Here is a 72089-nt window from a genome sequence, read left to right on the forward strand (position 1 = left end):
CCACACCAAAAGTGCCAGCCAGTCAAGCTCTTGCTGCTCCTCACCGGCCATTGGCAGTGCATCTACAGCACCACAGACATCGGGGCTCCGGGCTTTCCCTGACCAACAGGGCTTCGACGTTTACCACTCGCTGAACCTGGGCTCCCACTGAAAATAACCCCGAAAAATCACGAACGTCGGACGATTGCTCCCACACCAAAAGTGCCAGCCAGTCAAGCTCATGCTGCTTCTAACCAGCCATTCCCAGCGCATCTACAGCGCCACAGACATCGGGGCTCCGGGCTTTCCCTGACCAACAGGGCTTCGACGTTTACCACCAGCTGCAGCTGGGCGCCCACTGAAATAAAAGCCCGAAAAATCACGAACGTCGGACGATTGCTCCCACAACGAAAGTGCCAGCCAGTCAAGCTCTTGCTGCTCCTCACCGGCCATTCCCAGCGCATCTACAGCACCACAGACATCGGGGCTCCGGGCGTTCCCTGACCAACAGTGCTTAGAAGTTTATTACCAGCTGAACCTAGGCGCCCACTGGAAAAAAAATCCCCAAATATCACGAACGTCGGACGATTGCTCTCACACCAAAAGTGCCAGCCACTCAAGCTCTTGCTACCCCTCACCGGCCATTCCCAGCGCATCTACAGCACCACAGACATCGGGGCTCCGGGCTTTCCCTGACGAACAGGGCTTCGACGTTTACCACCAGCTGCACCTGGGCTCCCACTGAAATAAAACCCCGAAAAATCACGAACGTCGGACGATTGCTCCCACACCAAAAGTGCCAGCAACTCAAGCTCTTGCTACCCCTCACCGGCCATTCCCAGCGCATCTACAGCACCACAGACATCGGGGATCCGGGCTTTCCCTGACCAACAGGGCTTCGACGTTTACCACCAGTTGCACCTGGGCACCCACTGAAAAAAAAAACCCCCAAAATCACAAACATCAGACGATTGCTCCCACACCGAAAGTGCCAGCCAGTCAAGCTCTTTGTGCTCCTCACCGGCCATTGGCAGCGCATCTACAGCACCACAGACATCGGGGCTCCGGGCTTTCCCTGACCAACAGGGCTTTGACGTTATACCACCCGCTGCACCTCGGCACCCACTGAAAAAAATAAACGAAAAATCATGAACATCGGACGATTGCTCCCACACCGAAAGTGCCAGCAACACAAGCTCTTCCTGCTCCTGACCGCCCATTCCCAGCGCATCTAGAGCACCACAGACATCGCGGCTCCGGGCTTTCCCTGACCAACAGGCCTTTGACATTTACCACCAGCTGCACCTGGTTGCCCACTGAAAAAAAACCCTGAAAAATCAAAAACGTCGGACGATTGCTCCCACACCAAAAGTGCCAGACAGTCAAGCTCTTGCTGCTCCTCACCTCCCATTGGCAGCACATGTACAGCACCACAGACATCACGGCTCCGGGCTTTCCCTGACCAACAGGGCTTCGACGTTTACCACCAGCTGAACCTGGGCGCCCACTGAAAGTAAAACCCCGAAAAATCACGAACGTCGGACGATTGCTCCCACACCGAAAGTGCCAGCCAGTCAAGCTCTTGCTGCTCCTCACCGGCCATTGGCAGTGCATCTACAGCACCACAGACATCGGGGCTCCGGGCTTTCCCTGACCAACAGGGCTTCGACGTTTACCACCAGCTGCACCTGGGCGCCCACTGAAAAAAATAAACGAAAAATCATGAACATCGGACGATTGCTCCCACACCGAAAGTGCCAGCCAGTCAACCTCTTGCTGTTCCTCACCGGCCATTGGCAGCGCATCTACAGCACCACAGACATCGGGGCTCCGGGCTTTCCCTGACCAACAGGGCTTCGACGTTTACCACCAGCTGAACCTGGGAGCCCAGTGAAATAAAACCCCGAAAAATCACGAACGTCGGACGATTCCTCCCACACCGAAAGTGCCAGCAACTCAAGCTCTTGCTGCTCCTCACCGGCCATTCCCAGCGCATCTACAGCACCACAGACATCGGGGCTCTGGGCTTTCCCTGACCAACAGGCCTTCGACGTTTACCACCAGCTGCACCTGGGCTCCCACTGAAAAGAACCCCGAAAAATCACGAACGTCGGACGATTGCTCCCACACCAAAAGTGCCAGACAGTCAAGCTCTAGCTGCTGAACACCGGCCATTCCCAGCGCATCTACAGCACCACAGACATCGGGGCTCCGGGCTTTCCCTGACCAACTGGGCTTCGACGTTTACCACCAGCTGAACCTGGGCGCCCACTGAAATAAAACCCCGAAAAATCACGAACGTCCGACGATTGCTCCCACACCCAAAGTGCCAGCCAGTCAAGCTCTTGCTGCTCCTCAGCGGCGATTGGCAGCACATCTACAGCACCACAGACATCGGGGCTCCGGGCTTTCCCTGACCATCAGGGCTTCGACATTTACCACCAGCTGAACCTGGGCGCCCACTGAAATAAAACCCCGAAAAATCACGAACGTCGGACGATTGCTCCCACAACGAAAGTGCCAGCAACTCAAGCTCTTGCTGCTACTCACCGGACCTTGGCAGCTCATCTACAGCACCACAGACATCGGGGCTCCGGGCTTTCCCTGACCAACAGGCCTTCGACGTTTACCACCAGCTGAACCTGGGCGCCCACTGAAAGTAAAACCCCGAAAAATCACGAACGTCGGACGATTGCTCCCACACCGAAAGTGCCAGCCAGTCAAGCTCTTGCTGCTCCTCACCGGCCATTGGCAGCGCATCTACAGCACCACAGACATCGGGGCTCCGGGCTTTCCCTGACCAACAGGGCTTCGACGTTTACCACCAGCTGCACCTGGGCGCCCACTGAAAAAAATAAACGAAAAATCATGAACATCGGACGATTGCTCCCACACCGAAAGTGCCAGCCAGTCAACCTCTTGCTGCTCCTCACCGGCCATTGGCAGCACATCTACAGCACCACAGACATCGGGGCTCCGGGCTTTCCCTGACCATCAGGGCTTCGACATTTACCACCAGCTGCACCTGGGCTCCCACTGAAATAAAACCCCGAAAAATCACGAACGTCGGACGATTGCTCCCACAACGAAACTGCCAGCAACTCAAGCTCTTGCTGGTACTCACCGGACTTTGGCAGTGCATCTACAGCACCACAGACATCGGGGCTCCAGGCTTTCCCTGACGAACAGCGTTCGACGTTTACCACCAGCTGCACCTGGGCGCCCACTGAAAAAAATAAACGAAAAATCATGAATATCGGACGATTGCTCCCACACCGAAACTGCCAGCAACTCAAGCTCTTGCTGCTACTCACTGCCCATTGGCAGGGCATCTACAGCACCACAGACATCGGGGCTCCGAGGTTTCCCTGACCAACTGGGCTTCAACGTTTACCACCAGCTGCACCTGGGCGCACACTGAAATAAAACTCCGAAAAATCACGAACGTCAGACGATTGCTCCCACAACGAAAGTGCCAGCAACTCAAGCTCTTGCTGCTACTCACCAGACTTTGGCAGTGCATCTACAGCACCACAGACATCGGGGCTCCGGGCTTTCCCTGACCAACAGGGCTTCGACGTTTACCACCAGCTGAACCTGGGCGCCCACTGAAAAAAATAAACTAAAAATCACGAACATCGGACGATTGCTCCCACACCGAAATGCCAGACAGTCAAGCTCTTGCTGCTCCTCACCGGCCATTGGCAGCTCATCTACAGCATCACAGATATCGGGGCTCCGGGCTTTCCGTGACCAACAGGGCTTCGACGTTTACCACCAGCTGAACCTGGGCGCCCACTGAAAGTAAAACCCCGAAAAATCACGAACATCGGACGATTGCTCCCACACCGAAAGTGCCAGCAACACAAGCTCTTGCTGCTCCTCACCGCCCATTCCCAGCGCATCTACAGCACCACAGACATCGTGGCTCCGGGCTTTCCCTCACCAACATGGCTTCGACATTTACCACCAGCTGCACCTGGTTACCCACTGAAAAAAAACCTGAAAAATCAAAAACGTCAGACGATTGCTCCCACACTGAAAGTGCCAGCAACTCAAGCTCTTGCTGCTCCTCACCGGCCATTGGCAGCGCATCTACAGCACCACAGACATCGCGGCTCTGGGCTTTCCCTGACCAACAGGCCTTCGACATTAACCACCAGCTGCACCTAGTTGGCCACTGAAAAAAAACCCTGAAAAATCAAAAACGTCGGACAATTGATCCCACACCGAAAGTGCCAGCCAGTCAAGCTCTTGCAGTTCCTCACCGGCCACTGGCAGCTCATCTACAGCACCACAGACATCGGAGCTCCGGGCTTTCCCTGACCAACAGGCCTTCGACGTTTACCACCAGCTGAACCTGGGCGCCCACTGAAAAGAACCCCGAAAAATCACGAACGTCGGACGATTGCTCCCACAACGAAAGTGCCAGCAACTCAAGCTCTTGCTGCTACTCACCGGACTTTGGCAGTGCATCTACAGCACCACAGACATCGCGGCTCCGGGCTTTCCCTGACGAACAGGGCTTCGACGTTTACCACCAGCTGCACCTGGGCGCCCACTGAAAAAAATAAACGAAAAATCATGAATATCGGACGATTGCTCCCACACCGAAACTGCCAGCAACTCAAGCTCTTGCTGCTACTCACCGCCCATTGGCAGGGCATCTACAGCACCACAGACATCGGGGCTCCGAGCTTTCCCTGACCAACAGGGCTTCGACGTTTACCACCAGCTGCACCTGGGCGCCCACTGAAATAAATCTCCGAAAAATCACGAACGTCAGACGATTGCTCCCACAACGAAAGTGCCAGCAACTCAAGCTCTTGCTGCTACTCACCAGACTTTGGCAGTGCATCTACAGCGCCACAGACATTGGGTTTCTGCGCTTTCCCTGAACAACAGGGCTTCGACGTTTACCACCAGCTGAACCTGGGCGCCCACTGAAAGTAAAACCCCGAAAAATCACGAACATCGGACGATTGCTCCCACACCGAAAGTGCCAGCAACACAAGCTCTTGCTGCTCCTCACCGCCCATTCCCAGCGCATCTACAGCACCACAGACATCGGGGCTCTGGGCTTTCCCTGACCAACAGGGCTTCCACGTTTACCACCAGCTGAACCTGGGCGCCCACTGAAAAAAAACCCCGAAAAATCACAAACGTCGGACGATTGCTCCCACACCGAAAGCGCCAGCCAGTCAAGCTCTTGCTGCTCCTCACCGGCCATTCCCAGCGCATCTACAGCACCACAGACATCGGGGTCCGGGCTTTCCCTCACCAACAGGGCTTCGACATTTACCACCAGCTGCACCTGGTTACCCACTGAAAAAAAACCCTGAAAAATCAAAAACGTCAGACGATTGCTCCCACACTGAAAGTGCCAGCAACTCAAGCTCTTGCTGCTCCTCACCGGCCATTGGCAGCGCATCTACAGCACCACAGACATCGCGGCTCTGGGCTTTCCCTGACCAACAGGCCTTCGACATTTACCACCAGCTGCACCTAGTTGGCCACTGAAAAAAAACCCTGAAAAATCAAAAACGTCGGACAATTGATCCCACAGCGAAAGTGCCAGCCAGTCAAGCTCTTGCAGTTCCTCACCGGCCACTGGCAGCGCATCTACAGCACCACAGACATCGGAGCTCCGGGCTTTCCCTGACCAACAGGGCTTCGACGTTTACCACTCGCTGCACCTGGGCTCCCACTGAAAAGAACCCCGAAAAATCACGAACGTCGGACGATTGCTCCCACACCGAAAGTGCCAGCAACACAATCTCTTGCTGCTCCTCACCGGCCATTCCCAGCGCATCTACAGCACCACAGACATCGGGGCTCCGGGCATTCCCTGACGAACAGGGCTTCGACGTTTACCACCAGCTGAACTTGGGCGCCCACTGGAAAAAAAACCCGAAAAATCACGAACGTCGGACGATTATTCCCACATTGAAAGTGCCAGCCAGTCAAGCTCTTGCTGCTCCTCACCGGCCATTGGCAGCGCATCTACAGCACCACAGACATCGGGACTCCGGGCTTTCCCTGACCATCAGGGCTTCGACATTTACCACCAGCTGCACCTGGGCGCCCACTGAAATAAAACCCCGAAAAATCACGAACGTCGGACGATTGCTCCCACAACGAAAGTGCCAGCAACTCAAGCTCTTGCTGCTACTCACCGGACTTTGGCAGTGCATCTACAGCACCACAGACATCGGGGCTCCGGGCTTTCCCTGACGAACAGGGCTTCGACGTTTACCACCAGCTGCACCTGGGCGCCCACTGAAATAAAACCCCGAAAAATCACGAACGTCGGACGATTGCTCCCACAACGAAAGTGCCAGCAACTCAAGCTCTTGCTGCTACTCACCGGACTTTGGCAGTGCATCTACAGCACCACAGACATCAGGGCTCCGAGCTTTCCCTGACCAACAGGGCTTCGACATTTACCACCAGCTGCACCTGGGCGCCCACTGAAAAAAATAAATGAAAAATCACAAACGTCGGACGATTGCTCCCACACCGAAAGTGCCAGCCAGTCAAGCTCTTGCTGCTCCTCACCAGACTTTGGCAGTGCATCTACAGCACCACAGACATTGGGGTTCTGCGCTTTCCCTGAACAACAGGGCTTCGACGTTTACCACCAGCTGAACCTGGGCGCCCACTGAAATAAAACCCCGAAAAATCACGAACGTCGGACGATTGCTCCCACACCGAAAGTGCCAGACAGTCAAGCTCTTGCTGCTCCTCACCAGACTTTGGCAGTGCATCTACAGCACCACAGACATTGGGGTTCTGCGCTTTCCCTGAACAACAGGGCTTCGACGTTTACCACCAGCTGAACCTGGGCGCCCACTGAAAAAAAACCCCGAAAAATCACGAACGTCGGACGATTGCTCCCACACCGAAAGTGCCAGACAGTCAAGCTCTTGCTGCTCCTCACCGGCCATTGGCAGCTCATCTACAGCATCACAGATATCGGGGCTGCGGGCTTTCCGTGACCAACAGGGCTTCGACGTTTACCACCAGCTGAACCTGGGCGCCCACTGAAAGTAAGACCCTAAAAAATCACGAACGTCGGACGATTGCTCCCACACCGAAAGTGCCAGCCAGTCAAGCTCTTGCTGCTCCTCACCGGCCATTCCCAGCGCATCTACAGCACCACAGACATCAGGGCTCTGGACTTTCCCTGACGAACACGGCTTTGACGTTTACCACCGGCTGCTCCTGGGCGCCCACTGAAAAGAACCCCCAAAAAATCACGAACATCGGACGATTGCTCCCACACCGAAAGTGCCAGCAACTCAAGCTCTTGCTGCTCCTCAACTCCCATTCCAAGCGCATCTACAGCACCACAGACATCGGGGCTCTGGGCTTTCCCAGACAAACAGGGCTTCGACATTTACCACCAGCTGAACCTGGGCGCCCACTGAAAAAAAACCCCGAAAAATCACGAACGTCGGACGATTGCTCCCACACCGAAAGTCCCAGCCAGTCAAGCTCTTGCTGCTCCTCACCGGCCATTCCCAGCGCATCTACAGCACCACAGACATCGGGGCTCTGAGCTTTCCCTGACGAACAGGGCTTCGACGTTTACCACCAGCTGAACCTGGGCGCACACTGAAAAAAATAAACGAAAAATCACGAACATCGGACGATTGCTCCCACACCGAAAGTGCCAGCCTGTCAAGCTCTTGCTGCTCCTCACCGGCCATTCCCAGTGCATCTACAGCACCACAGACATCGGGGCTCCGGGCTTTCCCTGACCAACAGGGCTTCGACGTTTACCACTCGCTGCAGCTGGGCTCCCACTGAAAAGAACCCCGAAAAATCACGAACGTCGGACGATTGCTCCCACACCGAAAGTGCCAGCCTGTCAAGCTATGCTGCTCCTCACCAGCCATTCCCAGCGCATCTACAGCACCACAGACATCGGGGCTCCGGGCTTTCCCTGACCAACATGGCTTCGACATTTACCACCAGCTGCACCTGTGCGCCCACTGAAAGTAAAACCCCGAAAAATCACGAACGTTGGACGATTGCTCCCACAACGAAAGTGCCAGCCAGCCAAGCTCTTGCTGCTCCTCACCGGCCATTGGCAGCGCATCTACAGCACCACAGACATCGTGGCTCCGGGCTTTCCCTGACCAACAGGCCTTCGACATTTACCACCAGCTGCACCTGGGCTCCCACTGAAAAGAACCCCGAAAAATCACGAACGTTGGACGATTGCTCCCACAACGAAAGTGCCAGCCAGCCAAGCTCTTGCTGCTCCTCACCAGCCATTCCCAGCGCATCTACATCACCACAGACATCGGGGCTCCGGGCTTTCCCTGACCAACAGGTCTTAGAAGTTTACCACCAGCTGAACCTGGGCGCCCACTGAAATAAAACCCCGAAAAATCACGAACGTCGGACGATTGCTCCCACAACGAAAGTGCCAGCAACTCAAGCTCTTGCTGCTACTCACCGGACTTCGGCAGTGCATCTACAGCACCACAGACATCGGGGTTCTGCGCTTTTCCTGACCAACAGGGCTTCGACATTTACCATCAGCTGAACCTGGGCGCCCACTGAAAAAAATAAACGAAAAATCATGAACATCGGACGATTGCTCCCACACCGAAAGTGCCAGCCAGTCAAGCTCTTGCTGCTCCTCACCGGACATTCCCAGCGAATCCACAGCACCACAGACATCGGGGCTCCGGGCGTTCCCTGACCAACAGGGCTTCGACGTTTACCACCAGCTGCACCTGGGTGCCCACTGAAAAAAAGCCCGAAAAATCACAAACGTCGGACTATTGCTCCCACACTGAAAGTGCCAGCAACTCAAGCTCTTGCTGCTACTCACCGGACTTTGGCAGTGCATCTACAGCACCACAGACATCGGGGTTCTCCGCTTTCCCTGACCAACAGGGCTTCGACGTTTACCACCAGCTGAACCTGGGCGCCCACTGAAAAAAATAAACGAAAAATCACGAACATCGGACGATTGCTCCCACACCGAAAGTGCCAGACAGTCAAGCTCTTGCTGCTTCTCACCGGCCATTGGCAGTGCATCTACAGCACCACAGACATCGCGGCTCTGGGCTTTCCCTGACCAACAGGCCTTCGACATTTACCACCAGCTGCACCTAGTTGGCCACTGAAAAAAAACCCTGAAAAATCAAAAACGTCAGACAATTGATCCCACACCGAAAGTGCCAGCCAGTCAAGCTCTTGCTGCTCCTCACCGGCCACTGGCAGCTCATCTACAGCACTACAGACATCGGGGCTCCGGGCTTTCCCTGACCAACAGGGCTTCGACATTTACCACCAGCTGCACCTGGGCTCCCACTGAAATAAAACCCCGAAAAATCACGAACGTCGGACGATTGCTCCCACAACGAAAGTGCCAGCAACTCAAGTTCTTGCTGCTACTCACCGGACTTTGGCAGTGCATCTACAGCACCACAGACATCGGGGTTCTCCGCTTTCCCTGACCAACAGGGCTTCGACGTTTACCACCAGCTGAACCTGGGCGCCCACTGAAAAAAATAAACGAAAAATCACGAACATCGGACGATTGCTCCCACACCGAAAGTGCCAGACAGTCAAGCTCTTGCTGCTTCTCACCGGCCATTGGCAGCTCATCTACAGCACCACAGACATCGGGGCTCCGGGCTTTCCGTGACCAACAGGGCTTCGACGTTTACCACCAGCTGAACCTGGGCGCCCACTGAAAGTAAAACCCCGAAAAATCACGAACGTCGGACGATTGCTCCCACACCGAAAGTGCCAGCAACTCAAGCTCTTGCTGCTACTCACCGCCCATTCCCAGCGCATCTACAGCACCACAGACATCGGGGCTCTGGGCTTTCCCTGACCAACAGGGCTTCGACGTTTACCAGCAGCTGCACCTGGGTGCCCACTGAAAAAAACCCCTAAAAATCAGGAACATCGGACGATTGCTCACACATTGAAAGTGCCAGCAACACAAGCTCTTGCTGCTGCTCACTGCCCATACCCAGCGCATCTACAGCACCACAGACATCACGGCTCCGGGCTTTCCCTGACCAACAGGGCTTAGACGTTTACCAGCAGCTGCACCTGGGCACCCACTGAAAAAAAACCTTGAAAAATCACGAAGATCGGACGATTTCTCCCACACCGAAAGTGCCAGCCAGTCAGGCTCTTGCTGCTAATCACCGCCCATTCCCAGCGCATCTACAGCACCACAGACATTTGGGCTCCGGGCTTTCACTGACTAACAGCACTTCGACGTTTACCACCAGCTGAACATGGGTGCCCACTGAAAAAAAAACCCGAAAAAAACACAAACGTCGGCCGATTGCTCCCACACCGAAAGTGCCAGCCAGTCAAGCTCTTGCTGCTCCTCACCGGCCATTGGAAGCGCATCTACAGCACCACAGACATCGGGGCTCTGGGCTTTCCCTGACAAACAGGGCTTCGACATTTACCACCAGCTGCACCTGGGCGCCCACTGAAATAAAACCCCGAAAAATCACGAACATCGGACGATTGCTCCCACACCAAAAGTGCCAGCAACTTAAACTCTTGCTGCTACTCACCGGACTTTGGCAGTGCATCTACAGCACCACAGACATCGGGGTTCTGCGCTTTCCCTGACCAACAGGGCTTCGACGTTTACCACCAGCTGAACCTGGGCGCCCGCTGAAAAAAATAAATGAAAAATCACGAACGTCGGACGATTGCTCCCACACCGAAAGTGCCAGCCAGTCAAGCTCTTGCTGCTCCTCACCAGCCATTCCCAGCGCATCTACAGTGCCACAGACATCGCGGCTCCGGGCTTTCCCTGACCAACAGGGATTCGACGTTTACCACCAGCTGCACCTGGTTGCCCACTGAAAAAAAAACCCTGAAAAATCAAAAACGTCGGACGATTGATCCCACACCGAAAGTGCCAGCCAGTCAAGCTCATGCTGCTCCTCACCGGACAGTGGCAGTGCATCTACAACACCACAGACATCGGGGCTCCGGGCATTCCCTGACGAACAGGGCTTCGACGTTTACCACTCGCTGCACCTGGGCTCCCACTGAAAAGAACACCGAAAAATCACGAACGTCGGACGATTGCTCTCACACCAAAAGTGCCAGCCAGTCAAGCTCATGCTGCTCCTCACCAGACAGTGGCAGTGCATCTACAGCACCACAGACATCGGGGCTCCGGGTTTTCCCTGACCAACAGGGCTTCGACGTTTACCACCCGCTGCAGCTGGGCGCCCACTGAAATAAAACCCCGAAAAATCACGAACGTCGGACGATTGCTCCCACAACAAAAGTGCCAGCCAGTCAAGCTCTTGCTGCTCCTCACCGGCCATTGGCAGTGCATCTACAGCACCACAGACATCGGGGCTCCGGGCATTCCCTGACCAACAGGGCTTCGACATTTACCACCAGCTGCACCTGGGCGCCCACTGAAATAAAACCCCGAAAAATCACGAACGTCGGACGATTCCTCCCACACCGAAAGTCCCAGCCAGTCAAGCTCTTGCTGCGACTCACCTCCCATTCCCAGCGCATCTACAGCACCACAGACATCGGGGCTCCGGGCTTTCCCTGACCAACAGGGCTTCAACGTTTACCACCAGCTGCACCTGGGCGCCCACTGAAATAAAACCCCGAAAAATCACGAACGTCGGACGATTCCTCCCACACCGAAAGTGCCAGCAACTCAAGCTCTTGCTGCTCCTCACCGCCCATTCCCAGCGCATCTACAGCACCACAGACATCGGGGCTCCGGGCTTTCCCTGACCAACAGGGCTTCGACGTTTACCACTCGCTGCACCTGGGCTCCCACTGAAAAGAACCCCGAAAAATCACAAACGTCGGATGATTGCTCCCACACCCAAAGTGCCAGCAACACAAGCTCTTGCTGCTCCTCACCGGCCATTGGCAGCGCATCTACAGCACCACAGACATCGGGGCTCCGGGCTTTCCCTGACGAACAGGGCTTCGACGTTTACCACCAGCTGAGCCTGGGCGCCCACTGAAAGTAAAACCCCGAAGAATCACGAACGTCGGACGATTGCTCCCACACCGAAAGTGCCAGCCTGTCAAGCTCTTGCTGCTTGTCCCCGGCCATTGGCAGCGCATCTACAGCACCACAGACATCAGGGCGCCGGGCTTTCCCTGACCAACAGGGCTTCGACATTTACCACCAGCTGCAGCTGGGCACCCACTGAAAAAAAACCCGAAAAATCATGAACATCGGACGATTGCTCCCACACCGAAAGTGCCAGCAACTCAAGCTCTTGCTGCTCCTCACCAGCCATTGGCAGCGCATCTACAGCACCACAGACATTGGGGTTCTGCGCCTTCCCTGACCAACAGGGCTTCGACGTTTACCACCAGCTGCACCTGGGTGCCCCCTGAAAAAAAAATCCCAAAAATCACAAACGTCCGACGATTCCTCCCACACCGAAAGTGCCAGCCTGTCAAGCTCTTGCTGCTTGTCCCCGGCCATTGGCAGCGCATCTACAGCACCAGAGACATCGGGGCTCTGGGCTTTCCCTGACCAAGAGGGCTTCGATGTTTACCACCAGCTGCAAATGGGCGCGCACTGGAAGTAAAACCCGGAAAAATCACGAATGTCGGACGATTGCTCCCACACCGAAAGTGCCACCCAGTCAAGCTCTTGCTGCTCCTAAGCGGCCATTGGCACCGCATCTACAGCACCACAGACATCGGGGCTCCGGGCTTTCCCTGACCAACAGGGCTTCGACGTTTACCACCAGCTGAACCTGGGCGACCTCTTAAAAAAAAATCCACGAAAAATCACGAACATCGGACGATTGCTCCCATACCGAAAGTGCCAGCCTGTCAAGCTCTTGCTGCTCCTCACCAGCCATTCCCAGCGCATCTACAGCACGACAGACATCGGGGCTACGGGCTTTCCCTGACAAACAGGGCTTCGACGATTACCACCCGCTGCACCTGGGCGCCCACTGAAATAAAACCCCGAAAAATCACGAACGTCGGACGATTGCTCCCACAGCGAAAGTGCCAGCAACTCAAGCTCTTGCTGCTCCTCACCGGACTTTGGCAGTGCATCTACAGCACCACAGACATCGGGGTTCTGTGCTATCCCTGACCAACAGGGCTTCGACGTTTACCACCAGCTGCACCTGGGCGCCCACTGAAAAAAATAAAAGAAAAATCACGAACATCGGACGATTGCTCCCACACCGAAAGTGCCAGCCAGTCAAGCTCTTGCTGCTCCTCACCGGCCATTGGCAGCGCATCTACAGCACCACAGACATCGGGGCTCCGAGCTTTCCCTGAACAACAGGGCTTCGACATTTACCACCAGCTGCACCTGGTTACCCACTGAAATAAAACCCTGAAAAATCAAAAACGTCAAACGATTGCTCCCACACTGCAAGTGCCAGCAACTCAAGCTCTTTGTGCTCCTCACCGGCCATTGGCGGCGCATCTACAGCAGCACAGACATCGGGGCTCCGGGCTTTCCCTGACCAACAGGGCTTCGACGTTTACCACCAGCTGCACCTGGGCGCCCACTGAAATAAAACCCCGAAAAATAAAAAACGTCGGACGATTCCTCCCACACCGAAAGTGCCAGCAACTCAAGCTCTTGCTGCTACTCACCGGCCATTGGCAGCGCATCTACAGCACCACAGACATCGGGGCTCCGGGCTTTCCCTAACGAACCGGGCATCGACATTTACCACCAGCTGCACGTGGGTTCCCCCTGAAAAAAAAACCCCAAAAATCACGAATGTCAGACGATTCCTGCCACACCTTAAATGACAGCCTGTCAAGCTCTTGCTGCTCATCACCGCCCATTTCCAGCGCATCTACAGCACCACAGACATCGGGGCTCCGGGATTTCCCTGACCAACAGGGCTTCGACGTTTACCACCAGCTGAACCTGGGCGCCCACTGAAATAAAACCCCGAAAAATCACGAACGTCGGACGATTCCTCCCACATCAAAAGTGCCAGCAACTCAAGCTCTTGCTGCTCCTAACCGGCCATTCCCAGCGCATCTACAGCACCACAGACATCGGGGTTCTGCGCTTTCCCTGACCAACAGGGCTTCGACGTTTACCACCAGTTGCACCTGGGCGCCCACTGATAAAAATAAACGAAAAATCACAAACATCGGACGATTGCTCCCACACCGAAAGTGCCAGCCAGTCAAGCTCTTGCTGCTCCTCACCGGAATTTGGCAGCCCATCTACAGCACCACAGACATCGGGGCTCCGGGCTTTCCCTGACCAACAGGGCTTCGACGTTTACCACCAGCTGCACCTGGGCGCCCACTGAAAAAAAACCCCGAAAAATCACGAACGTCGGACGATTGTTCCCACACCGAAAGTGCCAGCAACACAAGCTCTTGCTGCTCCTCACCGGCCACTGGCAGGGCATCTACAGCACCACAGACATCGGGGCTCCGGGCTTTCCCTGACCAACAGGCCTTCGACATTTACCACCAGCTGCACCTGGGCGCCCACTGAAATAAAACCCCGAAAAATCACGAACGTCGGACGATTGCTCCCACACTGAAAGTGCCAGCAACTCAAGCTCTTGCTGCTACTCACCGGCCATTCCCAGCGCATCTACAGCACCACAGACATCGGGGCTCTGGGCTTTCCCTGACCAACTGGGCTTCGACGTTTACAACCAGCTGAACCTGGGCGCCCACTGAAATAAAACCCCCAAAAATCACGAACGTCGGACGATTGCTCCCACACCGAAAGTGCCAGCCAGTCAAGCTCTTGCTGCTCCTCACCGGACTTTGGCAGCGCATCTACAGCACCACAGACATCGGGGCTCCGGGCTTTCCCTGACCAACAGGCCTTCGACGTTTACCACCAGCTGCACCTGGGCTCCCACTGAAAAAACACCCCGAATAATCACAAACATCGGACTATTGCTCCCACACCAAAAGTGCCAGACAGTCAACCTCTTGCTGCTCCTCACCGGCCATTGGCAGCGCATCTACAGCACCACAGACATCGGGGCTCCGGGCTTTCCCTGACCAACAGGGCTTCGACGTTTACCACCAGCTGAACCTGGGCGCCCACTGAAAAAAATAAACTAAAAATCACGAACATCGGACGATTGCTCCCACACCGAAAGTGCCAGCCAGTCAAGCTCTTGCTGCTCCTCACCGGCCATTGGCAGCGCATCTACAGCACCACAGACATCGGGGCTCCGGGATTTCCCTGACCAACAGGGCTTCGACATTTACCACCAGCTGCACCTGGGCGCCCACTGAAATAAAACCCCGAAAAATCACGAACGTCGGACGATTGCTCCCACACCGAAAGTGCCAGCAACTCAAGCTCTTGCTGTTCCTCACCGGCCATTCCCAGCGCATCTACAGCACCACAGACATCGGGGCTCCGGGCTTTCCCTGACCAACAGGGCTTCGACATTTACCACCAGCTGCACCTGGTTACCCACTGAAAAAAAACCCTGAAAAATCACAAATGTCGGACGATTCCTGCCACACCTTAAATGCCAGCAACTCAAGCTCCTGCTGCTCCTCACCGGCCATTCCCAGCGCATCTACAGCACCACAGACATCGGGTCTCTGGGCTTTCCCTGACCAACAGGGCTTCGACATTTACCACCAGCTGCACCTGGTTACCCACTGAAAAAAAACCCTGAAAAATCACAAATGTCGGACGATTCCTGCCACACCTTAAATGCCAGCAACTCAAGCTCCTGCTGCTCCTCACCGGCCATTCCCAGCGCATCTACAGCACCACAGACATCGGGGCTCCGGGCTTTCCCTGACCAACAGGGCTTCGACATTTACCACCAGCTGCACCTGGTTACCCACTGAAAAAAAACCCTGAAAAATCACAAATGTCGGACGATTCCTGCCACACCTTAAATGCCAGCAACTCAAGCTCCTGCTGCTCCTCACCGGCCATTCCCAGCGCATCTACAGCACCACAGACATCGCGGCTCCGGGCTTTCCCTGACCAACTGGGCTTCGACGTTTACCACCCGCTGCACCTGGGCGCCCACTGAAAAAAATAAACGAAAAATCACAAACGTCGGACGATTGCTCCCACACCGAAAGTGCCAGCCAGTCAAGCTCTTGCTGCTACTCACCGGCCATTGGCAGCGCATCTACAGCACCACAGACATCGCGGCTCCGGGCTTTCCCTGACCAACAGGGCTTCGACATTTACCACCAGCTGCACCTGGGAGCCCACTGAAATAAAACCCCGAAAAATCACGAACGTCGGACGATTGCTCCCACAACGAAAGTGCCAGCCTGTCAAGGTCTTGCTGCTCCTCACCGGCCATTGGCAGCGCATCTACAGCACCACAGACATCGGAGCTCCGGGCTTTCCCTGACCAACAGGGCTTCGACGTTTACCACTCGCTGCACCTGGGCTCCCACTGAAAAGAACCCCGAAAAATCACGAACGTCGGACGATTGCTCCCACACCGAAAGTGCCAGCAACACAAGCTCTTGCTGCTCCTCACCGGCCATTCCCAGCGCATCTACAGCACCACAGGCATCGGGGCTCCGGGCTTTCCCTGACGAACAGGGCTTCGACGTTTACCACCAGCTGAACCTGGGCGCCCACTGGAAAAAAAACCCGAAAAATCACGAACGTCGGACGAATGTTCCCACATTGAAAGTGCCAGCCAGTCAAGCTCTTGCTGCTCCTCACCGGCCATTGGCAGCGCATCTACAGCACCACAGACATCGCGGCTCCGGGCTTTCCCTGACCATCAGGGCTTCGACATTTACCACCAGCTGAACCTGGGCCCCCACTGAAATAAAACCCCGAAAAATCACGAACGTCGGACGATTGCTCCCACAACGAAAGTGCCAGCAACTCAAGCTCTTGCTGCTACTCACCGGACCTTGGCAGCTCATCTACAGCACCACAGACATCGGGGCTCCGGGCTTTCCCTGACCAACAGGGCTTCGACGTTTACCACCAGCTGAACCTGGGCGCCCACTGAAAGTAAAACCCCGAAAAATCACGAACGTCGGACGATTGCTCCCACACCGAAAGTGCCAGCCAGTCAAGCTCTTGCTGCTCCTCACCGCCCATTCCCAGCGCATCTACAGCACCACAGACATCGGGGCTCCGGGCTTTCCCTGACCAACAGGGCTTCGACGTTTACTACCAGCTGAACCTGGGCGCCCACTGAAAGTAAAACCCCGAAAAATCACGAACATCGGACGATTGCTCCCACACCGAAAGTGCCAGCAACACAAGCTCTTGCTGCTCCTCACCGCCCATTCCCAGCGCATCTACAGCACCACAGACATCGGGGCTCCGGGCTTTCCCTGACGAACAGGGCTTCGACGTTTACCACCAGCTGCACCTGGGCGCCCACTGAAAAAAATAAACGAAAAATCATGAACATCGGACGATTGCTCCCACACCGAAAGTGCCAGCAACACAAGCTCTTGCTGCTCCTCACCGGCCATTGGCAGCGCATCTACAGCACCACAGACATCGGGGCTCCGGGCTTTCCCTGACCAACAGGGCTTCGACGTTTACCACCAGCTGAACCTGGGCGCCCACTGGAAAAAAAACCCGAAAAATCACGAACGTCGGACGATTGTTCCCACATTGAAAGTGCCAGCCAGTCAAGCTCTTGCTGCTCCTCACCGGCCATTCCCAGCGCATCTACAGCACCACAGATATCGGGGTTCTGCGCTTTCCCTGACCAACAGGGCTTCGACGTTTACCACCAGCTGAACCTGGGCGCCCGCTGAAAAAAATAAAAGAAAAATCACGAACATCGGACGATTGCTCCCACACCGAAAGTGCCAGACAGTCAAGCTCTTGCTGCTCCTCACCGGCCATTGGCAGCTCATCTACAGCACCACAGACATCGGGGCTCCGGGCTTTCCCTGACCAACAGGGCTTCGACGTTTACCACCAGCTGAACCTGGGCGCCCACTGAAAGTAAAACCCCGAAAAATCACGAACGTCGGACGATTGCTCCCACACCGAAAGTGCCAGCAACTCAAGCTCTTGCTGCTCCTCACCGCCCATTCCCAGCGCATCTACAGCACCACAGACATCGGGGCTCTGGGCTTTCCCTGACCAACAGGGCTTCGACGTTTACCACCAGCTGCACCTGGTTACCCACTGAAAAAAAACCCTGAAAAATCACGAACGTCGGACGATTGCTCCCACACCGAAAGTGCCAGCCAGTCAAGCTCTTGCTGCTCCTCACCGGCCATTCCCAGCGCATCTACAGCACCACAGATATCGGGGTTCTGCGCTTTCCCTGACCAACAGGGCTTCGACGTTTACCACCAGCTGAACCTGGGCGCCCGCTGAAAAAAATAAAAGAAAAATCACGAACATCGGACGATTGCTCCCACACCGAAAGTGCCAGCCAGTCAAGCTCTTGCTGCTCCTCACCGGCCATTCCCAGCGCATCTACAGCACCACAGATATCGGGGTTCTGCGCTTTCCCTGACCAACAGGGCTTCGACGTTTACCACCAGCTGCACCTGGGCGCCCACTGAAAAAAATAAAAGAAAAATCACGAACATCGGACGATTGCTCCCACACCAAAAGTGCCAGCAACTCAAGCTCTTGCTGCTCCTCACCGGCCATTGGCAGCACATCTACAGCACCACAGACATCGGGGCTCCGGGCTTTCCCTGACCAACAGGGCTTCGACGTTTACCACCAGCTGCACCTGGGCGCCCACTGAAATAAAACCCCGAAAAATCACGAACGTCGGACGATTGCTCCCACACTGAAAGTGCCAGCCAGTCAAGCTCTTGCTGCTCCTCACCGGCCATTCCCAGCGCATCTACAGCACCACAGACATCGGCGCTCCGGGCTTTCCCTGACCAACAGGGCTTCGACATTTACCACCAGCTGAACCTGGGCTCCCACTGAAATAAAACCCCCAAAAATCACGAACGTCGGACGATTGCTCCCACACCGAAAGTGCCAGCCAGTCAAGCTCTTGCTGCTCCTCACCGGACTTTGGCAGAGCATCTACAGCACCACAGACATCGGGGCTCCGGGCTTTCCCTGACCAACAGGGCTTCGACATTTACCACCAGCTGCACCTGGGCGCCCACTGAAATAAAACCCCGAAAAATCACGAACGTCGGACGATTGCTCCCACAACGAAAGTGCCAGCAACTCAAGCTCTTGCTGCTACTCACCGGACTTTGGCAGCGCATCTACAGCACCACAGACATCGGGGCTCTGGGCTTTCCCTGACCAACAGGGCTTCGATGTTTACCACCAGCTGCACCTGGGCGCCCACTGAAAAAAAACCCCGAAAAATCACGAACGTCGGACGATTGTTCCCACACCGAAAGTGCCAGCAACACAAGCTCTTGCTGCTCCTCACCGGCCATTCCCTGCGCATCTACAGCACCACAGACATCGGGGCTCCGGGCTTTCCCTGACCAACAGGCCTTCGACATTTACCACCAGCTGCACCTGGTTACCCACTGAAAAAAAACCCTGAAAAATCAAAAACGTCGGACGATTGCTCCCACACCGAAAGTGCCAGCAACTCAAGCTCTTGCTGCTCCTCACCGGCCACTGGCAGCGCATCTACAGCACCACAGACATCGGGGCTCCGGGCTTTCCCTGACCAACAGGGCTTCGAAGTTTACCACCAGCTGAACCTGGGCGCCCAGTGAATAAAAACCCCCAAAAATCACAAACGTCCGACGATTGCTCCCACACCCAAAGTGCCAGACAGTCAAGCTCTTGCTGCTCCTCACCGGCCATTGGCAGCGCATCTACAGCACCACAGACATCGGGGCTCCGGGCTTTCCCTGACCAACAGGGCTTCGACGTTTACCACCAGCTCAACCTGGGCGCTCATTGAAAGTAAAACCCCGAAAAATCACGACAGTCGGACGATTGCTCCCACACCGAAAGTGCCAGCAACTCAAGCTCCTGCTGCTACTCACCGGACTTTGGTAGTGCATCTACAGCACCACAGACATCGGGGTTCTGCGCTTTCCCTGACCAACAGGGCTTCGACATTTACCATCAGCTGCACCTGGGCGCCCACTGAAAAAAATAAACGAAAAATCACGAACATCGGACGATTGCTCCCACAGTGAAAGTGCCAGCAACTCAAGCTCTTGCTGCTCCTCACCGGCCATTGGCAGCGCATTAACAGCACCACAGACATCGGGGCTCCGGGCTTTCCCTGACCAACAGGGCTTCGACGTTTACCACTCGCTGCACCTGGGCTCCCACTGAAAAGAACCCCGAAAAATCACAAACGTCGGATGATTGCTCCCACACCCAAAGTGCCAGCAACACAAGCTCTTGCTGCTCCTCACCGGCCATTGGCAGCGCATCTACAGCACCACAGACATCGGGGCTCCGGGCTTTCCCTGACGAACAGGGCTTCGACGTTTACCACCAGCTGAGCCTGGGCGCCCACTGAAAGTAAAACCCCGAAGAATCACGAACGTCGGACGATTGCTCCCACACCAAAAGTGCCAGCCAGTCAAGCTCTTGCTGCTCCTCACCGGCCATTGGCAGCGCATCTACAGCACCACAGACATCGGGGCTCCGAGCTTTCCCTGAACAACAGGGCTTCGACATTTACCACCAGCTGCACCTGGTTACCCACTGAAATAAAACCCTGAAAAATCAAAAACGTCAAACGATTGCTCCCACACTGCAAGTGCCAGCAACTCAAGCTCTTCCTGCTACTCACCTCCCATTCCCAGCGCATCTACAACACCACAGACATCGGGGCTCCGGGCTTTCCCTGACCAACAGGGCTTCGACGTTTACCACTAGCTGCACCTGGGCGCCCACTGAAATAAAACCCCGAAAAATAAAAAACGTCGGACGATTCCTCCCACACCGAAAGTGCCAGCAACTCAAGCTCTTGCTGCTACTCACCGGCCATTGGCAGCGCATCTACAGCACCACAGACATCGGGGCTCCGGGCTTTCCCTAACGAACCGGGCATCGACATTTACCACCAGCTGCACGTGGGTTCCCCCTGAAAAAAAAACCCCAAAAATCACGAATGTCAGACGATTCCTGCCACACCTTAAATGCCAGCCTGTCAAGCTCTTGCTGCTCATCACCGCCCATTTCCAGCGCATCTACAGCACCACAGACATCGGGGCTCCGGGCTTTCCCTGACCAACAGGGCTTCGACGTTTACCACCAGCTGAACCTGGGCGCCCACTGAAATAAAACCCCGAAAAATCACGAACGTCGGACGATTCCTCCCACATCAAAAGTGCCAGCAACTCAAGCTCTTGCTGCTCCTAACCGGCCATTCCCAGCGCATCTACAGCACCACAGACATCGGGGTTCTGCGCTTTCCCTGACCAACAGGGCTTTGACGTTTACCACCAGTTGCACCTGGGCGCCCACTGATAAAAATAAACGAAAAATCACAAACATCGGACGATTGCTCCCACACCGAAAGTGCCAGCCAGTCAAGCTCTTCCTGCTCCTCACCGGGCATTGGCAGTGCATCTACAGCACCACAGACATCGGGGCTCCGGGCTTTCCCTGACCAACAGGGCTTCGACATTTACCACCAGCTGCACCTGGGCGCCCACTGAAATAAAACCCCGAAAAATCACAAACATCGGACGATTGCTCCCACACCGAAAGTGCCAGCCAGTCAAGCTCTTGCTGCTCCTCACCGGAATTTGGCAGCCCATCTACAGCACCACAGACATCGGGGCTCCGGGCTTTCCCTGACCAACAGGGCTTCGACGTTTACCACCAGCTGCACCTGCGTGCCCACTGAAAGTAAAACCCCGAAAAATCACGAACATCGGACGATTGCTCCCACAACGAAAGTGCCAGCCAATCAAGCTCTTGCTGCTCCATACCGGCCATTGGCAGCGCATCTACAGCACCAAAGACATCGGGGCTCTGTGCTATCCCTGACCAACAGGGCTTCGACGTTTATCACCAGCTGAACCTGGGCACCCGCTGAGAAAAATAAAAGAAAAATCACGAACATCGGACGATTGCTCCCACACCAAAAGTGCCAGCCAGTCAAGCTCTTGCTGCTCCTCACCGGCCATTCCCAGCCCATCTACAGCACCACAGACATCGGGGCTCCGGGCTTTCCCTGACCAACAGGGCTTCGACGTTTACCACCAGCTGAACTTGGGCGCCCAGTGAATAAAAATCCCCAAAAATCACAAACGTCCGACGATTGCTCCCACACCCAAAGTGCCAGCAACTCAAGCTCTTGCTGCTCCTCACCGGCAATTCCCAGCGCATCTACAACACCACAGACATCGGGGCTGTGGGCTTTCCCTGACCAACAGGGCTTCGACATTTACCACCAGCTGAACCTGGTTACCCACTGAAAAAAAACCCTGAAAAATCAAAAACGTCGGACGATTGCTCCCACACCGAAAGTGCCAGCAACTCAAGCTCTTGCTGCTCCTCACCGGCCATTCCCAGCGCATCTACAGCACCACAGACATCGGGGCTCCGGGCTTTCCCTGACCAACAGGGCTTCGACGTTTACCACCAGCTGCACCTGGGCGCCCACTGAAATAAAACCCCGAAAAATCACGAACGTCGGACGATTGCTCCCACACTGAAAGTGCCAGCCAGTCAAGCTCTTGCTGCTCCTCACCGGCCATTCCCAGCGCATCTACAGCACCACAGACATCGGCGCTCCGGGCTTTCCCTGACCAACAGGGCTTCGACATTTACCACCAGCTGAACCTGGGCTCCCACTGAAATAAAACCCCCAAAAATCACGAACGTCGGACGATTGCTCCCACACCGAAAGTGCCAGCCAGTCAAGCTCTTGCTGCTCCTCACCGGACTTTGGCAGAGCATCTACAGCACCACAGACATCGGGGCTCCGGGCTTTCCCTGACCAACAGGGCTTCGACATTTACCACCAGCTGCACCTGGGCGCCCACTGAAATAAAACCCCGAAAAATCACAAACGTCGGACGATTGCTCCCACAACGAAAGTGCCAGCAACTCAAGCTCTTGCTCCTACTCACCGGACTTTGGCAGCGCATCTACAGCACCACAGACATCGGGGCTCTGGGCTTTCCATGACCAACAGGGCTTCGACGTTTACCACCAGCTGCACCTGGGCGCCCACTGAAAAAAAACCCCGAAAAATCACGAACGTCGGACGATTGTTCCCACACCGAAAGTGCCAGCAACACAAGCTCTTGCTGCTCCTCACCGGCCATTGGCAGCGCATCTACAGCACCACAGACATCGGGGCTCCGGGCTTTCCCTGACCAACAGGGCTTCGACATTTACCACCAGCTGCACCTGGTTACCCACTGAAAAAAAACCCTGAAAAATCAAAAACGTCGGACGATTGCTCCCACAACGAAAGTGCCAGCAACTCAAGCTCTTGCTGCTCCTCACCGGCCACTGGCAGGGCATCTACAGCACCACAGACATCGGGGCTCCGGGCTTTCCCTGACCAACAGGCCTTCGACATTTACCACCAGCTGCACCTGGGCGCCCACTGAAATAAAACCCCGAAAAATCACGAACGTCGGACGATTGCTCCCACACCGAAAGTGCCAGCCAGTCAAGCTCTTGCTGCTCCTCACCGGACTTTGGCAGCGCATCTACAGCACCACAGACATCGGGGCTCCGGGCTTTCCCTGACCAACAGGCCTTCGACGTTTACCACCAGCTGAACCTGGGCTCCCACTGAAAAAACACCCCGAATAATCACAAACATCGGACTATTGCTCCCACACCAAAAGTGCCAGACAGTCAACCTCTTGCTGCTCCTCACCGGCCATTGGCAGCGCATCTACAGCACCACAGACATCGGGGCTCCGGGCTTTCCCTGACCAACAGGGCTTCGACGTTTACCACCAGCTGAACCTGGGCGCCCACTGAAAAAAATAAACTAAAAATCACGAACATCGGACGATTGCTCCCACACCGAAAGTGCCAGCCAGTCAAGCTCTTGCTGCTCCTCACCGGCCATTGGCAGCGCATCTACAGCACCACAGACATCGGGGCTCCGGGATTTCCCTGACCAACAGGGCTTCGACATTTACCACCAGCTGCACCTGGGCGCCCACTGAAATAAAACCCCGAAAAATCACGAACGTCGGACGATTGCTCCCACACCGAAAGTGCCAGCAACTCAAGCTCTTGCTGTTCCTCACCGGCCATTCCCAGCGCATCTACAGCACCACAGACATCGGGGCTCCGGGCTTTCCCTGACAAACAGGGCTTCGACGTTTACCACCAGCTGCACCTGGGCGCCCACTGAAAAAAAACCCCGAAAAATCACGAACATCGCACGATTGCTCCCACAACAAAAGTGCCAGCCAGTCAAGCTCTTGCTGCTCCTCACCGGCCATTCCCAGCGCATCTACAGCACCACAGACATCGGGTCTCTGGGCTTTCCCTGACCAACAGGGCTTCGACATTTATCACCAGCTGCACCTGGTTACCCACTGAAAAAAAACCCTGAAAAATCACAAATGTCGGACGATTCCTGCCACACCTTAAATGCCAGCAACTCAAGCTCCTGCTGCTCCTCACCGGCCATTCCCAGCGCATCTACAGCACCACAGACATCGGGGCTCCGGGCTTTCCCTGACCAACTGGGCTTCGACGTTTACCACCCGCTGCACCTGGGCGCCCACTGAAAAAAATAAACGAAAAATCACAAACGTCGGACGATTGCTCCCACACCGAAAGTGCCAGCCAGTCAAGCTCTTGCTGCTCCTCACCGGCCATTGGCAGCGCATCTACAGCACCACAGACATCGCGGCTCCGGGCTTTCCCTGACCAACAGGGCTTCGACATTTACCACCAGCTGCACCTGGGAGCCCACTGAAATAAAACCCCGAAAAATCACGAACGTCGGACGATTGCTCCCACACCGAAAGTGCCAGCAACTCAAGCTCTTGCTGCTCCTCACCGGCCATTCCCAGCGCATCTACAGCACCACAGACATCGGGGCTCCGGGCTTTCCCTGACGAACAGGGCTTCGACGTTTACCACCAGCTGAACCTGGGCGCCCACTGGAAAAAAAACCCGAAAAATCACGAACGTCGGACGAATGTTCCCACATTGAAAGTGCCAGCCAGTCAAGCTCTTGCTGCTCCTCACCGGCCATTGGCAGCGCATCTACAGCACCACAGACATCGCGGCTCCGGGCTTTCCCTGACCATCAGGGCTTCGACATTTACCACCAGCTGAACCTGGGCCCCCACTGAAATAAAACCCCGAAAAATCACGAACGTCGGACGATTGCTCCCACAACGAAAGTGCCAGCAACTCAAGCTCTTGCTGCTACTCACCGGACCTTGGCAGCTCATCTACAGCACCACAGACATCGGGGCTCCGGGCTTTCCCTGACCAACAGGGCTTCGACGTTTACCACCAGCTGAACCTGGGCGCCCACTGAAAGTAAAACCCCGAAAAATCACGAACGTCGGACGATTGCTCCCACACCGAAAGTGCCAGCCAGTCAAGCTCTTGCTGCTCCTCACCGGCCATTGGCAGCGCATCTACAGCACCACAGACATCGGGGCTCCGGGCTTTCCCTGACCAACAGGGCTTCGACGTTTACCACCAGCTGAACCTGGGCGCCCACTGAAAGTAAAACCCCGAAAAATCACGAACATCGGACGATTGCTCCCACACCGAAAGTGCCAGCAACACAAGCTCTTGCTGCTCCTCACCGCCCATTCCCAGCGCATCTACAGCACCACAGACATCGGGGCTCCGGGCTTTCCCTGACCAACAGGGCTTCGACGTTTACCACCAGCTGCACCTGGGCGCCCACTGAAAAAAATAAACGAAAAATCATGAACATCGGACGATTGCTCCCACACCGAAAGTGCCAGCAACACAAGCTCTTTCTGCTCCTCACCGGCCATTCCCAGCGCATCTACAGCACCACAGACATCGGGGCTCCGGGCTTTCCCTGACCAACAGGGCTTCGACGTTTACCACCAGCTGAACCTGGGCGCCCACTGGAAAAAAAACCCGAAAAATCACGAACGTCGGACGATTGTTCCCACATTGAAAGTGCCAGCCAGTCAAGCTCTTGCTGCTCCTCACCGGCCATTCCCAGCGCATCTACAGCACCACAGATATCGGGGTTCTGCGCTTTCCCTGACCAACAGGGCTTCGACGTTTACCACCAGCTGAACCTGGGCGCCCGCTGAAAAAAATAAAAGAAAAATCACGAACATCGGACGATTGCTCCCACACCGAAAGTGCCAGACAGTCAAGCTCTTGCTGCTCCTCACCGGCCATTGGCAGCTCATCTACAGCACCACAGACATCGGGGCTCCGGGCTTTCCCTGACCAACAGGGCTTCGACGTTTACCACCAGCTGAACCTGGGCGCCCACTGAAAGTAAAACCCCGAAAAATCACGAACGTCGGACGATTGCTCCCACACCGAAAGTGCCAGCAACTCAAGCTCTTGCTGCTCCTCACCGCCCATTCCCAGCGCATCTACAGCACCACAGACATCGGGGCTCTGGGCTTTCCCTGACCAACAGGGCTTCGACGTTTACCACCAGCTGCACCTGGTTACCCACTGAAAAAAAACCCTGAAAAATCACGAACGTCGGACGATTGCTCCCACACCGAAAGTGCCAGCCAGTCAAGCTCTTGCTGCTCCTCACCGGCCATTCCCTGCGCATCTACAGCACCACAGACATCGGGTCTCTGGGCTTTCCCTGACCAACAGGGCTTCGACATTTACCACCAGCTGCACCTGGTTACCCACTGAAAAAAAACCCTGAAAAATCAAAAACGTCGGACGATTGCTCCCACACCAAAAGTGCCAGCAACTCAAGCTCTTGCTGCTCCTCACCGGCCATTGGCAGCGCATCTACAGCACCACAGACATCGGGGCTCTGGGCTTTCCCTGACCAACAGGGCTTCGACGTTTACCAGCAGCTGCACCTGGGCGCCCACTGAAAAAAATAAACGAAAAATCACAAACGTCGGACGATTGCTCCCACAACGAAAGTGCCAGCCAGTCAAGCTCTTGCTGCTCCTCACCGGCCATTGGCAGCGCATCTACAGCACCACAGACATCGCGGCTCCGGGCTTTCCCTGACCAACAGGGCTTCGACATTTACCACCAGCTGCACCTGGGAGCCCACTGAAATAAAACCCCGAAAAATCACGAACGTCGGACGATTGCTCCCACAACGAAAGTGCCAGCCTGTCAAGGTCTTGCTGCTCCTCACCGGCCATTGGCAGCGCATCTACAGCACCACAGACATCGGAGCTCCGGGCTTTCCCTGACCAACAGGGCTTCGACGTTTACCACTCGCTGCACCTGGGCTCCCACTGAAAAGAACCCCGAAAAATCACGAACGTCGGACGATTGCTCCCACACCGAAAGTGCCAGCAACACAAGCTCTTGCTGCTCCTCACCGGCCATTCCCAGCGCATCTACAGCACCACAGGCATCGGGGCTCCGGGCTTTCCCTGACCAACAGGGCTTCGACGTTTACCACCAGCTGCACCTGGGCGCCCACTGGAAAAAAAAACCGAAAAATCACGAACGTCGGACGAATGTTCCCACATTGAAAGTGCCAGCCAGTCAAGCTCTTGCTGCTCCTCACCGGCCATTGGCAGCGCATCTACAGCACCACAGACATCGCGGCTCCGGGCTTTCCCTGACCATCAGGGCTTCGACATTTACCACCAGCTGAACCTGGGCCCCCACTGAAATAAAACCCCGAAAAATCACGAACGTCGGACGATTGCTCCCACAACGAAAGTGCCAGCAACTCAAGCTCTTGCTGCTCCTCACCGGACCTTGGCAGCTCATCTACAGCACCACAGACATCGGGGCTCCGGGCTTTCCCTGACCAACAGGGCTTCGACGTTTACCACCAGCTGAACCTGGGCGCCCACTGAAAGTAAAACCCCGAAAAATCACGAACGTCGGACGATTCCTCCCACACCGAAAGTGCCAGCAACTCAAGCTCTTGCTGCTCCTCACCGGCCATTCCCAGCGCATCTACAGCACCACAGACATCGGGGCTCTGCGCTTTCCCTGACCAACAGGCCTTCGACGTTTACCACCAGCTGCACCTGGGCTCCCACTGAAAAGAACCCCGAAAAATCACGAACGTCGGACGATTGCTCCCACACCAAAAGTGCCAGACAGTCAAGCTCTAGCTGCTGAACACCGGCCATTCCCAGCGCATCTACAGCACCACAGACATCGGGGCTCCGGGCTTTCCCTGACCAACTGGGCTTCGACGTTTACCACCAGCTGAACCTGGGCGCCCACTGAAATAAAACCCCGAAAAATCACGAACATCGGACGATTGCTCCCACACCAAAAGTGCCAGCCAGTCAAGCTCTTGCTGCTCCTCACCGCCCATTCCCAGCGCATCTACAGCACCACAGACATCGGGGCTCCGGGCTTTCCCTGACCAACAGGGCTTCGACGTTTACCACCAGCTGAACCTGGGCGCCCACTGGAAAAAAAACCCGAAAAATCACAAACGTCGGACGATTGCTCCCACAACGAAAGTGCCAGCAACTCAAGCTCTTGCTGCTCCTCACCGGCCATTGGCAGCACATCTACAGCACCACAGACATCGGGGCTCCGGGCTTTCCCTGACCATCAGGGCTTCGACATTTACCACCAGCTGCACCTGGGCTCCCACTGAAATAAAACCCCGAAAAATCACGAACGTCGGACGATTGCTCCCACAACGAAACTGCCAGCAACTCAAGCTCTTGCTGCTCCTCACCGGCCATTGGCAGCGCATCTACAGCACCACAGACATCGCGGCTCTGGGCTTTCCCTGACCAACAGGCCTTCGACATTAACCACCAGCTGCACCTAGTTGGCCACTGAAAAAAAACCCTGAAAAATCAAAAACGTCGGACAATTGATCCCACACCGAAAGTGCCAGCCAGTCAAGCTCTTGCAGTTCCTCACCGGCCACTGGCAGCTCATCTACAGCACCACAGACATCGGAGCTCCGGGCTTTCCCTGACCAACAGGCCTTCGACGTTTACCACCAGCTGCACCTGGGCTCCCACTGAAAAGAACCCCGAAAAATCACGAACGTCGGACGATTGCTCCCACAACGAAAGTGCCAGCAACTCAAGCTCTTGCTGCTACTCACCGGACTTTGGCAGTGCATCTACAGCACCACAGACATCGCGGCTCCGGGCTTTCCCTGACGAACAGGGCTTCGACGTTTACCACCAGCTGCACCTGGGCGCCCACTGAAAAAAATAAACGAAAAATCATGAATATCGGACGATTGCTCCCACACCGAAACTGCCAGCAACTCAAGCTCTTGCTGCTACTCACCGCCAATTGGCAGGGCATGTACAGCACCACAGACATCGGGGCTCCGAGCTTTCCCTGACCAACAGGGCTTCGACGTTTACCACCAGCTGCACCTGGGCGCCCACTGAAATAAATCTCCGAAAAATCACGAACGTCAGACGATTGCTCCCACAACGAAAGTGCCAGCAACTCAAGCTCTTGCTGCTACTCACCAGACTTTGGCAGTGCATCTACAGCGCCACAGACATTGGGTTTCTGCGCTTTCCCTGAACAACAGGGCTTCGACGTTTACCACCAGCTGAACCTGGGCGCCCACTGAAAGTAAAACCCCGAAAAATCACGAACATCGGACGATTGCTCCCACACCGAAAGTGCCAGCAACACAAGCTCTTGCTGCTCCTCACCGCCCATTCCCAGCGCATCTACAGCACCACAGACATCGGGGCTCTGGGCTTTCCCTGACCAACAGGGCTTCCACGTTTACCACCAGCTGAACCTGGGCGCCCACTGAAAAAAAACCCCGAAAAATCACAAACGTCGGACGATTGCTCCCACACCGAAAGCGCCAGCCAGTCAAGCTCTTGCTGCTCCTCACCGGCCATTCCCAGCGCATCTACAGCACCACAGACATCGGGGTCCGGGCTTTCCCTCACCAACAGGGCTTCGACATTTACCACCAGCTGCACCTAGTTGGCCACTGAAAAAAAACCCTGAAAAATCAAAAACGTCGGACAATTGATCCCACAGCGAAAGTGCCAGCCAGTCAAGCTCTTGCAGTTCCTCACCGGCCACTGGCAGCGCATCTACAGCACCACAGACATCGGGGCTCCGGGCTTTCCCTGACCAACAGGGCTTCGACGTTTACCACTCGCTGCACCTGGGCTCCCACTGAAAAGAACCCCGAAAAATCACGAACGTCGGACGATTGCTCCCACACCGAAAGTGCCAGCAACACAAGCTCTTGCTGCTCCTCACCGGCCATTCCCAGCGCATCTACAGCACCACAGACATCGGGGCTCCGGGCATTCCCTGACGAACAGGGCTTCGACGTTTACCACCAGCTGAACTTGGGCGCCCACTGGAAAAAAAACCCGAAAAATCACGAACGTCGGACGATTATTCCCACATTGAAAGTGCCAGCCAGTCAAGCTCTTGCTGCTCCTCACCGGCCATTGGCAGCGCATCTACAGCACCACAGACATCGGGACTCCGGGCTTTCCCTGACCATCAGGGCTTCGACGTTTACCACCAGCTGCACCTGGGCGCCCACTGAAATAAAACCCCGAAAAATCACGAACGTCGGACGATTGCTCCCACAACGAAAGTGCCAGCAACTCAAGCTCTTGCTGCTACTCACCGGACTTTGGCAGTGCATCTACAGCACCACAGACATCGGGGCTCCGGGCTTTCCCTGACCAACAGGGCTTCGACGTTTACCACCAGCTGCACCTGGGCGCCCACTGAAATAAAACCCCGAAAAATCACGAACATCGGACGATTGCTCCCACAACGAAAGTGCCAGCAACTCAAGCTCTTGCTGCTACTCACCGGACTTTGGCAGTGCATCTACAGCACCACAGACATCAGGGCTCCGAGCTTTCCCTGACCAACAGGGCTTCGACGTTTACCACCAGCTGAACCTGGGCGCCCACTGAAATAAAACCCTGAAAAATCACGAACGTCGGACGATTGCTCCCACACTGAAAGTGCCAGCAACTCAAGCTCTTGCTGCTCCTCACCGCCCATTGGCAGGGCATCTACAGCACCACAGACATCGGGGCTCCGAGCTTTCCCTGACCAACAGGGCTTCGACGTTTACCACCAGCTGCACCTGGGCGCCCACTGAAATAAAACCCTGAAAAATCACGAACGTCGGACGATTGCTCCCACACTGAAAGTGCCAGCAACTCAAGCTCTTGCTGCTACTCACCTCCCATTCCCAGCGCATCTACAGCACCACAGACATCGGGGCTCCGGGCTTTCCCTGACGAACTGGGCTTCGACGTTTACCACCAGCTGAACCTGGTCGCCCACTGAAATAAAACCCCCAAAAATCACAAACGTCGGACTATTGCTCCCACACTGAAAGTGCCAGCCAGTCAAGCTCTTGCTGCTCCTCACCGGCCATTCCCAGCGCATCTACAGCACCACAGACATCGGGGCTCCGGGCTTTCCCTGACCAACAGGGCTTCGACATTTACCACCAGCTGAACCTGGGCGCCCAGTGAAAAAAAAACCCCAAAAATCACGAACGTCAGACGATTGCACCCACATCGAAAGTGCCAACATGTCAGCCTCTTGCTGCTCCTCACCGGCTATTGGCAGCGCATCTACAGCACCACAGACATCGGGGCTCCGGGATTTCCCTGACCAACAGGGCTTCGACGTTTACCACCAGCTGCACCTGGTTACGCACTGAAAAAAAACCCTGAAAAATCAAAAACGTCGGACGATTGCTCCCACACCGAAAGTGCCAGCCAGTCAAGCTCTTGCTGCTCCTCACCGGCCATTCCCAGCGCATCTACAGCACCACAGACATCGGGGCTCTGGGCTTTCCCTGACCAACAGGGCTTCGACATTTACCACCAGCTGCACCTGGGCGCCCACTGAAAAAAAACCCCGAAAAATCACAAATGTCGGACGATTCCTGCCACACCTTAAATGCCAGCCTGTCAAGCTCTTGCTGCGCCTCACCGCCCATTCCCAGCGCATCTACAGCACCACAGACATCGGGGCTCTGGGCTTTCCCAGACAACAGGGCTTCGACATTTACCACCAGCTGCACCTGGGCTCCCACTGAAAAGAACCCCGAAAAATCACGAACGTCGGACGATTGCTCCTACACTAAAAGTGCCAGACAGTCAAGCTCTTACTGCTCCTCACCGGCCATTGGCAGCGCATCTACAGCACCACAGACATCGGGGCTCCGGGCTTTCCCTGATGAACCAGGCTTCGACGTTTACCACCAGCTGCACCTGGGTGCCCCCTGAAAAAAATAAACGAAGAATCAAGAACATCGGACGATTGCTCCCACACCGAAAGTGCCAGCCAGTCAAGCTCTTGCTGCTCCTCACCGGCCATTGGCAGCGCATCTACAGCACCACAGACATTTGGGCTCCTGGCATTCCCTGACCAACAGGGCTTCGACGTTTACCACCAGCTGCACCTGGGCGCCCACTGAAAAAGAAAACCCAAAAATCACAAATGTCGGACGATTCCTGCCACACCTTAAATGCCAGCCTGTCAAGCTCTGGCTGCCCCTCACCGCCCATTCCCAGCGCATCTACAGCACCACAGACGTCGGGGCTCCGGGCTTTCCCTGACCAACAGGGCTTCGACGTTTACCACCAGCTGCACCTGGGCGCCCACTGAAAAGAACCCCCGAAAAATCACGAACATCGGTCGATTGCTCCCACACCGAAAGTGCCAGCAACACAAGCTCTTGCTGCTCCTCACCGGCCGTTCCCAGCGCATCTACAGCACCACAGACATCGGGGCTCCGGGCTTTCCCTGACCAACAGGGCTTAGACGTTTACCACCAGCTGAACCTGGGCGCCCAGTGAATAAAAATCCCCAAAAATCACAAACGTCCGACGATTGCTCCCACACCAAAAGTGCCAGCAACACAAGCTCTTGCTGCTCCTCACCGCCCATTGGCAGCACATCTACAGCACCACAGACATCGGGGCTCCGGGCTTTCCCTGACCAACAGGGCTTAGAAGTTTACCACCAGCTGAACCTGGGCGCCCACTGAAAGTAAAACCCCGAAGAATCACGAACGTCGGACGATTGCTCCCACACCGAAAGTGCCAGCAACTCAAGCTCTTACTGCTACTCACCGGACTTTGGCAGTGCATCTACAGCACCACAGACATCGGGGTTCTGCGCTTTCCCTGAACAACAGGGCTTCAACGTTTACCACCAGCTGCACCTGGGCGCCCACTGAAAAAAGTAAACGAAAAATCATGAACATCGCACGATTGCTCCCACACCGAAAGTGCCAGCCAGTCAAGCTCTTGCTGCTCCTCACCGGCCATGGGCAGTGAATCTACAGCACCACAGACATCCCGGCTCCGGGCTTTCCCTGACCAACCGGGCTTCGACATTTACCACCAGCTGCACCTGGGTGCCCCCTGAAAAAAAAAACCCCAAAAATCACAAATATCGGACGATTTCTGCCACACCTTAAATGCCAGCCTGTCAAGCTCTTGCTGCTCCTCACCGGCCATGGGCAGCACATCTACAGCACCACAGACATCGTGGCTCCGGGCTTTCCCTGACCAACAGGGCTTCGACATTTACCACCAGCTGCACCTGGGTGCCCCCTGAAAAAAAAACCCCCAAAATCACAAATGTCGGACGATTCCTGCCACACCTTAAATGCCAGCCAGTCAAGCTCTTGCTGCTCCTCACCGGCCATTGGAGGCGCATCTACAGCACCACAGACATCACGGCTCCGGGCTTTCCCTGACCAACAGGGCTTCGACGTTTACCACCAGCTGAACCTGGGCGCCCACTGAAAAAAATAAACGAAAAATCACGAACATCGCACGATTGCTCCCACACCGAAAGTGCCAGCAACTCAAGCTCTTGCTGCTACTCACCTCCCATTCCCAGCGCATCTACAGCACCACAGACATCGGGGCTCCGGGCTTTCCCTGACGAACAGGGCTTCGACGTTTACCACCAGCTGAACCTGGGCGCGCACTGGAAAAAAAACCCGAAAAATCACGAACGTCGGACAATTGTTCCCACATTGAAAGTGCCAGCCAGTCAAGGTCTTGCTGCTCCTCACCGGCCATTCCCAGCGCATCTACAGCACCACAGACATCGGAGCTCCGGGCTTTCCCTGACCAACAGGGCTTCGACGTTTACCACCAGCTGAACCTGGGCGCCCACTGAAAAAAATAAAAGAAAAATCACGAACATCGGACAATTGCTCCCACACCAAAAGTGCCAGCCAGTCAAGCTCTTGCTGCTCCTCACCGGCCATTCCCAGCGCATCTACAGCACCACAGACATCGGGGCTCCGGGCTTTCCCTGACCAACAGGGCTTCGACGTTTACCACTCGCTGCACCTGGGCTCCCACTGAAAAGAACCCCGAAAAATCACGAACGTCGGACGATTGCACCCACACCGAAAGTGCCAGCCAGTCAAGCTCTTGCTGCTCCTCACCGGCCATTCCCAGCGCATCTACAGCACCACAGACATCAGGGCTCTGGACTTTCCCTGACGAACACGGCTTTGACGTTTACCACCGGCTGCTCCTGGGCGCCCACTGAAAAGAACCCCCAAAAAATCACGAACATCGGACGATTGCTCCCACACCGAAAGTGCCAGCAACTCAAGCTCTTGCTGCTCCTCAACTCCCATTCCAAGCGCATCTACAGCACCACAGACATCGGGGCTCTGGGCTTTCCCAGACAAACAGGGCTTCGACATTTACCACCCGCTGCACCTGGGCTCCCACTGAAAAGAACACCGAAAAATCACAAACGTCGGACGATTGCTCCCACACCGAAAGTGCCAGCCAGTCAAGCTCTTGCTGCTCCTCACCGGCCATTGGCAGCGCATCTACAGCACCACAGACATCGGAGCTCCGGGCTTTCCCTGACCAACAGGGCTTCGACGTTTACCACCAGCTGAACCTGGGCGCCCACTGAAAAAAATAAAAGAAAAATCACGAACATCGGACAATTGCTCCCACACCAAAAGTGCCAGCCAGTCAAGTTCTTGCTGCTCCTCACCGGCCATTCCCAGCGCATCTACAGCACCACAGACATCGGGGCTCCGGGCTTTCCCTGACCAACAGGGCTTCGACGTTTACCACTCGCTGCACCTGGGCTCCCACTGAAAAGAACCCCGAAAAATCACGAACGTCGGACGATTGCACCCACACCGAAAGTGCCAGCAACACAAGCTCCTGCTGTTCCTCACCGGCCATTCCCAGCGCATCTACAGCACCACAGACATCGGGGCTCCGGGCTTTCCCTGACAAACAGGGCTTCGACGTTTACCACCAGCTGCACCTGGGCGTCCACTGAAATAAAACTCCGAAAAATCACGAACGTCGGACGATTGCTCCCACAACCAAAGTGCCAGCAACTCAAGCTCTTGCTGCTACTCACCAGACTTTGGCAGTGCATCTACAGCACCACATACATTGGGGTTCTGCGCTTTCCCTGACCAACAGGGCTTCGACGTTTACCACCAGCTGAACCTGGGCGCCCACTGAAAAAAATAAACTAAAAATCACGAACATCGGACGATTGCTCCCACACCGAAAGTGCCAGCCAGCCAAGCTCTTGCTGCTCCTCACCGGCCATTGGCAGCGCATCTACAGCACCACAGACATCGTGGCTCCGGGCTTTCCCTGACCAACAGGCCTTCGACGTTTACCACCAGCTGCACCTGGGCGCCCACTGAAAAAAAACCCTGAAAAATGACGAACGTCGGACGATTGCTCCCACACCAAAAGTGCCAGACAGTCAAGCTCTTGCTGCTCCTCACCGGACAGTGGCAGTGCATCTACAGCACCACAGACATTGGGGCTCCGGGCTTTCCCTGACCAACAGGCCTTCGACGTTTACCACTCGCTGAACCTGGGCTCCCACTGAAAAGAACCCCGAAAAATCACGAACGTCGGACGATTGCTCCCACACCAAATGTGCCAGACAGTCAAGCTCTAGCTGCTGAACACCGGCCATTCCCAGCGCATCTACATCACCACAGACATCGGGGCTCCGGGCTTTCCCTGACCAACAGGTCTTAGAAGTTTACCACCAGCTGAACCTGGGCGCCCACTGAAATAAAACCCCGAAAAATCACGAACGTCGGACGATTGCTCCCACAACGAAAGTGCCAGCAACTCAAGCTCTTGCTGCTACTCACCGGACGTCGGCAGTGCATCTACAGCACCACAGACATCGGGGTTCTGCGCTTTTCCTGACCAACAGGGCTTCGACATTTACCATCAGCTGAACCTGGGCGCCCACTGAAAAAAATAAACGAAAAATCATGAACATCGGACGATTGCTCCCACACCGAAAGTGCCAGCCAGTCAAGCTCTTGCTGCTCCTCACCGGACATTCCCAGCGAATCTACAGCACCACAGACATCGGGGCTCCGGGCGTTCCCTGACCAACAGGGCTTCGACGTTTACCACCAGCTGCACCTGGGTGCCCACTGAAAAAAAGCCGGAAAAATCACAAACGTCGGACTATTGCTCCCACACTGAAAGTGCCAGCAACTCAAGCTCTTGCTGCTACTCACCGGACTTTGGCAGTGCATCTACAGCACCACAGACATCGGGGTTCTCCGCTTTCCCTGACCAACAGGGCTTCGACGTTTACCACCAGCTGAACCTGGGCGCCCACTGAAAAAAATAAACGAAAAATCACGAACATCGGACGATTGCTCCCACACCGAAAGTGCCAGACAGTCAAGCTCTTGCTGCTTCTCACCGGCCATTGGCAGTGCATCTACAGCACCACAGACATCGCGGCTCTGGGCTTTCCCTGACCAACAGGCCTTCGACATTTACCACCAGCTACACCTAGTTGGCCACTGAAAAAAAACCCTGAAAAATCAAAAACGTCAGACAATTGATCCCACACCGAAAGTGCCAGCCAGTCAAGCTCTTGCTGCTCCTCACCGGCCACTGGCAGCTCATCTACAGCACTACAGACATCGGGGCTCCGGGCTTTCCCTGACCAACAGGGCTTCGACATTTACCACCAGCTGCACCTGGGCTCCCACTGAAATAAAACCCCGAAAAATCACGAACGTCGGACGATTGCTCCCACAACGAAAGTGCCAGCAACTCAAGCTCTTGCTGCTACTCACCGGACTTTGGCAGTGCATCTACAGCACCACAGACATCGGGGTTCTCCGCTTTCCCTGACCAACAGGGCTTCGACGTTTACCACCAGCTGAACCTGGGCGCCCACTGAAAAAAATAAACGAAAAATCACGAACATCGGACGATTGCTCCCACACCGAAAGTGCCAGACAGTCAAGCTCTTGCTGCTTCTCACCGGCCATTGGCAGCTCATCTACAGCACCACAGACATCGGGGCTCCGGGCTTTCCGTGACCAACAGGGCTTCGACGTTTACCACCAGCTGAACCTGGGCGCCCACTGAAAGTAAAACCCCGAAAAATCACGAACGTCGGACGATTGCTCCCACACCGAAAGTGCCAGCAACTCAAGCTCTTGCTGCTCCTCACCGCCCATTCCCAGCGCATCTACAGCACCACAGACATCGGGGCTCTGGGCTTTCCCTGACCAACAGGGCTTCGACGTTTACCAGCAGCTGCACCTGGGTGCCCACTGAAAAAAACCCCTAAAAATCAGGAACATCGGACGATTGCTCACACATTGAAAGTGCCAGCAACACAAGCTCTTGCTGCTGCTCACTGCCCATACCCAGCGCATCTACAGCACCACAGACATCACGGCTCCGGGCTTTCCCTGACCAACAGGGCTTAGATGTTTACCAGCAGCTGCACCTGGGCACCCACTGAAAAAAAACCTTGAAAAATCACGAAGATCGGACGATTTCTCCCACACCGAAAGTGCCAGCCAGTCAGGCTCTTGCTGCTAATCACCGCCCATTCCCAGCGCATCTACAGCACCACAGACATTTGGGCTCCGGGCTTTCACTGACTAACAGCACTTCGACGTTTACCACCAGCTGAACATGGGTGCCCACTGAAAAAAAAACCCGAAAAAAACACACACGTCGGCCGATTGCTCCCACACCGAAAGTGCCAGCCAGTCAAGCTCTTGCTGCTCCTCACCGGCAATTGGAAGCGCATCTACAGCACCACAGACATCGGGGCTCTGGGCTTTCCCTGACAAACAGGGCTTCGACATTTACCACCAGCTGCACCTGGGCGCCCCCTGAAATAAAACCCCGAAAAATCACGAACATCGGACGATTGCTCCCACACCAAAAGTGCCAGCAACTTAAACTCTTGCTGCTACTCACCGGACTTTGGCAGTGCATCTACAGCACCACAGACATCGGGGTTCTGCGCTTTCCCTGACCAACAGGGCTTCGACGTTTACCACCAGCTGAACCTGGGCGCCCGCTGAAAAAAATAAATAAAAAATCACGAACGTCGGACGATTGCTCCCACACCGAAAGTGCCAGCCAGTCAAGCTCTTGCTGCTCCTCACCAGCCATTCCCAGCGCATCTACAGTGCCACAGACATCGCGGCTCCGGGCTTTCCCTGACCAACAGGGCTTCGACGTTTACCACCAGCTGCACCTGGGCGCCCACTGAAATAAAACCCCGAAAAATCACGAACGTCGGACGATTGCTCCCACAACGAAAGTGCCAGCCAGTCAAGCTCTTGCTGCTCCTCACCGGACAGTGGCAGTGCATCTACAGCACCACAGACATCGGGGCTCCGGGCTGTCCCTGACGAACCGGGCTTCGACGTTTACCACTCGCTGCACCTGGGCTCCCACTGAAAAGAACACCGAAAAATCACGAACGTCGGACGATTGCTCTCACACCAAAAGTGCCAGCCAGTCAAGCTCATGCTGCTCCTCACCGGCCATTGGCAGTGCATCTACAGCACCACAGACATCGGGGCTCCGGGCTTTCCCTGACCAACAGGGCTTCGACGTTTACCACCAGCTGCACCTGGGCGCCCACTGGAAAAAATAAACGAAATATCACGAACATCAGACGAGTGCTCCCACACCGAAAGTGCCAGCCAGTCAAGCTCATGCTGCTTCTCACCAGCAATTCCCAGCGCATCTACAGCACCACAGACATCGGGGCTCCGGGCTTTCCCTGACCAACAGGGCTTCGACGTTTACCACCCGCTGCAGCTGGGCGCCCACTGAAATAAAACCCCGAAAAATCACGAACGTCGGACGATTGCTCCCACAACAAAAGTGCCAGCCAGTCAAGCTCTTGCTGCTCCTCACCGGCCATTGGCAGTGCATCTACAGCACCACAGACATCGGGGCTCCGGGCATTCCCTGACCAACAGGGCTTCGACATTTACCACCAGCTGCACCTGGGCGCCCACTGAAATAAAACCCCGAAAAATCACGAACGTCGGACGATTCCTCCCACACCGAAAGTCCCAGCCAGTCAAGCTCTTGCTGCTCCTCACCGGCCATTCCCAGCGCATCTACAGCACCACAGACATCGGGGCTCCGGGCTTTCCCTGACCAACAGGGCTTCGAAGTTTACCACCAGCTGCACCTGGGCGCCCACTGAAAAAAAATCCCGAAAAATCACGAACGTCGGACGATTCCTCCCACACCGAAAGTGCCAGCAACTCAAGCTCTTGCTGCTACTCACCGGACTTTGGCAGTGCATCTACAGCACCACAGACATCGGGGTTCTGCGCTTTCTTTGACCAACAGGGCTTCGACGTTTACCACCAGCTGAACCTGGGCACCCGCTGAGAAAAATAAAAGAAAAATCACTAACATCGGACGATTGTTCCCATAGCAAAAGTGCCAGCCAGTCAAGCTCTTGCTGCTCCTAACCGGCCATTCCCAGCCCATCTACAGCACCACAGACATCGGGGCTCCGGGCTTTCCCTGACCAACAGGGCTTCGACTTTTAACACGAGCTGAACCTGGGCGCCCCCTTAAAAAAAAAACCCCAAAAATCACAAATGTCGGACGATTCCTGCCACACCTTAAATGCCAGCCTGTCAAGCTCTTGCTGCTCCTCACCGCACATTCCCAGCGCATCTACAGCACCACAGACATCGGGGCTCCGGGCTTTCCCTGACCAACAGGGCTTCGACGTTTACCACCAGCTGAACCTGGGCGCCCAGTGAATAAAAATCCCCAAAAATCACAAACGTCGGACGATTGCTCCCATAGCAAAAGTGCCAGCCAGTCAAGCTCTTGCTGCTACTCACCGCCCATTCCCAGCGCATCTACAGCACCACAGACATCGGGGATCCGGGCTTTCCGTGACCAACAGGGCTTCGACGTTTACCACCAGCTGCACCTGTGCGCCCACTGAAAGTAAAACCGCGAAGAATCATGAACGTCGGACGATTGCTCCCACACCGAAAGTGCCAGCCAGTCAAGCTCTTGCTGCTCCTCACCGGCCATTGGCAGCGCATCTACAGCACCACAGACATCGGGGCTCCGGGCTTTCCCTGACGAACAGGGCTTCGACGTTTACCACCAGCTGCACCTGGGCTCCCACTGAAATAAAACCCCGAAAAATCACGAACGTCGGACGATTGCTCCCACACCAAAAGTGCCAGACAGTCAAGCTCTTGCTGCTCCTCACCGGCCATTCCCAGCGCATCTACAGCACCACAGACATCGGGGCTCCGGGCTTTCCCTGACCAACAGGGCTTCGACGTTTACCACCAGCTGCACCTGGGCTCCCACTGAAATAAAACCCCGAAAAATCACGAACGTCGGACGATTGCTCCCACACCAAAAGTGCCAGCAACTCAAGCTCTTGCTACCCCTCACCGGCCATTCCCAGCGCATCTACAGCACCACAGACATCGGGGCTCCGGGCTTTCCCTGACCAACAGGGCTTCGATGTTTACACCCAGCTGCACCTGGGCGCCCACTGAAATAAAACCCCGAAAAATAACAAACGTCGGACGATTCCTCCCACACCGAAAGTGCCAGCAACTCAAGCTCTTGCTGCTACTCACCGGACTTTGGCAGTTCATCTACAGCACCACAGACATCGGGGTTCTGCGCTTTTCCTGACCAACAGGGCTTCGACGTTTACCACCAGCTGCACCTGGGCTCCCAATGAAAAAAAACCCCGAAAAATCACGAACGTCGGACGATTGCTCCCACACCGAAAGTGCCAGCCAGTCAAGCTCTTGCTGTTCCTCACCGGACAGTGGCAGTGCATGTACAGCACCACAGACATCGGGGCTCCGGGCTTTCCCTGACCAACAGGGCTTCGACGTTTACCACTCGCTGAACCTGGGCTACCACTGAAAAGAACCCCGAAAAATCATGAACATCGGACGATTGCTCCCACACCAAAAGTGCCAGACAGTCAAGCTCTTGCTGCTCCTCACCGGCCATTCCCAGCGCATCTACAGCACCACAGACATCACGGCTCCGGGCTTTCCCTGACCAACAGGGCTTCGACATTTACAACTAGCTAAACCTGGGCTCCCACTAAAAAAAAATCCTGAAAAATCAGAAACGTCCGACGATTCCTCGCACACCGAAAGTGCCAGCCAGTCAAGCTCTTGCTGCTCCTCACCGGCCATTCCCAGCGCATCTACAGCACCACAGATATCGAGGCTCCGGGCTTTCCCTGACCAACAGGGCTTCAACGTTTACCACCAGCTGAACCTGGGCTCCCACTGAAAAAAAACCCCGAAAAATCACGAACGTCGGACATTTACTCCCACACCGAAAGTGCCAGCCTGTCAAGCTCTTGCTGCTCCTCCCCGGCCATTGGCAGCGCATGTACAGCATCACAGATATCGGGGCTCCAAGCTTTCCCTGACCAACAGGGCTTCGGGCTTCCCCTGACCAACAGGGCTTCGACGTTTACCACCAGCTGAACCTGGGCACCCGCTGAGAAAAATAAAAGAAAAATCAGGAACATCGGACGATTGCTCCCACAGCAAAAGTGCCAGCCAGTCAAGCTCTTGATGCTCCTCACCGGCCATTCCCAGCGCATCTACAGCACCACAGACATCGGGGCTCCGGGCTTTCCCTGACCAACAGGGCTTCGACGTTTACCACCAGCTGAACCTGGGCTCCCACTGAAATAAAACCCCCAAAAATCACGAACGTCCGACGATTGCTCCCACACCCAAAGTGCCAGACAGTCAAGCTCTTGCTGCTCCTCACCGGCCATTGGCAGCGCATCTACAGCACCACAGACATCGGGGCTCCGGGCTTTCCCTGACCAACAGGGCTTCGACGTTTACCACCAGCTCAACCTGGGCGCTCATTGAAAGTAAAACCCCGAAAAATCACGACAGTCGGACGATTGCTCCCACACCGAAAGTGCCAGCAACTCAAGCTCCTGCTGCTACTCACCGGACTTTGGTAGTGCATCTACAGCACCACAGACATCGGGGTTCTGCGCTTTCCCTGAACAACAGGGCTTCGACATTTACCATCAGCTGCACCTGGGCGCCCACTGAAAAAAATAAACGAAAAATCACGAACATCGGACGATTGCTCCCACAGTGAAAGTGCCAGCAACTCAAGCTCTTGCTGCTCCTCACCGGCCATTGGCAGCGCATCTACAGCACCACAGACATCGGGGCTCCGGGCTTTCCCTGACCAACAGGGCTTCGACGTTTACCACTCGCTGCACCTGGGCTCCCACTGAAAAAAAACCCGAAAAATCATGAACATCGGACGATTGCTCCCACACCGAAAGTGCCAGCAACTCAAGCTCTTGCTGCTCCTCACCAGCCATTGGCAGCGCATCTACAGCACCACAGACATTGGGGTTCTGCGCCTTCCCTGACCAACAGGGCTTCGACGTTTACCACCAGCTGCACCTGGGTGCCCCCTGAAAAAAAAATCCCAAAAATCACAAACGTCCGACGATTCCTCCCACACCGAAAGTGCCAGCCTGTCAAGCTCTTGCTGCTTGTCCCCGGCCATTGGCAGCGCATCTACAGCACCAGAGACATCGGGGCTCTGGGCTTTCCCTGACCAAGAGGGCTTCGATGTTTACCACCAGCTGCAAATGGGCGCGCACTGGAAGTAAAACCCGGAAAAATCACGAATGTCGGACGATTGCTCCCACACCGAAAGTGCCACCCAGTCAAGCTCTTGCTGCTCCTAAGCGGCCATTGGCACCGCATCTACAGCACCACAGACATCGGGGCTCCGGGCTTTCCCTGACCAACAGGGCTTCGACGTTTACCACCAGCTGAACCTGGGCGACCTCTTAAAAAAAAATCCACGAAAAATCACGAACATCGGACGATTGCTCCCATACCGAAAGTGCCAGCCTGTCAAGCTCTTGCTGCTCCTCACCAGCCATTCCCAGCGCATCTACAGCACGACAGACATCGGGGCTACGGGCTTTCCCTGACAAACAGGGCTTCGACGATTACCACCCGCTGCACCTGGGCGCCCACTGAAATAAAACCCCGAAAAATCACGAACGTCGGACGATTGCTCCCACAGTGAAAGTGCCAGCAACTCAAGCTCTTGCTGCTCCTCACCGGACTTTGGCAGTGCATCTACAGCACCACAGACATCGGGGTTCTGTGCTATCCCTGACCAACAGGGCTTCGACGTTTACCACCAGCTGCACCTGGGCGCCCACTGAAAAAAATAAAAGAAAAATCACGAACGTCGGACGATTCCTCCCACATCAAAAGTCCCAGCAACTCAAGCTCTTGCTGCTCCTAACCGGCCATTCCCAGCGCATCTACAGCACCACAGACATCGGGGTTCTGCGCTTTCCCTGACCAACAGGGCTTCGACGTTTACCACCAGTTGCACCTGGGCGCCCACTGATAAAAATAAACGAAAAATCACAAACATCGGACGATTGCTCCCACACCGAAAGTGCCAGCCAGTCAAGCTCTTGCTGCTCCTCACCGGAATTTGGCAGCCCATCTACAGCACCACAGACATCGGGGCTCCGGGCTTTCCCTGACAAACAGGGCTTCGACGTTTACCACCAGCTGCACCTGCGTGCCCACTGAAAGTAAAACCCCGAAAAATCACGAACATCGGACGATTGCTCCCACAACGAAAGTGCCAGCCAGTCAAGCTCTTGCTGCTCCTCACCAGCCATTGGAGGCGCATCTACAGCACCACAGACATCGGGGCTCCGGGCTTTCCCTGACCAACAGGGCTTCGACGTTTACCACCAGCTGCACCTGGGTGCCCACTGAAAAAAAAACCCCGAAGAATCACGAACGTCGGACGATTGCTCCCACACCGAAAGTGCCAGCCTGTCAAGCTCTAGCTGCTCCTCACCGCCCATTCCCAGCGCATCTACAGCACCACAGACATCGGGGCTCCGGGCTTTCCCTGACCAACAGGGCTTCGACATTTACCACCAGCTGCAGTTGGGCGCCCACTGAAAAAAAACCCGAAAAATCATGAACATCGGACGATTGCTCCCACACCGAAAGTGCCAGCAACTCAAGCTCTTGCTGCTCCTCACCAGCCATTGGCAGCGAATCTACAGCACCACAGACATTGGGCTTCTGCGCCTTCCCTGACCAACAGGGCTTCGACATTTACCACCAGCTGCACCTGGGTGCCCCCTGAAAAAAAAAACCCAAAAATCACAAACGTCCGACGATTCCTCCCACACCGAAAGTGCCAGCCTGTCAAGCTCTTGCTGCTTGTCCCCGGCCATTGGCAGCGCATCTACAGCACCACAGACATCGGGGCTCCGGGCTTTCCCTGACCAACAGGGCTTCGACGTTTACCACCAGCTGCAAATGGGCGCGCACTGGAAGTAAAACCCGGAAAAATCACGAACGTCGGACGATTGCTCCCACACCGAAAGTGCCACCCAGTCAAGCTCTTGCTGCTCCTCACCGGCCATTGGCACCGCATCTACAGCACCAAAGACATCGGGGCTCCGGGCTTTCCCTGACCAACAGGGCTTCGACGTTTACCACCAGCTGAACCTGGGCGACCTCTGAAAAAAAATCCACGAAAAATCACGAACATCGGACGATTGCTCCCACACCGAAAGTGCCAGCCTGTCAAGCTCTTGCTGCTCCTCACCAGCCATTCCCAGCGCATCTACAGCACCACAGACATCGGGGCTCCGGGCTTTCCCTGACAAACAGGGCTTCGACGATTACCACCCGCTGCACCTGGGCGCCCACTGAAATTAAACCCCGAAAAATCACGAACGTCGGACGATTGCTCCCACAGCGAAAGTGCCAGCAACTCAAGCTCTTGCTGCTCCTCACCAGCCATTGGCAGCGCATCTACAGCACCACAGACATCGGGGCTCCGAGCTTTCCGTGAACAACAGGGCTTCGACATTTACCACCAGCTGCACCTGGTTACCCACTGAAATAAAACCCTGAAAAATCAAAAACGTCAAACGATTGCTCCCACACTGCAAGTGCCAGCAACTCAAGCTCTTCCTGCTACTCACCTCCCATTCCCAGCGCATCTACAACACCACAGACATCGGGGCTCCGAGCTTTCCCTGACCAACAGGGCTTCGACGTTTACCACCAGCTGCACCTGGGCGCCCACTGAAATAAAACCCCGAAAAATAAAAAACGTCGGACGATTCCTCCCACACCGAAAGTGCCAGCAACTCAAGCTCTTGCTGCTACTCACCGGCCATTGGCAGCGCATCTACAGCACCACAGACATAGGGGCTCCGGGCTTTCCCTGACCAACAGGGCTTCGACATTTACCACCAGCTGCACCTGGGCGCCCACTGAAGAAAATAAACGAAAAATCACGAACATCGCACGATTGCTCCCACAGCGAAAGTGCCAGCCAGTCAAGCTCTTGCTGTTCCTCACTGGCCATTGGCAGCGCATCTACAGCACCACAGAGATCGCGGCTCCGGGCTTTCCCTGACCAACAGGGCTTCGACATTTACCACCAGCTGCACCTGGTTACCCACTGAAAAAAAACCCTGAAAAAACAAAAACGTCGGACGATTGATCCCACACCAAAAGTGCCAGCAACACAAGCTCTTGCTGCTCCTCACCGGCCACTGGCAGCGCATCTACAGCACCACAGACATCGGGGCTCCGGGCTTTCCATGACCAACAGGGCTTCGACGTTTAGCACCCGCTGCAGCTGGGCGCTCACTAAAAAAAAAACGAAAAATCATGAACATCGGACGATTGCTCCCACAGCGAAAGTGCCAGCAACACAAGCTCTTGCTGCTCCACACCGGCCATTCCCAGCGCATCTACAGCACCACAGACATCGGGGCTCCGGGCTTTCCCTGACCAACAGGGCTTCGACGTTTACCATCAGCTGCACCTGGGCGCCCACTGAAAAGAACCCCGAAAAATCACGAACATCGGACGATTGCTCCCACACCGAAAGTGCCAGCAACTCAAGCTCTTGCTGCTCCTCACCGGCCACTGGCAGCGCATCTACAGCACCACAGACATCGGGGCTCCGGGCTTTCCCTGACCAACAGGGCTTCGACATTTACCACCAGCTGCACCTGGGTGCCCCCTGAAAAAAAAACCCCAAAAATCACAAACGTCGGACGATTCCTGCCACACCTTAAATGCCAGCCTGTCATGCTCTTGCTGCTCCTCACCGGCCATTCCCAGCGCATCTACAACACCGCAGACATTGGGGCTCCGGGCTTTCCCTGACCAACAGGGCTTCGACGTTTACCACTCGCTGAACCTGGGCTCCCACTGAAAAGAACCCCGAAAAATCACGAACATCGGATGATTGCTCCCACACCGAAAGTTCCAGCCAGTCAAGCTCTTGCTGCTCCTCCCCGGCCACTGGCAGCGCATCTACAACACCGCAGACATCGGGGCTCCGAGCTTTCCCTGACGAACAGGGCTTCGACGTTTACCACCAGCTGCACCTGGGCGCCCCCTGAAATAAAACCCCGAAAAATCACAAACGTCGGACGATTACTCCCACACCGAAAGTGCCAGCCAGTGAAGCTCTTGCTGCTCCTCATGGGCCATTGGCAGTGCATCTACAGCATCACAGATATCGGCGCTCCGAGCTTTCCCTGACCAACAGGGCTTCGACGTTTACCACCAGCTGCACCTGGGCGCCCACTGGAAAAAAAACCCGAAAAATCACGAACGTCGGACAATTGTTCCCACATTGAAAGTGCCAGCCAGTCAAGCTCTTGCTGCTCCTCACCGGCCATTCCCAGCGCATCTACAGCACCACAGACATCGGGGCTCCGGGCTTTCCCTGACCATCAGGGCTTCGACATTTACCACCAGCTGCACTTGGGCGCCCACTGAAATAAAACCCCGAAAAATCACGAACGTCGGACGATTGCTCCCACAACGAAAGTGCCAGCAACTCAAGCTCTTGCTGCAACTCACCGGACTTTGGCAGTGCATCTACAGCACCACAGACATCGGGGTTCTGCGCTTTCCCTGACCAACAGGGCTTCGACGTTTACCACTCGCTGCACCTGGGCTCCCACTGAAAAGAACCCCGAAAAATCACGAACGTCGGACGATTGCACCCACACCGAAAGTGCCAGCAACACAAGCTCTTGCTGCTACTCACCGCCCATTGGCAGCGCATCTACAGCACCACAGACATCGGGGCTCCGGGCTTTCCCTGACCAACAGGGCTTCAACGTTTACCACCAGCGGCACCTGGGCGCCTACTGAAATAAAACCCCCAAAAATCACGAACGTCGGACGATTGCTCCCACAACGAAAGTGCCAGCCAGTCAAGCTCTTGCTGCTCCTCCCCGGCCACTCCCAGTGCATCTACAGCACCACAGACATCGCGGCTCCGGGCTTTCCCTGACCAACAGGGCTTCGACATTTACCACCAGCTGCACCTGGTTACCCACTGAAAAAAAACCCTGAAAAATCACGAACGTCGGACGATTGCTCCCACACTGAAAGTGCCAGCAACTCAAGCTCTTGCTGCTCCTCACCGGCCATTGGCAGCGCATCTACAGCACCACAGACATCGGGGTTCTGCGCTTTCCCTGACCAACAGGGCTTCGACGTTTACCACCAGCTGCACCTGGGCGCCCACTGAAATAAAACCCCCAAAAATCACGAACGTCGGACGATTGCTCCCACACCGAAACTGCCAGCCAGTCAAGCTCTTGCTGCTCCTCACCGGACTTTGGCAGTGCATCTACAGCACCACAGACATCGGGGTTCTACGCTTTCCCTGACCAAGAGGGCTTCGACATTTACCATCAGCTGCACCTGGGCGCCCACTGAAAAAAACCCCGAAAAATCACGAACGTCCGACGATTGCTCCCACACCGAAAGTGCCAGCAACACAAGCTCTTGCTGCTCCTCACCGGCCATTCCCAGCGCATCTACAGCACCACAGACATCGGGGCTCCGGCTTTCCCTGACGAACCGGGCTTCGACATTTACCACCAGCTGCACCTGGGTGCCCCCTGAAAAAAAAACCCCAACAATCACAAATGTCGGACGATTCCTGCCACACCTTAAATGCCAGCCTCTCAACCTCTTGCTGCTCCTCACCGGCCATTCCCAGCGCATCTACAGCACCACAGACATCGGGGCTCCGGGCTTTCCCTGACCAACAGGGCTTCGACGTTTACCACCAGCTAAACCTGGGCGCCCACTGAAAAAAAACCCCGAAAAATCACGAACATCGCACGATTGCTCCCACACCGAAAGTGCCAGCCAGTCAAGCTCTTGCTGCTACTCACCTCCCATTCCCAGCGCATCTACAGCACCACAGACATCGGGTCTCTGGGCTTTCCCTGACCAACAGGGCTTCGACATTTACCACCAGCTGCACCTGGTTACCCACTGAAAAAAAACCCTGAAAAATCAAAAACGTCGTACGATTGCTCCCACACCAAAAGTGCCAGGAACTCAAGCTCTTGCTGCTCCTCACCGGCCATTGGCAGCGCATCTACAGCACCACAGACATCGGGGTTCTGCGCTTTCCCTGACGAACCGGGCTTGGACATTTACCACCAGCTGAACCTGGGAGCCCAGTGAATAAAAATCCCCAAAAATCACAAACGTCCGACGATTGCTCGCACACCCAAAGTGCCAGACAGTCAAGCTCTTGCTGCTACTCACCGGCCATTGGCAGCGCATCTACAGCACCACAGACATCGGGGCTCCGGGCATTCCCTGACCAACACGGCTTCGACATTTACCACCAGCTGCACCTGGGCGCCCACTGAAATAAAACCCCGAAAAATCACGAACGTCGGACGATTGCTCCCACAACGAAAGTGCCAGCCAGTCAAGCTCTTGCTGCTCGTCACCGCCCATTGGCAGCGCATCTACAGCACCACAGACATCGGGGCTCCGGGCTTTCCCTGACCAACAGGGCTTCGACGTTTACCACCAGCTGCACCTGGGCTCCCACTGAAAAAAATAAACGAAAAATCACGAACGTTGGACGATTGCTCCCACAGTGAAAGTGCCAGCCAGTCAAGCTCTTGCTGCTCCTCACCGGCCATTGGCAGCGCATCTACAGCACCACAGACATCGCGGCTCCGGGCTTTCCCTGACCAACAGGGCTTCGACGTTTACCACTCGCTGCACCTGGGCCCCCATTGAAAAGAACCCCTTAAAATGACAAACGTCGGACGATTGCTCCCACACCGAAAGTGCCAGCCAGTCAAGCACTTGCTGCTCCTCACCAGCCATTCCCAGCGCATCTACAGCACCACAGACATCGGGGCTCCGGGCTTTCCCTGACCAACAGGGCTTCGACGTTTACCACCAGCTGCACCTGGGCTCCCACTGAAAAAAAACCCCGAAAAATCACGAACGTCGGACGATTGCTCCCACACCGAAAGTGCCAGCGACACAAGCTCTTGCTGCTACTCACCGGACTTTGGCAGTGCATCTACAGCACCACAGACATCGGGGTTCTGCACTTTCCCGGACCAACAGGGCTTCGACATTTACCACCAGCTGCACCTGGTTACCCACTGAAAAAAAACCCCGAAAAATCACAAATGTCGGACGATTCCTGCCACACCTTAAATGCCAGCCTGTCAAGCTCTTGCTGCTCCTCACCTCCCATTCCCAGCGCATCTACAGCACCACAGACATCGGGGCTCCGGGCTTTCCCTGACCAACAGGGCTTCGACGTTTACCACCCACTGCACCTGGGCGCCCACTGAAAAGAACCCCGAAAAATCACAAACGTCGGACGATTGCTCCCACACCAAAAGTGCCAGCCAGTCAAGCTCTTGCTGCTCCTCCCCGGCCATTCCCAGCGCATCTACAGCACCACAGACATCGGGGCTCCGGGCATTCCCTGACGAACAGGGCTTCGACGTTTACCACCAGCTGAACCTGGGCGCCCACTGGAAAAAAAACCCGAAAAATCACGAACGTCGGACAATTGTTCCCACATTGAAAGTGCCAGCCAGTCAAGCTCTTGCTGCTCCTCACCGGCCATTCCCAGCGCATCTACAGCACCACAGACATCGGGGCTCCGGGCTTTCCCTGACCATCAGGGCTTCGACATTTACCACCAGCTGCACTTGGGCGCCCACTGAAATAAAACCCCGAAAAATCACGAACGTCGGACGATTGCTCCCACAACGAAAGTGCCAGCAACTCAAGCTCTTGCTGCAACTCACCGGACTTTGGCAGTGCATCTACAGCACCACAGACATCGGGGTTCTGCGCTTTCCCTGACCAACAGGGCTTCGACGTTTACCACTCGCTGCACCTGGGCTCCCACTGAAAAGAACCCCGAAAAATCACGAACGTCGGACGATTGCACCCACACCGAAAGTGCCAGCAACACAAGCTCTTGCTGCTACTCACCGCCCATTGGCAGCGCATCTACAGCACCACAGACATCGGGGCTCCGGGCTTTCCCTGACCAACAGGGCTTCAACGTTTACCACCAGCGGCACCTGGGCGCCTACTGAAATAAAACCCCCAAAAATCACGAACGTCGGACGATTGCTCCCACAACGAAAGTGCCAGCCAGTCAAGCTCTTGCTGCTCCTCCCCGGCCACTCCCAGTGCATCTACAGCACCACAGACATCGGGGCTCCGGGCTTTCCCTGACCAACAGGGCTTCGACATTTACCACCAGCTGCACCTGGTTACCCACTGAAAAAAAACCCTGAAAAATCACGAACGTCGGACGATTGCTCCCACACTGAAAGTGCCAGCAACTCAAGCTCTTGCTGCTCCTCACCGGCCATTGGCAGCGCATCTACAGCACCACAGACATCGGGGTTCTGCGCTTTCCCTGACCAACAGGGCTTCGACGTTTACCACCAGCTGCACCTGGGCGCCCACTGAAATAAAACCCCCAAAAATCACGAACGTCGGACGATTGCTCCCACACCGAAACTGCCAGCCAGTCAAGCTCTTGCTGTTCCTCACCGGACTTTGGCAGTGCATCTACAGCACCACAGACATCGGGGTTCTACGCTTTCCCTGACCAAGAGGGCTTCGACATTTACCATCAGCTGCACCTGGGCGCCCACTGAAAAAAACCCCGAAAAATCACGAACGTCCGACGATTGCTCCCACACCGAAAGTGCCAGCAACACAAGCTCTTGCTGCTCCTCACCGGCCATTCCCAGCGCATCTACAGCACCACAGACATCGGGGCTCCGGCTTTCCCTGACGAACCGGGCTTCGACATTTACCACCAGCTGCACCTGGGTGCCCCCTGAAAAAAAAACCCCAACAATCACAAATGTCGGACGATTCCTGCCACACCTTAAATGCCAGCCTCTCAACCTCTTGCTGCTCCTCACCGGCCATTCCCAGCGCATCTACAGCACCACAGACATCGGGGCTCCGGGCTTTCCCTGACCAACAGGGCTTCGACGTTTACCACCAGCTAAACCTGGGCGCCCACTGAAAAAAAACCCCGAAAAATCACGAACATCGCACGATTGCTCCCACACCGAAAGTGCCAGCCAGTCAAGCTCTTGCTGCTCCTCACCGGCCATTGGCAGCGCATCTACAGCACCACAGACATCAGGGTTCTGCGCTTTCCCTGACGAACCGGGCTTGGACATTTACCACCAGCTGAACCTGGGAGCCCAGTGAATAAAAATCCCCAAAAATCACAAACGTCCGACGATTGCTCGCACACCCAAAGTGCCAGACAGTCAAGCTCTTGCTGCTACTCACCGGCCATTGGCAGCGCATCTACAGCACCACAGACATCGGGGCTCCGGGCATTCCCTGACCAACACGGCTTCGACATTTACCACCAGCTGCACCTGGGCGCCCACTGAAAAAAATAAACGAAAAATCACAAACGACGGACGATTGCTCCCACACCGAAAGTGCCAGCCAGTCAAGCTCTTGCTGCTCCTCACCGGCCATTGCCAGCCCATCTACAGCACCACAGACATCGGGGCTCCGGGCTTTCCCTGACCAACAGGGCTTCGACATTTACCACCAGCTGCACCTGGGCGCCCACTGAAATAAAACCCCGAAAAATCACGAACGTCGGACGATTGCTCCCACAACGAAAGTGCCAGCCAGTCAAGCTCTTGCTGCTCGTCACCGCCCATTGGCAGCGCATCTACAGCACCACAGACATCGGGGCTCCGGGCTTTCCCTGACCAACAGGGCTTCGACATTTACCACCAGCTGCACCTGGGCGCCCACTGAAATAAAACCCCGAAAAATCACGAACGTCGGACGATTGCTCCCACAACGAAAGTGCCAGCCAGTCAAGCTCTTGCTGCTCGTCACCGCCCATTGGCAGCGCATCTACAGCACCACAGACATCGGGGCTCCGGGCTTTCCCTGACCAACAGGGCTTCGACGTTTACCACCAGCTGCACCTGGGCTCCCACTGAAAAAAATAAACGAAAAATCACGAACGTTGGACGATTGCTCCCACAGTGAAAGTGCCAGCCAGTCAAGCTCTTGCTGCTCCTCACCGGCCATTGGCAGCGCATCTACAGCACCACAGACATCGCGGCTCCGGGCTTTCCCTGACCAACAGGGCTTCGACGTTTACCACTCGCTGCACCTGGGCCCCCATTGAAAAGAACCCCTTAAAATGACAAACGTCGGACGATTGCTCCCACACCGAAAGTGCCAGCCAGTCAAGCACTTGCTGCTCCTCACCAGCCATTCCCAGCGCATCTACAGCACCACAGACATCGGGGCTCCGGGCTTTCCCTGACCAACAGGGCTTCGACGTTTACCACCAGCTGCACCTGGGCTCCCACTGAAAAAAAACCCCGAAAAATCACGAACGTCGGACGATTGCTCCCACACCGAAAGTGCCAGCGACACAAGCTCTTGCTGCTACTCACCGGACTTTGGCAGTGCATCTACAGCACCACAGACATCGGGGTTCTGCACTTTCCCGGACCAACAGGGCTTCGACATTTACCACCAGCTGCACCTGGTTACCCACTGAAAAAAAACCCCGAAAAATCACAAATGTCGGACGATTCCTGCCACACCTTAAATGCCAGCCTGTCAAGCTCTTGCTGCTCCTCACCTCCCATTCCCAGCGCATCTACAGCACCACAGACATCGGGGCTCCGGGCTTTCCCTGACCAACAGGGCTTCGACGTTTACCACCCACTGCACCTGGGCGCCCACTGAAAAGAACCCCGAAAAATCACAAACGTCGGACGATTGCTCCCACACCAAAAGTGCCAGACAGTCAAGCTCTTGCTGCTCCTCACCGGCCATTGGCAGCGCATCTACAGCACCACAGACATCGGGGCTCCGGCCTTTCCCTGATGAACCAGGCTTCGACGTTTACCACCAGCTGCACCTGCGCTCCCACTGAAAAAAAACCCCGAAAAATCACGAACGTCGGACGATTGCTCCCACACCTGAAGTACCAGCCAGTCAAGCTCTTGCTGCTCCTCCCCGGCCATTGGCAGCGCATCTACAGCACCACAGACATCGCGGCTCTGGGCTTTCCCTGACCAACAGGGCTTCGACGTTTACCACCAGCTGAACCTGGGCGCCCACTGAAAGTAAAACCCCGAAAAATCACGAACGTCGGACGATTGCTCCCACACCAAAAGTGCCAACAAGTCAAGCTCTTGCTGCTCCTCACAGGCCATTCCCAGCGCATCTACAGCACCACAGACATCGGGGCTCCGGGCTTTCCCTGACCAACAGGGCTTCGACGTTTACCACTCGCTGAACCTGGGCTCCCACTGAAAAGAACCCCGAAAAATCACGAACGTCGGACGATTGCTCCCACACCAAAAGTGCCAGCCAGTCAAGCTCTTGCTGCTCCTCACCGGCCATTCCCAGCGAATCTAGAGCACCACAGACATCGGGGCTCCGGGCTTTCCCTGACCAACAGGGCTTCAACGTTTACCACCCGCTGCACCTGGGCGCCCACTGAAAAAAATAAACGAAAAATCACGAACGTCGGACGATTGCTCCCACACCGAAAGTGCCAGCCTGTCAAGCTCTTGCTGCTCCTCACCGGACTTTGGCAGTGCATCTACAGCACCACAGACATCGCGGCTCCGGGCTTTCCCTGACGAACCGGGCTTCGACATTTACCACCAGCTGCACCTGGGTGCCCCCTGAAAAAAAAACCCCAAAAATCACAAATGTCGGACGATTCCTGCCACACCTTAAATGCCAGCCTGTCAAGCTCTTGCTGCTCCTCACCGGCCATTCCCAGCGCATCTACAGCACCACAGACATCGGGGCTCTGGGCTCTCCCTGACCAACAGGGCTTCGACGTTTACCACCAGCTGAACCTGGGCGCCCAGTGAATAAAAATCCCCAAAAATCACAAACGTTTGACGATTGCTCCCACACCGAAAGTGCCAGCCTGTCGAGCTCTAGCTGCTCCTCACCAGCCATTCCCAGCGCATCTACTGCACCACAGACATCGGGGCTCCGGGCTTTCCCTGACCAACAGGGCTTCGACGTTTACCACCAGCTGAACCTGGGCGCCCACTGAAATAAAACCCCGAAAAATCACGAACGTCGGACGATTGCTCCCACACTGAAAGTGCCAGCAACTCAAGCTCTTGCTGCTACTCACCTCCCATTCCCAGCGCATCTACAGCACCACAGACATCGGGGCTCCGGGCTTTCCCTGACCAACAGGGCTTCGACGTTTACCACCAGCTGCACCTGGGCGCCCACTGAAAGTAAAACCCCGAAAAGTCACGAACGTCGGACGATTGCTCCCACACCAAAAGTGCCAGCCAGTCAAGCTCTTGCAGCTACTCACCGGACTTTGGCAGTGCATCTACAGCACCACAGACATCGGGGCTCCGCGCTTTCCCTGACTAACAGGGCTTCGACGTTTACAACTAGCTAAACCTGGGCTCCCACTAAAAAAAAATCCCGAAGAATCAGAAACGTCCGACGATTGCTCCCACACCGAAAGTGCCAGCCAGTCAAGCTCTTGCTGCTCCTCCCCGGCCATTGCCAGCCCATCTACAGCACCACAGACATCGGGGCTCCGGGCTTTCCCTGACCAACAGGGCTTCGACATTTACCACCAGCTGCACCTGGGTGCCCCCTGAAAAAAAAACCCCAAAAATCACGAACGTCGGACGATTCCTGCCACACCTTAAATGCCAGCCTGTCAAGCTCTTGCTGCTCCTCACCGGCCATTCCCAGCGCATCTACAGCACCACAGACATCAGGGCTCTGGGCTTTCCCTGACCAACAGGGCTTCGACGTTTACCACCAGCTGCACCTGGGCGCCCAGTGAATAAAAATCCCCAAAAATAACAAACGTCCTACGATTCCTCCCACACCGAAAGTGCCAGCCAGTCAAGCTCTTGCTGTTCCTCACCGTCCATTGGCAGCGCATCTACAGCACCACAGACATCGGGGCTCCGGGATTTCCCTGAACAACAGGGCTTCGACATTTACCACCACCTGAACCTGGGAGCCCACTGAAATAAAACCCCGAAAAATCACGAACGTCGTACGATTGCTCCCACACTGAAAGTGCCAGCAACTCAAGCTCTTGCTGCTCCTCACCGGCCATTGGCAGCGCATCTACAGCACCACAGACATCGCGGCTCTGGGCTTTCCCTGACCAACAGGCCTTCGACATTTACCACCAGCTGCACCTAGTTGGCCACTGAAAAAAAACCCTGAAAAATCAAAAACGTCGGACAATTGATCCCACACCGAAAGTGCCAGCCAGTCAAGCTCTTGCAGTTCCTCACCGGCCACTGGCAGCTCATCTACAGCACCACAGACATCGGAGCTCCGGGCTTTCCCTGACCAACAGGGCTTCGACGTTTACCACTCGCTGCACCTGGGCTCCCACTGAAAAGAACCCCGAAAAATCACGAACGTCAGACGATTGCACCCACACCGAAAGTGCTAGCAACACAAGCTCTTGCTGCTCCTCACCGGCCATTCCCAGCGCATCTACAGCACCACAGACATCGGGGCTCCGGGCTTTCCCTGACGAACAGGGCTTCGACGTTTACCACCAGCTGAACCTGGGCGCCCACTGGAAAAAAAACCCGAAAAATCACGAACGTCGGACGATTGTTCCCACATTGAAAGTGCCAGCCAGTCAAGCTCTTGCTGCTCCTCACCGGCCATTGGCAGCGCATCTACAGCACCACAGATATCGGGGCTCCGAGCTTTCCCTGACCAACATGGCTTCGACATTTACCACCAGCTGCACCTGGGCGCCCACTGAAATAAAACCCCGAAAAATCACGAACGTCGGACGATTGCTCCCACACTGAAAGTGCCAGCAACTCAAGCTCTTGCTGCTCCTCACCGGCCATTCCCAGCGCATCTACAGAACCACAGACATCGGGGCTCCGGGCATTCCCTGACCAACTGGGCTTCGACATTTACCACCAGCTGAACCTGGGCGCCCACTGAAATAAAACCCCGAAAAATCACGAACGTCGGACGATTGCTCCCACACCGAAAGTGCCAAACAGTCAAGCTCTTGCTGCTCCTTACCGGCCATTGGCAGCGCATCTACAGCACCACAGACATCGGGGCTCCGGGCTTTCCCTGACCAACCGGGCTTCGACATTTACCACCAGCTGCACCTGGGCTCCCACTGAAAGTAAAACCCCGAAAAATCACGAACGTCGGACGATTGCTCCCACACCGAAAGTGCCAGCCAGTCAAGCTCTTGCTGCTCCTCACCGGCCATTGGCAGCGTATCTACAGCACCACAGACATCGTGGCTCCGGGCTTTCCCTGACCAACAGGGCTTCGACATTTACCACCAGCTGCACCTGGTTGCCCACTGAAAAAAAACCCTGAAAAATGACGAACGTCGGACGATTGCTCCCACACCAAAAGTGCCAGCCAGTCAAGCTCTTGCTGCTCCTCACCGGACAGTGGCAGTGCATCTACAGCACCACAGACATCGGGGCTCCGGGCTTTCCCTGACCAACAGGGCTTCGACGTTTACCACTCGCTGAACCTGGGCTCCCACTGAAAAGAACCCCGAAAAATCACGAACGTCGGACGATTGCTCCCACACCAAAAGTGCCAGACAGTCAAGCTCTAGCTGCTGAACACCGGCCATTCCCAGCGCATCTACAGCACCACAGACATCGGGGCTCCGGGCTTTCCCTGACCAACAGGGCTTAGAAGTTTACTACCAGCTGAACCTGGGTGCCCACTGGAAAAAAAATCCCCAAATATCACAAACGTCGGACGATTGCTCCCACACCGAAAGTCCCAGCCAGTCAAGCTCTTGCTGTTCCTCACCGGCTATTGGCAGCTCATCTACAGCACCACAGACATCGGGGCTCCGGGATTTCCCTGACCAACAGGGCTTCGACATTTACCACCAGCTGCACCTGGGCGCCCACTGAATTAAAACCCGGAAAAATCACGAACGTCGGACAATTGCTCCCACACTGAAAGTGCCAGCAACTCAAGCTCTAGCTGCTACTCACCTCCCATTCCCAGCGCATCTACAGCACCACAGACATCGGGGCTCCGGGCTTTCCCTGACCAACTGGGCTTCGACGTTTACCACCAGCTGCACCTGGGCGCCCACTGAAAGTAAAACCCCGAAAAATCACGAATGTCGGACGATTGCTCCCACACCAAAAGTGCCAGCCAGTCAAGCTCTTGCTGCTCCTCACCGGCCATTCCCAGCGAATCTAGAGCACCACAGACATCGGGGCTCCGGGCTTTCCCTGACCAACAGGGCTTCAACGTTTACCACCAGCTGCACCTGGGCGCCCACTGAAAAAAATAAACGAAAAATCACGAACGTCGGACGATTGCTCCCACACCGAAAGTGCCAGCCTGTCAAGCTCTTGCTGCTCCTCACCGGACTTTGGCAGTGCATCTACAGCACCACAGACATCGCGGCTCCGCGCTTTCCCTGACTAACAGGGCTTCGACGTTTACAACTAGCTAAACCTGGGCTCCCACTAAAAAAAAATCCCGAAGAATCAGAAACGTCCGACGATTCCTCCCACACCGAAAGTGCCAGCCTGTCAAGCTCTTGCTGCTCGTCCCCGGCCATTGGCAGCGCATCTACAGCACCACAGATATCGGGGCTCTGGGCTTTCCCTGAACAACAGGGCTTCGACGTTTACCACCAGCTGCACCTGGGCGCCCACTGAAAAAAAACCCCCAAAAATCACGAACGTCGGACGATTGCTCCCACACCAAAAGTGCCAGACAGTCAAGCTCTTGCTGCTCCTCACCGGCCATTCCCAGCGCATCTACAGCACCACAGACATCGAGGCTCCGGGCTTTCCCTGACTAACAGGGCTTCGACATTTACCACCAGATGCACATGGGCGCCCACTGGAAAAAAGAAACGAAATACCACGAACATCAGATGATTGCTCCCACACCGAAAGTGCCAGCAACTCAAGCTCTTGCTGCTACTCACCAGCCATTGGAGGCGCATCTACAGCACCACAGACATCGGGGCTCCGGGCTTTCCCTGATGAACAGGGCTTCGACGATTACCACCAGCTGAACCTGGGCGCCCACTGAAAGTAAAATCCCGAAAAATCACGAACGTCGGACGATTGCTCCCACACCGAAAGTGCCAGCCAGTCAAGCTCTTGCTGCTTCTCCCCGGCCATTGGCAGCGCATCTACAGCACCACAGACATCGGGGTTCTGCGCTTTCTTTGTCCAACAGGGCTTCGACGTTTACCACCAGCTGAACCTGGGCACCCGCTGAGAAAAATAAAAGAAAAATCACGAACATCGGACGATTCCTCCCACAGCAAAAGTGCCAGCCAGTCAAGCTCTTGCTGCTCCTCACCGGCCATTCCCAGCGCATCTACAGCACCACAGAAATCAGGGTTCCGGGCTTTCCCTGACGAATAGGGCTTCGACGTTTACCACCAGCTGCACCTGGGCGCCCACTGAAAAAAAACCCTGAAAAATCAAAAACGTCGGACGATTGCTCCCACACTGAAAGTGCCAGCCAGTCAAGCTCTTGCTGCTCCTCACCGGACTTTGGCAATGCATCTACAGCACCACAGACATCGGGGCTCCGGGCTTTCCCTGACCAACAGGGCTTCGATGTTTACCACCAGCTGCACCTGGGCGCCCACTGAAATAAAACCCCGAAAAATCACGAACGTCGAATGATTGCTCCCACACCGAAAGTGCCAGCCAGTCAAGCTCATGCTGCTTCTCAGCAGCCATTCCCAGCGCATCTACAGCACCACAGACATCGGGGCTCCGGGCTTTCCCTGACCAACAGGGCTTCGACGTTTACCACCAGCTGAACCTGGGCGCCCACTGAAAGTAAAACCCCGAAAAATCATGAACGTCGGACGATTGCTCCCACACCAAAAGTGCCAGCCAGTCAAGCTCTTGCTGCTCCTCCCCGGCCATTGGCAGCGCATCTACAGCACCACAGACATCGGGGCTCCGAGCTTTCCCTGACCAACAGGGCTTCGACGTTTACCACCAGCTGCACCTGGGCGCCCACTGAAATAAAACCCCGAAGAATAACAAACGTCGGACGATTCCTCCCACACCGAAAGTGCCAGCAACTCAAGCTCTTGCTGCTACTCACCGGACTTTGGCAGTGCATCTACAGCACCACAGACATCGGGGTTCTGCGCTTTCTTTGACCAACAGGGCTTCGACCTTTACCACCAGCTGCACCTGGTTGCCCACTGAAAAAAATAAAGGAAAAATCACGAACATCGGACGATTGCTCCCACAGCAAAAGTGCCAGCCAGTCAAGCTCTTGCTGCTCCTCACCGGCCATTCCCAGCGCATCTACAGCACCACAGAAATCAGGGTTCCGGGCTTTCCCTGACGAATAGGGCTTCGACGTTTACCACCAGCTGCACCTGGGCGCCCACTGAAATAAAACCCCGAAAAATCACGAACGTCGGACGATTGCTCCCACACTGAAAGTGCCAGCAACTCAAGCTCTTGCTGCTACTCACCTCCCATTCCCAGCGCATCTACAGCACCACAGACATCGGGGCTCCGGGCTTTCCCTGACCAACAGGGCTTCGACGTTTACCACCAGCTGCACCTGGGCGCCCACTGAAAGTAAAACCCCGAAAAGTCACGAACGTCGGACGATTGCTCCCACACCAAAAGTGCCAGCCAGTCAAGCTCTTGCAGCTACTCACCGGACTTTGGCAGTGCATCTACAGCACCACAGACATCGGGGCTCCGCGCTTTCCCTGACTAACAGGGCTTCGACGTTTACAACTAGCTAAACCTGGGCTCCCACTAAAAAAAAATCCCGAAGAATCAGAAACGTCCGACGATTGCTCCCACACCGAAAGTGCCAGCCAGTCAAGCTCTTGCTGCTCCTCCCCGGCCATTGCCAGCCCATCTACAGCACCACAGACATCGGGGCTCCGGGCTTTCCCTGACCAACAGGGCTTCGACATTTACCACCAGCTGCACCTGGGTGCCCCCTGAAAAAAAAACCCCAAAAATCACGAACGTCGGACGATTCCTGCCACACCTTAAATGCCAGCCTGTCAAGCTCTTGCTGCTCCTCACCGGCCATTCCCAGCGCATCTACAGCACCACAGACATCAGGGCTCTGGGCTTTCCCTGACCAACAGGGCTTCGACGTTTACCACCAGCTGCACCTGGGCGCCCAGTGAATAAAAATCCCCAAAAATAACAAACGTCCTACGATTCCTCCCACACCGAAAGTGCCAGCCAGTCAAGCTCTTGCTGTTCCTCACCGTCCATTGGCAGCGCATCTACAGCACCACAGACATCGGGGCTCCGGGATTTCCCTGAACAACAGGGCTTCGACATTTACCACCACCTGAACCTGGGAGCCCACTGAAATAAAACCCCGAAAAATCACGAACGTCGTACGATTGCTCCCACACTGAAAGTGCCAGCAACTCAAGCTCTTGCTGCTCCTCACCGGCCATTGGCAGCGCATCTACAGCACCACAGACATCGCGGCTCTGGGCTTTCCCTGACCAACAGGCCTTCGACATTTACCACCAGCTGCACCTAGTTGGCCACTGAAAAAAAACCCTGAAAAATCAAAAACGTCGGACAATTGATCCCACACCGAAAGTGCCAGCCAGTCAAGCTCTTGCAGTTCCTCACCGGCCACTGGCAGCTCATCTACAGCACCACAGACATCGGAGCTCCGGGCTTTCCCTGACCAACAGGGCTTCGACGTTTACCACTCGCTGCACCTGGGCTCCCACTGAAAAGAACCCCGAAAAATCACGAACGTCAGACGATTGCACCCACACCGAAAGTGCTAGCAACACAAGCTCTTGCTGCTCCTCACCGGCCATTCCCAGCGCATCTACAGCACCACAGACATCGGGGCTCCGGGCTTTCCCTGACGAACAGGGCTTCGACGTTTACCACCAGCTGAACCTGGGCGCCCACTGGAAAAAAAACCCGAAAAATCACGAACGTCGGACGATTGTTCCCACATTGAAAGTGCCAGCCAGTCAAGCTCTTGCTGCTCCTCACCGGCCATTGGCAGCGCATCTACAGCACCACAGATATCGGGGCTCCGAGCTTTCCCTGACCAACAGGGCTTCAACGTTTACCACCAGCTGCACCTGGGCGCCCACTGAAATAAAACCCCGAAAAATCACGAACGTCGGACGATTGCTCCCACACTGAAAGTGCCAGCAACTCAAGCTCTTGCTGCTCCTCACCGGCCATTCCCAGCGCATCTACAGAACCACAGACATCGGGGCTCCGGGCATTCCCTGACCACCTGGGCTTCGACATTTACCACCAGCTGAACCTGGGCGCCCACTGAAATAAAACCCCCAAAAATCACGAACGTCGGACGATTGCTCCCACACCGAAAGTGCCAAACAGTCAAGCTCTTGCTGCTCCTTACCGGCCATTGGCAGCGCATCTACAGCACCACAGACATCGGGGCTCCGGGCTTTCCCTGACCAACCGGGCTTCGACATTTACCACCAGCTGCACCTGGGCTCCCACTGAAAGTAAAACCCCGAAAAATCACGAACGTCGGACGATTGCTCCCACACCGAAAGTGCCAGCCAGTCAAGCTCTTGCTGCTCCTCACCGGCCATTGGCAGCGTATCTACAGCACCACAGACATCGTGGCTCCGGGCTTTCCCTGACCAACAGGGCTTCGACATTTACCACCAGCTGCACCTGGTTGCCCACTGAAAAAAAACCCTGAAAAATGACGAACGTCGGACGATTGCTCCCACACCAAAAGTGCCAGCCAGTCAAGCTCTTGCTGCTCCTCACCGGACAGTGGCAGTGCATCTACAGCACCACAGACATCGGGGCTCCGGGCTTTCCCTGACCAACAGGGCTTCGACGTTTACCACTCGCTGAACCTGGGCTCCCACTGAAAAGAACCCCGAAAAATCACGAACTTCGGACGATTGCTCCCACACCAAAAGTGCCAGACAGTCAAGCTCTAGCTGCTGAACACCGGCCATTCCCAGCGCATCTACAGCACCACAGACATCGGGGCTCCGGGCTTTCCCTGACCAACAGGGCTTAGAAGTTTACTACCAGCTGAACCTGGGTGCCCACTGGAAAAAAAATCCCCAAATATCACAAACGTCGGACGATTGCTCCCACACCGAAAGTCCCAGCCAGTCAAGCTCTTGCTGTTCCTCACCGGCTATTGGCAGCTCATCTACAGCACCACAGACATCGGGGCTCCGGGATTTCCCTGACCAACAGGGCTTCGACATTTACCACCAGCTGCACCTGGGCGCCCACTGAAATAAAACCCGGAAAAATCACGAACGTCGGACAATTGCTCCCACACTGAAAGTGCCAGCAACTCAAGCTCTAGCTGCTACTCACCTCCCATTCCCAGCGCATCTACAGCACCACAGACATCGGGGCTCCGGGCTTTCCCTGACCAACTGGGCTTCGACGTTTACCACCAGCTGCACCTGGGCGCCCACTGAAAGTAAAACCCCGAAAAATCACGAATGTCGGACGATTGCTCCCACACCAAAAGTGCCAGCCAGTCAAGCTCTTGCTGCTCCTCACCGGCCATTCCCAGCGAATCTAGAGCACCACAGACATCGGGGCTCCGGGCTTTCCCTGACCAACAGGGCTTCAACGTTTACCACCAGCTGCACCTGGGCGCCCACTGAAAAAAATAAACGAAAAATCACGAACGTCGGACGATTGCTCCCACACCGAAAGTGCCAGCCTGTCAAGCTCTTGCTGCTCCTCACCGGACTTTGGCAGTGCATCTACAGCACCACAGACATCGCGGCTCCGCGCTTTCCCTGACTAACAGGGCTTCGACGTTTACAACTAGCTAAACCTGGGCTCCCACTAAAAAAAAATCCCGAAGAATCAGAAACGTCCGACGATTCCTCCCACACCGAAAGTGCCAGCCTGTCAAGCTCTTGCTGCTCGTCCCCGGCCATTGGCAGCGCATCTACAGCACCACAGATATCGGGGCTCTGGGCTTTCCCTGAACAACAGGGCTTCGACGTTTACCACCAGCTGCACCTGGGCGCCCACTGAAAAAAAACCCCCAAAAATCACGAACGTCGGACGATTGCTCCCACACCAAAAGTGCCAGACAGTCAAGCTCTTGCTGCTCCTCACCGGCCATTCCCAGCGCATCTACAGCACCACAGACATCGAGGCTCCGGGCTTTCCCTGACTAACAGGGCTTCGACATTTACCACCAGATGCACATGGGCGCCCACTGGAAAAAAGAAACGAAATACCACGAACATCAGATGATTGCTCCCACACCGAAAGTGCCAGCAACTCAAGCTCTTGCTGCTTCTCACCAGCCATTGGAGGCGCATCTACAGCACCACAGACATCGGGGCTCCGGGCTTTCCCTGATGAACAGGGCTTCGACGATTACCACCAGCTGAACCTGGGCGCCCACTGAAAGTAAAATCCCGAAAAATCACGAACGTCGGACGATTGCTCCCACACCGAAAGTGCCAGCCAGTCAAGCTCTTGCTGCTTCTCCCCGGCCATTGGCAGCGCATCTACAGCACCACAGACATCGGGGTTCTGCGCTTTCTTTGTCCAACAGGGCTTCGACGTTTACCACCAGCTGAACCTGGGCACCCGCTGAGAAAAATAAAAGAAAAATCACGAACATCGGACGATTCCTCCCACAGCAAAAGTGCCAGCCAGTCAAGCTCTTGCTGCTCCTCACCGGCCATTCCCAGCGCATCTACAGCACCACAGAAATCAGGGTTCCGGGCTTTCCCTGACGAATAGGGCTTCGACGTTTACCACCAGCTGCACCTGGGCGCCCACTGAAAAAAAACCCTGAAAAATCAAAAACGTCGGACGATTGCTCCCACACTGAAAGTGCCAGCCAGTCAAGCTCTTGCTGCTCCTCACCGGACTTTGGCAATGCATCTACAGCACCACAGACATCGGGGCTCCGGGCTTTCCCTGACCAACAGGGCTTCGATGTTTACCACCAGCTGCACCTGGGCGCCCACTGAAATAAAACCCCGAAAAATCACGAACGTCGAATGATTGCTCCCACACCGAAAGTGCCAGCCAGTCAAGCTCATGCTGCTTCTCAGCAGCCATTCCCAGCGCATCTACAGCACCACAGACATCGGGGCTCCGGGCTTTCCCTGACCAACAGGGCTTCGACGTTTACCACCAGCTGCACCTGGGCGCCCACTGAAAGTAAAACCCCGAAAAGTCACGAACGTCGGACGATTGCTCCCACACCAAAAGTGCCAGCCAGTCAAGCTCTTGCAGCTACTCACCGGACTTTGGCAGTGCATCTACAGCACCACAGACATCGGGGCTCCGCGCTTTCCCTGACTAACAGGGCTTCGACGTTTACAACTAGCTAAACCTGGGCTCCCACTAAAAAAAAATCCCGAAGAATCAGAAACGTCCGACGATTGCTCCCACACCGAAAGTGCCAGCCAGTCAAGCTCTTGCTGCTCCTCCCCGGCCATTGCCAGCCCATCTACAGCACCACAGACATCGGGGCTCCGGGCTTTCCCTGACCAACAGGGCTTCGACATTTACCACCAGCTGCACCTGGGTGCCCCCTGAAAAAAAAACCCCAAAAATCACGAACGTCGGACGATTCCTGCCACACCTTAAATGCCAGCCTGTCAAGCTCTTGCTGCTCCTCACCGGCCATTCCCAGCGCATCTACAGCACCACAGACATCAGGGCTCTGGGCTTTCCCTGACCAACAGGGCTTCGACGTTTACCACCAGCTGCACCTGGGCGCCCAGTGAATAAAAATCCCCAAAAATAACAAACGTCCTACGATTCCTCCCACACCGAAAGTGCCAGCCAGTCAAGCTCTTGCTGTTCCTCACCGTCCATTGGCAGCGCATCTACAGCACCACAGACATCGGGGCTCCGGGATTTCCCTGAACAACAGGGCTTCGACATTTACCACCACCTGAACCTGGGAGCCCACTGAAATAAAACCCCGAAAAATCACGAACGTCGTACGATTGCTCCCACACTGAAAGTGCCAGCAACTCAAGCTCTTGCTGCTCCTCACCGGCCATTGGCAGCGCATCTACAGCACCACAGACATCGCGGCTCTGGGCTTTCCCTGACCAACAGGCCTTCGACATTTACCACCAGCTGCACCTAGTTGGCCACTGAAAAAAAACCCTGAAAAATCAAAAACGTCGGACAATTGATCCCACACCGAAAGTGCCAGCCAGTCAAGCTCTTGCAGTTCCTCACCGGCCACTGGCAGCTCATCTACAGCACCACAGACATCGGAGCTCCGGGCTTTCCCTGACCAACAGGGCTTCGACGTTTACCACTCGCTGCACCTGGGCTCCCACTGAAAAGAACCCCGAAAAATCACGAACGTCAGACGATTGCACCCACACCGAAAGTGCTAGCAACACAAGCTCTTGCTGCTCCTCACCGGCCATTCCCAGCGCATCTACAGCACCACAGACATCGGGGCTCCGGGCTTTCCCTGACGAACAGGGCTTCGACGTTTACCACCAGCTGAACCTGGGCGCCCACTGGAAAAAAAACCCGAAAAATCACGAACGTCGGACGATTGTTCCCACATTGAAAGTGCCAGCCAGTCAAGCTCTTGCTGCTCCTCACCGGCCATTGGCAGCGCATCTACAGCACCACAGATATCGGGGCTCCGAGCTTTCCCTGACCAACATGGCTTCGACATTTACCACCAGCTGCACCTGGGCGCCCACTGAAATAAAACCCCGAAAAATCACGAACGTCGGACGATTGCTCCCACACTGAAAGTGCCAGCAACTCAAGCTCTTGCTGCTCCTCACCGGCCATTCCCAGCGCATCTACAGAACCACAGACATCGGGGCTCCGGGCATTCCCTGACCAACTGGGCTTCGACATTTACCACCAGCTGAACCTGGGCGCCCACTGAAATAAAACCCCGAAAAATCACGCACGTCGGACGATTGCTCCCACACCGAAAGTGCCAAACAGTCAAGCTCTTGCTGCTCCTTACCGGCCATTGGCAGCGCATCTACAGCACCACAGACATCGGGGCTCCGGGCTTTCCCTGACCAACCGGGCTTCGACATTTACCACCAGCTGCACCTGGGCTCCCACTGAAAGTAAAACCCCGAAAAATCACGAACGTCGGACGATTGCTCCCACACCGAAAGTGCCAGCCAGTCAAGCTCTTGCTGCTCCTCACCGGCCATTGGCAGCGTATCTACAGCACCACAGACATCGTGGCTCCGGGCTTTCCCTGACCAACAGGGCTTCGACATTTACCACCAGCTGCACCTGGTTGCCCACTGAAAAAAAACCCTGAAAAATGACGAACGTCGGACGATTGCTCCCACACCAAAAGTGCCAGCCAGTCAAGCTCTTGCTGCTCCTCACCGGACAGTGGCAGTGCATCTACAGCACCACAGACATCGGGGCTCCGGGCTTTCCCTGACCAACAGGGCTTCGACGTTTACCACTCGCTGAACCTGGGCTCCCACTGAAAAGAACCCCGAAAAATCACGAACGTCGGACGATTGCTCCCACACCAAAAGTGCCAGACAGTCAAGCTCTAGCTGCTGAACACCGGCCATTCCCAGCGCATCTACAGCACCACAGACATCGGGGCTCCGGGCTTTCCCTGACCAACAGGGCTTAGAAGTTTACTACCAGCTGAACCTGGGTGCCCACTGGAAAAAAAATCCCCAAATATCACAAACGTCGGACGATTGCTCCCACACCGAAAGTCCCAGCCAGTCAAGCTCTTGCTGTTCCTCACCGGCTATTGGCAGCTCATCTACAGCACCACAGACATCGGGGCTCCGGGATTTCCCTGACCAACAGGGCTTCGACATTTACCACCAGCTGCACCTGGGCGCCCACTGAATTAAAACCCGGAAAAATCACGAACGTCGGACAATTGCTCCCACACTGAAAGTGCCAGCAACTCAAGCTCTAGCTGCTACTCACCTCCCATTCCCAGCGCATCTACAGCACCACAGACATCGGGGCTCCGGGCTTTCCCTGACCAACTGGGCTTCGACGTTTACCACCAGCTGCACCTGGGCGCCCACTGAAAGTAAAACCCCGAAAAATCACGAATGTCGGACGATTGCTCCCACACCAAAAGTGCCAGCCAGTCAAGCTCTTGCTGCTCCTCACCGGCCATTCCCAGCGAATCTAGAGCACCACAGACATCGGGGCTCCGGGCTTTCCCTGACCAACAGGGCTTCGACGTTTACCACCAGCTGCACCTGGGCGCCCACTGAAAAAAATAAACGAAAAATCACGAACGTCGGACGATTGCTCCCACACCGAAAGTGCCAGCCTGTCAAGCTCTTGCTGCTCCTCACCGGACTTTGGCAGTGCATCTACAGCACCACAGACATCGCGGCTCCGCGCTTTCCCTGACTAACAGGGCTTCGACGTTTACAACTAGCTAAACCTGGGCTCCCACTAAAAAAAAATCCCGAAGAATCAGAAACGTCCGACGATTCCTCCCACACCGAAAGTGCCAGCCTGTCAAGCTCTTGCTGCTCGTCCCCGGCCATTGGCAGCGCATCTACAGCACCACAGATATCGGGGCTCTGGGCTTTCCCTGAACAACAGGGCTTCGACGTTTACCACCAGCTGCACCTGGGCGCCCACTGAAAAAAAACCCCCAAAAATCACGAACGTCGGACGATTGCTCCCACACCAAAAGTGCCAGACAGTCAAGCTCTTGCTGCTCCTCACCGGCCATTCCCAGCGCATCTACAGCACCACAGACATCGAGGCTCCGGGCTTTCCCTGACTAACAGGGCTTCGACATTTACCACCAGATGCACATGGGCGCCCACTGGAAAAAAGAAACGAAATACCACGAACATCAGATGATTGCTCCCACACCGAAAGTGCCAGCAACTCAAGCTCTTGCTGCTACTCACCAGCCATTGGAGGCGCATCTACAGCACCACAGACATCGGGGCTCCGGGCTTTCCCTGATGAACAGGGCTTCGACGATTACCACCAGCTGAACCTGGGCGCCCACTGAAAGTAAAATCCCGAAAAATCACGAACGTCGGACGATTGCTCCCACACCGAAAGTACCAGCCAGTCAAGCTCTTGCTGCTTCTCCCCGGCCATTGGCAGCGCATCTACAGCACCACAGACATCGGGGTTCTGCGCTTTCTTTGTCCAACAGGGCTTCGACGTTTACCACCAGCTGAACCTGGGCACCCGCTGAGAAAAATAAAAGAAAAATCACGAACATCGGACGATTCCTCCCACAGCAAAAGTGCCAGCCAGTCAAGCTCTTGCTGCTCCTCACCGGCCATTCCCAGCGCATGTACAGCACCACAGACATCGGGGCTCCGGGCTTTCCCTGACCAACAGGGCTTCGACGTTTACCACCAGCTGCACCTGGGCGCCCACTGAAAAAAAACCCTGAAAAATCAAAAACGTCGGACGATTGCTCCCACACTGAAAGTGCCAGCCAGTCAAGCTCTTGCTGCTCCTCACCGGACTTTGGCAATGCATCTACAGCACCACAGACATCGGGGCTCCGGGCTTTCCCTGACCAACAGGGCTTCGATGTTTACCACCAGCTGCACCTGGGCGCCCACTGAAATAAAACCCCGAAAAATCACGAACGTCGAATGATTGCTCCCACACCGAAAGTGCCAGCCAGTCAAGCTCATGCTGCTTCTCAGCAGCCATTCCCAGCGCATCTACAGCACCACAGACATCGGGGCTCCGGGCTTTCCCTGACCAACAGGGCTTCGACGTTTACCACCAGCTGAACCTGGGCGCCCACTGAAAGTAAAACCCCGAAAAATCATGAACGTCGGACGATTGCTCCCACACCAAAAGTGCCAGCCAGTCAAGCTCTTGCTGCTCCTCCCCGGCCATTGGCAGCGCATCTACAGCACCACAGACATCGGGGCTCCGAGCTTTCCCTGACCAACAGGGCTTCGACGTTTACCACCAGCTGCACCTGGGCGCCCACTGAAATAAAACCCCGAAGAATAACAAACGTCGGACGATTCCTCCCACACCGAAAGTGCCAGCAACTCAAGCTCTTGCTGCTACTCACCGGACTTTGGCAGTGCATCTACAGCACCACAGACATCGGGGTTCTGCGCTTTCTTTGACCAACAGGGCTTCGACCTTTACCACCAGCTGCACCTGGTTGCCCACTGAAAAAAATAAAGGAAAAATCACGAACATCGGACGATTGCTCCCACAGCAAAAGTGCCAGCCAGTCAAGCTCTTGCTGCTCCTCACCGGCCATTCCCAGCGCATCTACAGCACCACAGAAATCAGGGTTCCGGGCTTTCCCTGACGAATAGGGCTTCGACGTTTACCACCAGCTGCACCTGGGCGCCCACTGAAATAAAACCCCGAAAAATCACGAACGTCGGACGATTGCTCCCACACTGAAAGTGCCAGCAACTCAAGCTCTTGCTGCTACTCACCTCCCATTCCCAGCGCATCTACAGCACCACAGACATCGGGGCTCCGGGCTTTCCCTGACCAACAGGGCTTCGACGTTTACCACCAGCTGCACCTGGGCGCCCACTGAAAGTAAAACCCCGAAAAGTCACGAACGTCGGACGATTGCTCCCACACCAAAAGTGCCAGCCAGTCAAGCTCTTGCAGCTACTCACCGGACTTTGGCAGTGCATCTACAGCACCACAGACATCGGGGCTCCGCGCTTTCCCTGACTAACAGGGCTTCGACGTTTACAACTAGCTAAACCTGGGCTCCCACTAAAAAAAAATCCCGAAGAATCAGAAACGTCCGACGATTGCTCCCACACCGAAAGTGCCAGCCAGTCAAGCTCTTGCTGCTCCTCCCCGGCCATTGCCAGCCCATCTACAGCACCACAGACATCGGGGCTCCGGGCTTTCCCTGACCAACAGGGCTTCGACATTTACCACCAGCTGCACCTGGGTGCCCCCTGAAAAAAAAACCCCAAAAATCACGAACGTCGGACGATTCCTGCCACACCTTAAATGCCAGCCTGTCAAGCTCTTGCTGCTCCTCACCGGCCATTCCCAGCGCATCTACAGCACCACAGACATCAGGGCTCTGGGCTTTCCCTGACCAACAGGGCTTCGACGTTTACCACCAGCTGCACCTGGGCGCCCAGTGAATAAAAATCCCCAAAAATAACAAACGTCCTACGATTCCTCCCACACCGAAAGTGCCAGCCAGTCAAGCTCTTGCTGTTCCTCACCGTCCATTGGCAGCGCATCTACAGCACCACAGACATCGGGGCTCCGGGATTTCCCTGAACAACAGGGCTTCGACATTTACCACCACCTGAACCTGGGAGCCCACTGAAATAAAACCCCGAAAAATCACGAACGTCGTACGATTGCTCCCACACTGAAAGTGCCAGCAACTCAAGCTCTTGCTGCTCCTCACCGGCCATTGGCAGCGCATCTACAGCACCACAGACATCGCGGCTCTGGGCTTTCCCTGACCAACAGGCCTTCGACATTTACCACCAGCTGCACCTAGTTGGCCACTGAAAAAAAACCCTGAAAAATCAAAAACGTCGGACAATTGATCCCACACCGAAAGTGCCAGCCAGTCAAGCTCTTGCAGTTCCTCACCGGCCACTGGCAGCTCATCTACAGCACCACAGACATCGGAGCTCCGGGCTTTCCCTGACCAACAGGGCTTCGACGTTTACCACTCGCTGCACCTGGGCTCCCACTGAAAAGAACCCCGAAAAATCACGAACGTCAGACGATTGCACCCACACCGAAAGTGCTAGCAACACAAGCTCTTGCTGCTCCTCACCGGCCATTCCCAGCGCATCTACAGCACCACAGACATCGGGGCTCCGGGCTTTCCCTGACGAACAGGGCTTCGACGTTTACCACCAGCTGAACCTGGGCGCCCACTGGAAAAAAAACCCGAAAAATCACGAACGTCGGACGATTGTTCCCACATTGAAAGTGCCAGCCAGTCAAGCTCTTGCTGCTCCTCACCGGCCATTGGCAGCGCATCTACAGCACCACAGATATCGGGGCTCCGAGCTTTCCCTGACCAACAGGGCTTCAACGTTTACCACCAGCTGCACCTGGGCGCCCACTGAAATAAAACCCCGAAAAATCACGAACGTCGGACGATTGCTCCCACACTGAAAGTGCCAGCAACTCAAGCTCTTGCTGCTCCTCACCGGCCATTCCCAGCGCATCTACAGAACCACAGACATCGGGGCTCCGGGCATTCCCTGACCACCTGGGCTTCGACATTTACCACCAGCTGAACCTGGGCGCCCACTGAAATAAAACCCCCAAAAATCACGAACGTCGGACGATTGCTCCCACACCGAAAGTGCCAAACAGTCAAGCTCTTGCTGCTCCTTACCGGCCATTG

The sequence above is a fragment of the Chlamydotis macqueenii genome, chromosome 32, assembly GCF_036417535.1.
Source record: "Chlamydotis macqueenii isolate bChlMac1 chromosome 32, bChlMac1.mat, whole genome shotgun sequence".
NCBI classification, from domain to species: domain Eukaryota; kingdom Metazoa; phylum Chordata; class Aves; order Otidiformes; family Otididae; genus Chlamydotis; species Chlamydotis macqueenii.